Source organism: Protopterus annectens, chromosome 4.part0 (assembly GCF_019279795.1).
Source record: "Protopterus annectens isolate FY-2018-M chromosome 4.part0, PAN1.0, whole genome shotgun sequence".
In the NCBI taxonomy this organism is placed as follows: domain Eukaryota; kingdom Metazoa; phylum Chordata; order Ceratodontiformes; family Protopteridae; genus Protopterus; species Protopterus annectens.
The window spans coordinates 924,606,712-924,678,800 of record NC_056733.1 but is presented as its reverse complement, the minus strand read 5'-3'; the positions used below and the strand labels follow the sequence as shown (position 1 = coordinate 924,678,800).

The 72,089-nt window shown below is 38.6% G+C and overlaps 1 pseudogene; it reads left to right on the top strand.

Annotated features, from left to right (window-relative positions):
• Positions 1–32,436: 32,436 nt before the first annotated feature.
• On the top strand, positions 32,437–69,145 carry LOC122800373 (annotated as a pseudogene).
• The last annotated feature ends 2,944 nt before the right edge of the window (positions 69,146–72,089 follow it).

Genomic DNA, 72,089 nt, shown 5'->3' with positions numbered 1-72,089 from the left:
AGATGAGCCCTCAGATCTAGAGGAATGAAACAGTCAATGGAGCAAACAGAAGGGAAGGTGCAATGATAACAGGGGGTGTGGCCCAACAAAATGACTACATAAGAAGCTTAAGTGCAAATTCTGAGAGTACGTTAGGCATAAACGGATGTGGGACTGGTGGTGAAATGTCTGGAGTTCGGAAACAGGACCACAGCAGTAAAAACACTTATCAAGTTCACAAACACCAGTTCAATGTTATTAGGAACTCTAGATGATGGGATTGTTACTTTGCTGAGCATAATATTTAGGTTTATTATCTTCCATTCAAGTTTGATAAAGCCGTGGAGGTGAAAGCGCTTACTGACAGTGCTAGCATACAATAAATCCTTTTTTACTGTGTTCTTATCGTGGTTTGGAACAAGGAACCAATTCTTTGAAGACTGAGAGTGATATATTTTACAGCCATTCACTTCACTTGCATGTGGACTTTTATTTTTGACTTTTTATTTCAAGTTGCAGTGAAGTTAATCTGTTTGGTGGTTTGTGTTGGCTGTTTTATTGTTATTATCTTCCATTCTTCAAATTCAGTAAAAGATATTAAGGATTTACTACAAGGTGACTTCAATAAACTATATGTTATTTCTTTATATAAAGTTGCAGCAAAGTAAATACAACTTCCAGCCCTTCAAAAGCTTACAGATTTGTTTTTTTTTACTCAGTGTAAGGGGAAATTACTTGTTTATTCTGTTATCCTAATCATGCTTTGTTCAAAATGGTACCAAGTTTAATATTTCTTCTCTGCTTTCCAGTACTTAGTGGTCTGCTTTTTTGCTGTTTTCAGAACTACAATTAAAAATAGGCTCCATTGACTCAATTTTCCCCTTCTCTTCTCTCTGTAAGTAATGAGCTACACTGTACTCTTGCTATCAACCTGCATTTTCATAATTGCCCTTTCCAGCTACTGCTTTTGGAAATCTGCCCATTTGCCTGTATAGGCAGTTCTATGTTGCTTTGCTTTTGCCATTTTCCATGCCCTGAAGTTTCACTGATAACTATTTGCCATATTATTATTATTATTATTATTATTATGTCATTCTACTTTTTTTCTTTTTAGTCTACTACTTTTGATACTATGTTGTCTAAGATTTACTTTTGCATGTATACTAGTAAGCACCCTTAGTTACTTGTACAAAAAATATAGCAGTGCCGTCTCTGTTAATTATTGTTGGCCATGTACTGGCCCTAAGAGGATGGAACCCACTCCATTCACCCTTGCCTAGCTTGGGCTCACTTTGCTCGCCTACTCTACCCCAATTCTCACACCCCCCCACTACAATATTTATGCTTCCCTAAGCCCGCACTCTACATACCTACAACCAATCATACACATTACAACCACCCTGCATTTGCTCTTCCCTCTTATACATAGCTATATTACATCACACCATCTTTCTTTTTCTCCTCCCCCTACTATTCAAACCACCCACCTCAATTTAAACAGCAATAACTTAATTTATTCTACTGATCATCCCTTATTAAACTCTTCAAACATAATTCTCTCTACTATAGCTACACTATGCTGCCTTTTCACTATCTTTACTTCTACTGCCACATCTTATCATGCTCCATTGTTGCCCAGCCTCACTGTCACCTCCAGACCACTGCAATATAATTCTAAATTATCCCTCTCTCACCCTGCTATAGCATGCAGCCTATGAGCTATCACATTCCATACATTATTTATTTTCATTCATTACAAGTACACCAAAGAAGAACCTATACTATACACATATGAAGTAAAGGTGAAAACCAAATATACACAATTATTTCACTATGCACACATCTCATGCTCATGCTCTTGATGGTGACACACATCCTAATCCTGGACTTTATTTACACACTTGCGGCTCTACCACTTCAGCTACCCCCCAGTACTCCTCTTTCACTTAGCTGAGGTAAAACATTACTTCTGATAAACTTAAATCTTAGGTGCATTTACAAAACTTGCCCATATAGCCTCATACACCCCTGACATACTAATAGCCACAGAAAACTGGTAAAAAGCATGTAATAAAGACCAGAAAATCCTCTACCCGAGCTAAAACTTCATTAGAAATGACATGGCTTTATGCCTATCAAATTATGTATAAAATCAGTGTATACCTATATTATATAGTCCTCGTTCTGAAGGAGGTACGGGCCTCCTTGAAATTAATTACATGGATAGATCTGCAATCATAGCACTGCATACATATCTGCTGACCTCATCAGATCCAGACATAGTGAAAGTTTGGAAACATGAAAAGAAGCTAAGATGGCCACATTGCTTAGTTTAGCAGAAGCATATTGGTATTAAGTGAGAATGGAAACCATATCAGAAGTGGATAATAATCAGGCAGCAACTGAATGTGCCAAAAATACAAAAGGAATAAGAAAAGGAAAAAGTTCAGATGAGAAGGCAAGAAATGTGGAAAAGGCATAAATATAGTTGCAAGTATAGAAAACCCCTGGAACGAACTCATGTTGATCAGGATTTGACACAGGAATAGTTAAGAAGAGGTGAAGTTATACCAAAAGATGAAAGATTAATATTGGCAGCCCAGGATAGTGGATTGAGTACACATTGGTTTACAAAATCCATTGAACATGTGGGAGAAACAGACAAATGCAGGCTCTGTAAAACAGAACTGGAAACAGTTGTGTAGCTTGTTGCTGGTTGTGATACACTAACGGCAGAGGGCCTGTGTACTGAAAGGCATAATAAGGTGGCGAGACTGTTGCACTGGGGATTATGCAAACAGTACAATATTGATGTAGCTGGGAAGTACTGGAAACATGCGACACAAAGCATTATAGAGAATGATGACATTTATATCACATGGGATCACTCATAACCAACATTTCAAAAATTAGATACGAGAAAGTCAGATATAGTAGATCATGAAAACAAGACAAAACATCATTGAAACTGCCACACCAAGTGATTACAGTGTGTTACGTACAAAGAGACACAAAGTTATAAAATACAAAGATCTGCAAGCAGACATGAGGGCAAAGTGGAAGAAAGATACCCAGTCAGTTTCAATAGTAGTAGCAGCAATGGGTCTCATAAAAAAGAATTTACTGTAATTTTTAGATATGCTACCAATACATGTAACTCTGTATGAATTGCAGAAGGAGTCTATTCTGGGCACATTGCAGGTGCTGCGAAGAGCACTTTTGGCTAACATCAAAGACTGAAACAATACAAATTTCATGAACTTTAATCATATTTTGACTTAGGAATGGGGTTCAGTCCTGTCATGGTATTAGACAACCAAAAGACTTGGAGAAATTAAACCACAAGAAAGCTGGTGGCATGGCTATGACATACATAAAGCTCCTTGAAATCACTTCCTACCCCCTCACTCACCTCAACTTTCCCACTTTTGAAATATTTATCTGTCTCCTGCAAATCAGCAAACACAAGACCATATGCATTACTGCCATCTATGTCCCTCCTGGAAACAACATCCCATTAGTAGAATAAATCCTGTATTGGATCTCATAGTCTCAACAAGGAAACCATCCTCATAGGTTCATAGGTTCATAGGTTCATAGGTTCATAGGTTCATAGGTTCATACCTTCATATCCATAAGCCCTGCCCATGGCCTAGCCTGGCTTTTGCCACCTTTTTAGTTTACTTAATTTTGAATTTTGCTTTTTTGCTGTTTGTGTGTGCCTCTGTCAGTGAAGTAATCAAGTAATCCTACAGGGATCCTCCCCCATCCATTGATCAAGATTCCTCTTGAACAGGCCAGCGAGGTGCTCTGTGCTCATGTACACTGATTTTTTTTTTACAGCATCACAGCATCTGATGGTGATGAATCTGTCCAGCACATTCTATTAATAACTACAACCGTGTTTAAGTCTCCCGCCCTTGTGGTTGGTTGGGATCTGAGATTTTTTTTTTGAGTGAGGTATTATTCAAATCAGGGTTTGGCATGGCCTTATATGTATGGCACAAATGGTCACCTCTGAGCAAGTGGGATGAGACTGAATAGAGCTGGAGTTGGAGGAGATATTCTAATAATACTCAATCATACCCAAGGTCCTAATGAGTAGTGGGGGGGGACGACGATGACTCCTTGAATCTAGATGAATGAATCCCTGGATGAATGACCATGCAGTGTAGAAAGGTTTTCTAACTACTTTAGCAACACTGTAGGCAAGCGAAAGGCTACTGTCAACCTGAGTCCCAGATCCTGATGACTTCTTCTGTGCTCAATGATGCCACACCTATATGGTAGCTAGGGGTAACCTTGTTTTCCGAAGGGGCTGACTATCACATTTCTTGGCATTTAACTTTAGGCCATGGCTCTGGCACCAGTTATCCGTTTCTGTGAGGCCTTCACAGAGGATATCTGTGGATTATGTGTTTTCGACTATAGTAGTAGTTTAGTCATCTGCAAACTTTGTCAGCTCATAACCCTCCTGTGTTTGCTTGTACTTCAGAAAAGTCATAGGTGTTGTTAATATAAATGAACTACTTATCAACTCTGACTCTCTCACATTCTCCATCAATCTCTTTGGTTTTACCCAAATTATCACTACTGCTGCTCAAAGAGGCAAATGCAGACTACATTAGACTGGACCTTCCCCACCACCCTTAACAAAATGACCACTGCTGGCTGCCTACCCAACACCATCAGTGACCATCTACTGACCACTGCTGTGGCACAACCTTCTCACACATAAACACATACTCTCTATTAACGTCCATACATTCTCCCTGTTTAATAACAACACTTTCATTAGCTGCGTGATGCATACAGCTGTGCTCTAGATGACATCAGAACTCACTTAAAACACATTAATTAACATACTAAAAGAACTAGCTTCCATCAGATCAAAATGAATCATATCCAGACCTGTCCCATGGCTTAGCTTCCATCAGACCATAATTAATCAAATCCAGACCTGTCCCATGGCTCACAAGAGAAACCAGGCAACTCATGCTAAATATAGATAAACAACAAATACAAAAGCACTGACAGTACCACAGCCAAGAGATTTATTACAAATAGATTAAAATAAAATAAATAAATTCTCACAGTACAACAGTTAGTGCTTTCAGGGATCTACCCCTTCATCAGACAACAGTTGAAGTCCCACTATTCTTTATATACTTTAAAATAGTCGCATGATAATTCAAAACTGCTACAATTACTCTAAATTTAAAATAGAAACACAATAGCCAGTGCATCTGCGAATGTTTAGCACAAATACCCTATGCAAGTTAATAGTTCTAATGAAACTATGTATATAGCAGAAATATATCTAAAGGTAAATATGTAGAATATATGAAATATATATATACATACGTATACGTATATATACTTGTAAAAATACATATACACATGCAGATAGCTGATTGAGGGCTCAGTGGCTGTTATTCTAAAAGTGTAGTAGTTCTGGTTTAAGCACTTGGGCTTCAGGACAGTTATTTTACATTAAGAAGGTTCGTGGTCTGCACTCTTGTGGGAGGAGAGGCTGGACTCTGCCCTTCTGAGCTGGGAATTTCTGGTTAAAGGCTTATAGTGCCTGCATATTTGAACTGTTTCTTACTGAAATTGGTACACCTTGTTTGCTGTAGCATAGACTAGATCCAGGCCTGCTGAATCTAGCTTTGTTTGTATGCTTGTTGTTTGTTTGCTTGTTATTTCCTGAAACACTAATTCCACCTAAAATGCAGCTTTTCAGCTTCTGTGGATCCCTAGTGATATCTGCATTGCTTACTGTACTTATTTCCTTGTTTCACTTGAAAGAAAGTTACTGTTTGTCATTTTGCATTTAAGTTACCTGTAACACATTGCATTTAAGTTACCTGGCACTTGCTCACTAAAGCAATTATATAAGTCAGCACTAAAAATTAAAAGCACTACACCCTCACAAACTCCCCTTGAGTACCTTGTTCCCCATTGGCCCTTTTTTCAATTATAAAGGAATTCCCAATACTATTCTAGCATGTCCAAAGGTCAGTTGTCAATCTCCTCTCTGGTCCAGCTGGTGAATCTGGGAATCTTGAGGCAATGTTACAACTGCCTCATGTACACAGACAACCCTCTCCTCCTCCCAACAAATTCCAACACATGTGAGAGATGCAACCATATAGCCAAACTGGAGGCTAAGCTCTCTCAACTCAGTACTGGTGTAACCAGTCAGGAGGAGAAGGAAACCACACTCACTACAATTCCAGTCTCACATAGACCTGCCATGACAGCAAACCAAACACATAAACACACAAAAACATACTCGGAGGCTCTAAATAAAAATCTGCCTAAGCAGCAGAGACCTCCAAAGCAGACACCCAAGCAACCGCTACCCCAAAACAAAACACATAGCTCACAAAGCCAGTGTGCCGAACAGTCACAGCCCTTAAGGCTAAACAACACACCTGATACACTTGTAATAAGTGACTCTATCATCAGGCACACTGGCGTCCCGCTCACCAGGCTGAACAAGGAGAAGGTCACGGTGAGCTGCCTGTCGGGCGCCAGGATCCGCCACATAACGCAAGCACTCAGGTCACTCCAAGGCAAGTACAAATATGACTCAGTCATTGTCCATGCTGGTGTGAATGACCTGAGACGTACCTCCCTGGACTACATGAAAAGAGACATAGAGGAGCTCTCTGAGCATGTAGCCCAGGCCGGTATGACCCTGACCTTGAGTAGCATCTTACCCTCACCAAGAATGATGCCACAATATGAAGACAAGATGATCAATTTCAACAATTGGCTTAAGTATTGGTGTCATTCAAAGGGGATCCAATACCTGTCAGCCTGGGATGATATGCTCGACAAGCCACGATGCTTCGCTAGGGACGGCTTGCACCTGTCACCCCTGGGCTTTTGGATATTGGCAAAGGCTCTTGCTACCCCCATAGTGCCTTTTTTAGGCAAGGAGCAAAAGACAAACCCACCTCCATAGGTATCACAAGGGATAAGAAACTAAGAGTAATGCTACTCAACGCTAGAAGTCTAAACCTCAAGATGCATGCACTTGAAACTCTCCTTAGCATGGAGAACATTGATATCTGTGCAGTAACAGAAACCTGGTTCAAGGCTCCCGAGAGCACCCCAGCACTACCAGGTTATACCTCATACCATGCTTTCGGCCCAAAACTTGGACCAACCCACAAAAGGAGGGGAGTATCAATATTCATCAAAGATACCCACACCTCCAGGTTGGTGGCACAGCACGAAGCTTCAGAGACTATCCATGTGCAACTAACAGTGGGTAAAACTGCCTTCCAGTTTATAGCCTGCTACAGACCACCCTCCCAAACCCAGGAACCCCACTCGGCCTTCCTGAGAACACTGGAAAATATGAAGGTCTCTCCAAACACCATTATATTGGGTGACTTCAACTACCCAACCATAGACTGGGAGCATTACTCTAGCTCCAACACCCTATCCCAAAGGTTCCTAGAATTTATAAACTCAAATGCTATGGAACAACTTGTTACCACTCCCACAAGAGGGGAAAACATACTGGACCTGATCATCACCAACATGGGGACTCTATGCTCCAGACCAGAAGTGTATCCCTCACTGGTAAGATTAGACCATAAACTAATCTCACTGGATATTCACATCCTGACCCCACCCCCTGCCCAGAAAACCACAGTGAAAAACTTCTCTAAAGCAAATTTCACACTCCTCAAAACCGAGGTAGAATCCTTCAAAGCCCCTGGGCCTGTGGAAAATACAGCCCAGACTGCAGAATCCTTTTTAAACGCATTCTATGAACACCTTCAGGAATGCATGGATCATGCAATCCCAAATAAAACCAAGACCCAATCCTCCAAAGGCAGACGTCCTGTCTGGTGGACTCCAGCCATAAACAAACTATACAATAGAAGGAGGAAGCTACTACATCATAGAGCAAAATCCCAAAAGGGGAAGGCATCTCTGATCAGTATTAGCAAAAAACTACGAGCACTCATAAAATCGTCTAAGGCCAGCTTTGAGAGAAAAATTGCACAGGACACTAAGGATAATCACAAGGCTTTCTTTAGTTATGTTAGGAACCTGGGTGGGAATTCCCAGATATGCTCAGAATTAGTCCAAAATGACAAAATACACCGAACCCACAGACATTGCCAACATCCTAGCTGACAGGTTCAGCGCTTCACCCCCCCCACCAAAAGGGCAAATATCTATCCCAGCAGAGTGCTGCCCCCCTGACATCTCAGATGCTCAGGTAAGAGCTGCCCTCTCCAAAGCAAAAAACACAGCATCAATGGGGCCAGATGGTGTCCTGGGCTGTGTCCTACATGAACTCCAAGAAGAGCTAAACCCAAACATAAAACTACTGTTCAATCTCAGCCTTACTACAGGATATGTGCCCAAAGAGTGGCGTACAGCAACAGTGGTCCCTCTCCACAAAGGTGGTGCCTCAATGGATCCTGGAAACTATCGCCCCATAAGCCTGACTAGGTTGGTCTGCAAAGCTATGGAAAGGATCATCATGGACCTCATAAATAAAGATATTGGGGACCTACAGACACTGGATCCTACCCAGTTTGGCTTTGTTAAGGGCAGATCCTGCCTCTTAAACCTGGTCAATTTCTTTGAAACAGTCACCAAGGCCATTGACGAGGGGAAGGTGGTCCACACAGCCTACCTGGACCTCTCAAAAGCCTTCGATACAATACCCCACTCGGGCATTATAGATAAGCTCACCAGCTTAAATATAAACCCCTATGTCACTAGATGGGTTGCAAACTGGCTCAAGGACAAAACCCACATGGTTAGAATTGCTGGAGCCATGTCAGACTCCAAACCAGTTACAAGTGGCGCCCCACAAGGCTCAGTCCTGGGACCTCTCTTGTTCGGTATATATTTCTCGGAGGTACAGGCCAACACATCAGGACTGTGGCTGACCAAGTTCTCAGATGACTGCAAACTGGGCACCATAATCGACTCTCCAGCTGACACAAGCATCCTCCAAAAGGGCCTCATAGAAACAAACAACTGTTGCCAGAGCCATGGCCTCAAGCTAAATGCCAAAAAGTGTATAGTCATCCCCTTTGGCAAAAACAAAGTGCCCACAAATTACCACATAGGTGGTAATCCATTAAGTACAGAAGAAGTCATTAGGGACCTGGGGACCCAAGTTGATAGCAATCTCTTATTTGACAACCACGTGGCCAAAGTGGTTAGAAAAACATTTTATATAACCCACCTGATCATGAAGGGACTCACATCTAGATCGGGGAGGTCATCGTGCCTCTTTACTCATCCCTCATCAGGCCCATAATTGAGTACAATGCCCCTTTTGGGATGTACCTTACCAGACACCTGCAGCAACTGGAAAGACCCCAAAAGTACCTCACCAAGAGGATCAAAGGGCTCAAACAGATGCCATATGCTGCCCGGTTAAAGAAACTCCAGCTCTGCTCAGTGGCATACCGCCTGCTCAGAGGTGATCTGTGCCTGACTTATAAAGCCATGTCCAACCCGGAATTAATGGACATGCTGCACCTCAGAAAATCCAAATCCCATCAAGCTACGCGCTCGAGACTTAAACCTCAGCACTGAAATAAATAGGACATGCTGGAGGGACAGATTCATAACCCAGAGGCTCCCTTCACTCTGGAATAAAATCCCAGTCCAGGTTAGGCAGAGTCCCTCATTGACTCTCTTCAAGAGGAATCTTGATGAGTGGATGGGAGATCGTAGGTTTACTCCAGGTATCACTTCTGTGTCACTGTTAGACAGAGGCGCAGTATACTAACCTCGAAAAAGGGCATAGCAAAATTAATTTAAAATGGGTGGCAAAAGCCAAACACACTCTGGCTAGGCTTATAAATGCCCTAGGGCAGATAGCCTAGTATGAACCTATGAACCTATGAACCTATGAATGATAGAACATTGAGAAGTGAATTGTGCTATAGAAGTGCCACAATTAACACTATTAGTAGATCTGATAGACTGGGCACATACATGTGCAGAGATTGTGGAGCATGTAAGCACATACATAATGGCAGGACTTTCACACATCCCTTTAGGAAGTTCAGTTATAGTAGTAATTTTTATGCTGACTGCACGACATTGAATGTGGTGTACTTCGCATATTGTGTAGTATGTTACAGCTTTTATATAGGTAAGTCCAATAGAAGTCTGAAGGACAGGATCCTTGAACACTACAGAAACATTGGAAACTGTAGAGAAAGTAGTGCTATTGCTATGCATAGTACGAATGCAGGACCAGAACACAACTATACATTTTTGGTTCTGCAAATCCTGTCTGAGAAACAGAAGTGGGGCAATTTATCCAATGATACAGAAGCTGCTGAATAGAGATGGATTATACGATTTAATGCAGACAAACCCCCAGGTTTGAATCAAATGGTGTCGCTTAAACCTTTTTTAAAAGCTCAGCCATTGAAGCATTGACTTTCTTCAATGGTTATAGAATATTTAAATTTATATTACTTTTTTATATAGTATCTTATACCTTCTTATATATCTCTACACTGGATATTTTTAGTAGGTAGATGCACAAACACATGCACTTATTTGTACTCTGATGTATATGTTTCTGTATTAATTATATGCAGGATATATTTTTTTCTATGCATATATCAATTTCTTATACACACGTATATATTCTTTACATGTGTCTCCATATATGTGTACATAGTGTATATACACTTTTCTTGGTATAGGTTTATATGTGTTTTTACATGTGTTTTTTATATATATATGTATTTTTACAAGTATATATACGTATGTATATATATATATATATATATATATATATATATATATATATATATATATATATTTTTTTTTATATATTCTACATATTTACCTTTAGATATATTTTTGCTATATACATAGTTTCATTAGAACTATTAACTTGTATAGGGTATTTGTGCTAAACATTCGCAGATGCACTGGCTACTGTGTTTTTACTTTAAATTTAGAGTAATTGTAGCAGTTTTGAATTATCATGTGACTATTTTAAAGTATATAAAGAATTGTGGGACTTCAACTGTTGTCTGATGAAGGGGTAGATCCCTGAAAGCGCTAACCGTTGTACTGTGAGAATTTATTTATTTTATTTTAATCTATTTGTAATAAATCTCTTGGCTGTGGTACTGTCAGTGCTTTTGTATTTGCTGTTCCGGACTTTTCACTGACAGTTTTGTGGTTAGAGAGGACTGTGTACTTTTACTTATAAATATGGATACAGCTTTGACAGCATGGTCTACACAAACTACCACAAAAATGGCAACATTTTAGACAACTTAGGAACCTTTCTAAACAACAAATCAGATCAGGCAAAACTAAATACTTTTCCAAGCTCCAAGCCAAACACCAACTGAACCATAAGCTTTTCTGGAATGCAGTCAAAAAAATATTACACCCAGGCCAAACTACAACTCCAGTGACTACCACTGACAACTTAGTCCCTATATATACCCAATTCAATACACATTTCATACACTCTGTCTTCTTCCTACTTAACGATAAACCACCCACCAGCCTCACTATCCAAAACAGTATTAATCACCACCAGAATCCTTTATCCCTCCAACCAGTATCTGTCTCTCCTATCAAAAAACACTTCCTAAAACTCAAAAAAAATCCACACCAGTTGCTGACACCCTGCCACAAGAATATCTCAGAATCACTGCAGATGATTTAGCATACCCTGTATCTATAAACCAAACAATTACAGAAAGATACCAAACATATGAAAAACTTGAGTGGAGATCCTGGTGTCCAAAAAGACCAGTACCAACAGTCGATAAATATCACCAAATGATTTACTAAAATCAACAAGCAGCAAAAATAGCAAGTGACAGCAGTTTAGCTCTTTCGTCTAGGTAAAGACTTCTTCAGAACTGTTAGTACATCCACTATTTCACTTAAATACTCACAAAATCAACATGTGATTAAAACCGACCAATGGAACACCAGTGTCGACTTTCAAAAAATTGTGTGAGAAACTATGTTAAAAATCCAAGCTAGAAGCCTGATAATACATGCATACAATACCAATAGAATTCACTAATGAATAACAGCATTATGCAAATACAAATATATGTTAAACTCAGGAATTAAAACAATTATGTGTAAATTCCAGAACATTTAAACCACATTGTATCTGTGATAATCATCCCTCAAGACTCTTTAACTTGAGAATGGGGATGTTGTCCACTTGAGCGGAAGTGTGTCCATATTCATTAAGGATATCCACACCTCCAGGCTAGTTGCACAGCATAATGCATCCGAGGTTATCCAAGTGCAACTAACTTTGGGCAAAACTGCAATCCAAATTGTAGCTTGCTACAGATCCCCCATCATGCTCCAGGATTCCCACTCCTCTTTTCTTGATGTACTGGAAAATATTAGGGTTCAGCCAAACACCCTAATAATGGGCGACTTCAACTACCCCACCATTAACTGGGAAAACTACTCGTGTACCAACTCCTTAGCTCAACGCTTTCTGGAATTCATAAACTCCAATGCCCTGGATTAGCTTATCCACACCCCCACCAGGGGCAACAATATCCTAGACCTAATCATTACCAACATGAGTGACTGGTGTTCAACACCTGAAGTCAACTCCTCGTTGGTCCAATTCGACCATAAGCTAATCACCCTTGATATCTACATCCCGCCCCCACCCCCCATTAAGGAAACCACAGTAAAAAATTTCTCCAAAGCCAACTTCATGCTTCTTAAGACAGAAGTGGTGAACTTCATGACACCCATGCAGATGGACAATACAGTTACAACTGCTGAATCCTACACAAATGCACTCTATAAGCACTTACACAAGTGCATGGATCATGCTATCCCAAACAGAACCAAGACGCTATCCTCCAAAAAAAGGAAGCCAATCTGGTGGTCCCCTGCCATAAACAAACTGCACAACAGAAGGAAGAAACTATTGCAAAAGAGTAAAATCCCATGAGTGGAGGAGCTCCCTGGTCAGCCTCAGTAAGAAGCTGAGATCCCTTATAAGATCCTCCAAAGCTAGCCACGAAAACAAAATTGCCACTAATTCCAAGGACAACCACAAACCAGTCTATAGCTATGTCAAGAATCTCGATGGCAACACCCAGATCTGCTCTGAGTTACAGCACAAAGGCAAGAAAATTACAGAACCAACAGATATTGCCAACATCCTGCCAGATAGGTTCAGCGCTAACTTTACCCCCCTCTCAACCCCTAAAGGGCCCATATCTATACAGGAAGAATGCAGAGTCCCTGTAATCAGAACTACACAGGTAAAAGCTGCACTCTCTAAAGCCAAAAATACAGCATCCATGGGGCCGGGCAACATCCCAGGCTGCATTTTACACGATCTTCAGAACAAACTGGCGTCCCACTTAAGCACCATGTTCAATAATAGCCTCGAATCAGGCTTTGTGCCCACTGAATGGTGCACAGCAACAGTTATCCCACTTCACAAAGGGGGAGCTACCATTGATCCCGGGCCGGGAACTATCAACCTATTAGACTGACGAGCCTGGTCTGCAAGGCCATGGAACGTATCATCATGGAACTCGTAAACAAAGACATTGATAACCTCCAAACTCTGGATCCCACCCAGTTTGGGTTTGTGAAAGGCAGATCATGCCTCCTGAACCTGATCGACTTCTTTGAGGCAGTCACCAAAGCCGTAGATGAGGGTAAGGTGGTACACACAGCCTATCTTGACCTCGCCAAGGCTTTCAACACCATCCCCAATTCTGGAATTATAGCTAAACTCACTAAACTAGGTATAAATCCCTATGTCACAAGATGGGTTGCTAACTGGCTCACTGACAGAACCCACAGTGTAAAAGTTGCAGACCCCAAATCTGACCTCAAAGCAGTGACAAGTGGAGTACCACAGGGTTCCTTCCTGGGACCTCTACTGTTTGGTATCTACTTCTCTGAAGTACAGGTTAACACAGAAGGCCTCTGGCTAACGAAGTTCACAGATGACTGCAAACTAGGAGCCATAGTCAAGTCCCCAAATGATGTGGACATCCTACAGAAGGGCCTCGCTGAGACAAATGCCTGGTGTCAGAGCCATGGCCTCAAGCTCAATGCCAAAAAGTGCAGTGTTATCCCCTTTGGTAAAAACTCTGCACCCATGAACTACCACATAGGCAGAAATCTACTTAACACCGAATGCATGTTATGAGACCTTGGTAACCAGGTGGACAGTAGTCTCTCCTTTGATAGTCACATCGCCACAGTAGTCAGGAAGTCCTTCTGCGTGGCACACCTCATCATAAAAGGGTTCTCATCCAGGAAAAAAGAGGTCATTGTTCCCCTCTACTCGACACTCATTAGACCCATTATAGAGTACAATGCCCCTTTTGGAATGTACCTCACAAGACATCTGCAGCAGCTGGAAAGGCCACAGAAGTACCTCGCAAAGAGGATTACTGGCTTCAAACAAATGTCCTACACTGACCGCCTCAAAAAACTCCAGCTTTACTCCGTAGCATATCGCCTACTCCGAGGTGATCTCTGCCTAACATATAAAGCTATGTCAAACCCAGAGCTGTTGGACATGCTACACCTAAAGAAATCCCAATCCTTCCGAGCTACACACACTGTAGGGACCTAAACCTTGTCAACACAATAAACAGGACATGCTGGAGGGATAGATTCCTGTCCCAGAGACTTCCCATACTCTGGAACAGACTACCCATCTATGTCAAGCAAAGTTCTTTATTAGCACTCTTCAAGAAAAATCTTCATGAGTGGATGGGAAATAGGAAATAAACCCCAGGGATCACTTCTGTGTCTCTACTCGACAGTGGCACAGGAAAATAACTTTCTTGGGTGGCGTAAGCCAGGGAACCTTGTTGGCTAGGCTTACATAGGCCCTTGGGCAGATAGCCTAGTACCTACCTATGAACCTATGAACTTATGATGGCACTACTTTCATTAAGGCCTGGGGGAGATAAAGCATCACATGTAAGAATCCATTTGAGTTCCTTTTTATTTAAATTTTACTGATGGATACTGAGACGAGACAGCTAAATGCCTAGGTGGCCAACATAGCTAGATGGTGTGGAATGTTTTCTCTATATCCGTATTTCTCAGCAGGTCAGTATGCTTTAATATGCATTGTATGCAGTGCTGGTCCCCTTTGGTGTTTAGAAACTTCATGGCTGCAGTAGGCATGTTATATACATACAGGTTTCATCCAATTAAACCGTACACCCAATGGTAGCCTCTAGTCTCCACCAGGTGGCACTACTGAGACATAAATTCATCCCCTCTCCACCAAGACAGGAGAGTTGGTCATCAACCACTCCATTTCTACCTGTACAAAACAGGTTGCCTTCCTAAACCTGATTCATCTATATTGTACCTAGGACTACAACCTCTGCATTAGAGGCCTTTTCCCAGGGTTCCTATTATGTGATCGAAGATGAATTCTTTCGAATGCGTCTTAATTGAACTTGAAAGCAGGAAAAGGCAAAATATCGAAATGGCATATAAGCACTTTCTTTCCCTGGGAACGAAATCGCTTGGCTGCTTCCGTTAGTTTGCCATTTACATCACTGTAGTGCAATCTCAGAGTTGGTATGTTTAAGTGGGCGGGGTGTGGTAATGTAATGTTTTAAAGTTTTTTTTTTCTTTTGTTTTCTAAGTGTTTGAGACTGTAAGCTTTCGCTTACATGGGGTCGATAAATCAGTGTTCGCTTTTTTAAGCATTCACTGATTTAATATAGACCCTTTTCCCATAGTGTTGTAACCTGAATGCTTCTTCCAACTGGATAACGGTGTTAGTTGTTGGTTCAAACATCCATATAACTCATCATACTTTTGTAGGTACTGCTGTTACCTGCAGCTTTAGTTTATTTTATTTATTTATTTACTCTTTACCAGGTTAGTCTCACTAGGTCAGTGATCTCTTTTCAGGACAGACCCCAGGTGCTATTCATACTGACTAGGGAAAACTTTGTCAGGTTACCAGGGATCTTCCCCGCTCTTTCTTGGATCTTGTACATCTATCTGAGCTACTACCAGCTCAGTCTAATGTGACCTCAATTTAATGCCTCAGATAGGTTCAGCGCTAACTTTACCCCCCTCTCAACCCCTAAAGGGCCCATATCTATAAAGGAAGAATGCAGAGTCCCTGTAATCGGAACTACACAGGTAAAAGCTGCACTCTCTAAAGCCAAGAATACAGCATCCATGGGGCCGGGCAACATCCCAGGCTGCATTTTACACGATCTTCAGAACAAACTGGCGTCCCACTTAAGCACCATGTTCAATAATAGCCTCGCATCAGGCTTTGTGCCCACTGAATGCTGCACAGCAACAGTTATCCCACTTCACAAAGGGGGAGCTACCATTTATCCTGGGAACTATCAACCTATTAGACTGACGAGCCTGGTCTGCAAGGCCATGGAACGTATCATCATGGAACTCGTAAACAAAGACATTGATAACCTCCAAACTCTGGATCCCACCCAGTTTGGGTTTGTGAAAGGCAGATCATGCCTCCTGAACCTGATCAACTTCTTTGAGGCAGCCACCAAAGCCGTAGATGAGGGTAAGGTGGTACACACAGCCTATCTTGACCTCGCCAAGGCTTTCAACACCATCCCCAATTCTGGAATTATAGCTAAACTCACTAAACTAGGTATAAATCCCTATGTCACAAGATGGGTTGCCAACTGGCTCACTGACAGAACCCACAGTGTAAAGTTGCAGACCCCAAATCTGACCTCAAAGCAGTGACAAGTGGAGTACCACAGGGTTCCTTCCTGGGACCTCTACTGTTTGGTATCTACTTCTCTGAAGTACAGGTTAACACAGAAGGCCTCTGGCTAACGAAGTTCACAGATGACTGCAAACTAGGAGCCATAGTCAAGTCCCCAAATGATGTGGACATCCTACAGAAGGGCCTCGCTGAGACAGATGCCTGGTGTCAGAGCCATGGCCTCAAGCTCAATGCCAAAAAGTGCAGTGTTATCCCCTTTGGTAAAATCTCTGCACCCATGAACTACCACATAGGCAGCAATCTACTTAACACCGAATGCATGTTATGAGACCTTGGTAACCAGGTGGACAGTAGTCTCTCCGTTGATAGTCACATCGCCACAGTAGTCAGGAAGTCCTTCTGCGTGGCACACCTCATCATAAAAGGGTTCTCATCCAGGAAAAAGAGGTCATTGTTCCCTCTACTCGACACTCATTAGACCCATTATAGAGTACAATGCCCCTTTTGGAATGTACCTCACAAGACATCTGCAGCAGCTGGAAAGGCCACAGAAGTACCTCGCAAAGAGGATTACTGGCTTCAAACAAATGTCCTACACTGACCGCCTCAAAAAACTCCAGCTTTACTCCGTAGCATATCGCCTACTCCGAGGTGATCTCTGCCTAACATATAAAGCTATGTCAAACCCAGAGCTGTTGGACATGCTACACCTAAAGAAATCCCAATCCTTCCGAGCTGCACACTCTAGGGACGTAAACCTTGTCAACACAATAAACAGGACATGCTGGAGGGATAGATTCCTGTCCCAGAGACTTCCCATACTCTGTGACAGACTACCCATCTATGTCAAGCAAAGTTCTTTATTAGCACTCTTCAAGAAAAATCTTCATGAGTGGATGGGAAATAGGAAATACACCCCGGGGATCACTTCTGTGTCTCTGCTCGACAGTGGCACAGGAAAATAACTTTCTTGGGTGGTGTAAGCCAGGGAACCTTGTTGGCTAGGCTTACATAGGCCCTTGGGCAGATAGCCTAGTACCTACCTATGAACTTATGATGGAACTACTTTCATTAAGGCCTGGGGGAGATAAAGCATCACATGTAAGAATCTATTTGAGTTCCTTTTTATTTAAATTTTACTGATGGATACTGAGACGAGACAGCTAAATGCCTAGGTGGCCAACATAGCTAGATGGTGTGGAATGTTTTCTCTATATCCGTATTTCTCAGCAGGTCAGTATGCTTTAATATGCATTGTATGCAGTGCTGGTCCCCTTTGGTGTTTAGAAACTTCATGGCTGCAGTAGGCATGTTATATACATACAGGTTTCATCCAATTAAACCGTACACCCAATGGTAGCCTCTAGTCTCCACCAGGTGGCACTACTGAGACATAAAGTCATCCCCTCTCCACCAAGACAGTTGGTCATCAACCACTCCACTTCTACCTGTACAAAACAGGTTGCCTTCCTAAACCTGATTCATCTATATTGTACCTAGGACTACAACCTCTGCATTAGAGGCCTTTTCCCAGGGTTCCTATTATGTGATCGAAGATGAATTCTTTTGAATGCGTCTTAATCGAACTTGAAAGCAGGAAAAGGCAAAATATCGAAATGGCATATAAGCACTTTCTTTCCCTGGGAACGAAATCGCTTGGCTGCTTCCGTTAGTTTGCCATTTACATCACTGTAGTGCAATCTCAGAGCTGGTATGTTTAAGTGGGCGGGGTGTGGTAATGTAATGTTTTAAAGTTTTTTTTTTCTTTTGTGTTCTAAGTGTTCGAGACTGTAAGCTTTTGCTTACATGGGGTCGATAAATCAGTGTTCGCTTTTTTAAGCGTTCACTGATTTAATATAGACCCTTTTCCCATAGTGTTGTAACCTGAATGCTTTTTCCAACTGGATAACGGTGTTAGTTGTTGGCTCAAACATCCATATAACTCATCATACTTTTGTAGGTACTGCTGTTACCTGCAGCTTTAGTTTATTTTATTTATTTATTTACTCTTTACCAGGTTAGTCTCACTAGGTCAGTGATCTCTTTTCAGGACAGACCCCAGGTGCTATTCATACTGACTAGGGGAAACTTTGTCAGGTTACCAGGGAACTTCCCCGCTCTTTCCTGGATCTTGTACATCTATCTGAGCTACTACCAGCTCAGTCTAATGTGACCTCAATTTAATGCCTCATCCAAAGGATGACAGACTAGGGAGTCTAGCAACTCCCTTATACTGCATTGCAGCATCAGTATTTTATTTGTATTTATTTAACATTTGTTTGCCAGGATAGTCCGACTGGACAACAAGTGTCCATTTTCAGTGAAGTCCTGGGGAGAAAAACTCCATAAGTTTACAGAGAGAATAAACATTTGCAAAAGAGACATTACAGAGTAGTAGCATACAGATTGTAGACTTTACAGCTGTTAGTATACAATAAGAGGATATTCCCCATTTTGGTTGAAAATACAAGCGTACAAAATATACAATGAAAGTAGGTAAGAACCTGTAGAGCATTGCAAGATATTTCGCAATTGAATAAGAGTATATAAATGTTTAAGTTTTCCATATATACATTCAAGCAAATGTACATGTAAAAGTTTACATACACATATATGCATACACAATCATACACATATATACATACATATATATATATAGTATATATATATATATATATATATATATATATATATATATATATATATATATATATATATATATACACACACATATATACACATACACATACATAGATATAAACATGTACATACACTCATATATAGGTTATTGCTCACACATGGATAGGTATAGTTAGATGGTGTTTGTGTTGTCCAGGACAGATGGGGTGTAGAAATAGTAAGTGGATGAGGCTTCAGGAGGTCAGTTACAGTTGCATAGATGGTTGGTGAAGAGGTATGTTTTAAGTAGGCTTTTGAAGGAGGGTGTGGAGTTTGGTAGTCTGAGGTCATGGTGAAGGTTGTTCCATATTTTTGCTATTTCATGGGTAAATAGTGATTCCCTGGAGTTGTTTTTGCATGTGATGGTTTTGATTAAGGCTTTGTTGGAGGACCAAAGTTATCTATTTGATTGTAGAAGTTCAGTATGCTAGTCAGGTTGGGGGTTTTCTCGGGACAGTACAGTATTAGATGAGCTAGGCTGAGCTGATGGTACCTTAACAGGTTCAGAAATTCAAGCCAGTGCAAGGCTTGTAGGGAAAGGCAGTGGTGGGATCGTGATTTGGCATTGGTAGCAAATCTAGCAATTTTGTTTTAACAGATGGAAAGTTTATTAAGCTCAGTTTTCTAAAAATTAGTTAGAATTGGGGGTGCATAATGTAGAGTAGATAGGAGGAGGGTCCTGGCTGTTGCAATTCGAGATTTGGTGGTTAGAGAACTTTTGCAGTGATAGAGGGAGCATAGCTTTTTGTGGACTTCAGTGATTATGCGCTTTGTGAATTTGAGTTGCTGGTCAGTGGTAACCCCTAGGAGTTCACCCTCAGTGACGGGGGTGATGTGGGTTTTGCTGGTGGAGGGTATAGAGAAGGTGAGGCTGCTCGTTTTAGTAGAGTGGAATAGCATTAATTTTGTTTTCTTGGGATTTAGTATGAACTGTGAATCGTCAAGCCAGTTCTCTATTTCAGAGAAGGCTTCTTGGGCTTTTTGTTGGAGAAGTTGGATGTTGGGTGCAGAGCATATGAGAGTTGTGTCATCAGCATATTGGACTATGTCAGCTTTAGAGGTAGCTGAGTGGAGTAGGTTTGTGAAGATATTAAAAAGCAGGGGTCCTAGGACTGATCCTTGCGGCATGCCTAAGGAGGTTGGGAGTGGGGGGGGGTAGGCAGTTATGCCACTTGATGGATTGTTGGCGGTTATCTAAATAGCTTTTAAACCAGAGGAGGGTGAGGTTGTTAAAGCTAAGGTCAGAGACAAGACAGTTATTTATTATGCGTGACTATATTGGGGAATAAGTTGAAATACTTGATATGGGAATAGAACTCACAGCCTTTTGAACGTTTTATTTTTCATTGTATTATGAAGTCAGTGGACTTCTGCTGAGCCTTGTCAGTTACCCATGATTCTTGGATCCCAATCTAAACCTGTCAATCAGCTGAAAGTGCCACATAACTGCTACAAGTGGGAGAAATGGTATTTGTTATTATATTTTTAAGAAATATATATAAATGACCTTCAAGTCACTGCATTATTTCCTAGTGAAAATGAAAAAAGATAAATGCATTTTAGAATATCGTTACAGTCAGTATTATTTCAGTCTGAATACTTCATGGGGATTAAAACAGTTTATAGTTGCCTTTGAATGTACATCTCCCCAAATCAGTACAGAACTGATAAATATAATATGGATAAAGATCTTTGGAAGCTGAAAAGATGTTACCGTCTTTCCCATTTAAAAATGTTGTATTCCGAAAAATATGAATTGTCAGAATCACAGATAAAAAAAAGCAGAAATACCTTTTACTCTTTGGATACATGTATCCATGTTCATTTTTTGAGATAACAAGGCGTGTACGTTCACCCAAGAGTTTACCCATGATCAAGCTGCAGCCATAAGGCCACGATAAAAGTAAAACTCAGCCATGGCCTATTTACCCAAATCCACAAACGTGAAATTCCTAATATATGATGCATTGTACAAAAATAAAATTAATCATCAGAACTGCTATCTTCTTAACTCATTGCCTCTGACATACTCTGCAGATACCTGAGCAGGTGTGCAGTCTATAACAGCAGACTAATCACACCTGGAGAGTCTATTATCCTGTGATGAATTTATTTGTCAGTGCATTTAAAGTGCAATCGTTAAAGTACTGCAACAGATACATACCTCACACGAAGGTCCTATTTGTTCTTTAGTATGAGGTATGTGTCCATCATACTATTTTAAAATTAATATCTGCTATTTGAAAACATGAAAAATGCAGCTGTATTTTAGCCTTACAACTGCCTCCTCTAATTTGTGCCATTCTTCTGATGTGGCTATCTTGTGGGTAGTTATGTCTGTCCTGTTTAGATTGCTACTCCAACCCACAATATCATTATTTATTACAGTTTAGATATCCAAATTATGAGTTTTTGCTGTACACACCTTCCTGATATGAAGCCAGCTGATATTTTCCTATGTCCACACTTCCATGTAACAGCAGAAGCAGTCAACGATTTCAGTCCTATAATCATATCTCTGCATTCTTTTTTTTTTTTTAAACAAGAAACATCTTTATTACATTATCAGTTATGATACAGGCAATCATACATTTATATAACTGAAAACAAACCATATTGATATATTTTCATCTGCAACCATTATACATCACTTATAATCTATCCAGTCATTATCAGTCAAATATTACACAGATCATTCCGTTCCTGCCTTCCCTTAAACCTAATTCCTCTTACAAAACATTATTCTGTATGTATTGTTCCCACAATTTCCATTTTTTCTATGTAATTTGTTTCTACCCTTTTCTAAAGATCCCACTTCCAGTTGTTTTATCTCAGTTACTATATTCACTACTTCTAGTATAGTTGGTTTAGACTTTGATTTCAATTTTCTAGTAATTACTTTTTGTCAGTCACCATAATTACACTCAGCAAGGCCGTACCATGTCTAGGCAATTCCGATTCTGTTTCATAGCTCAGAAAAGTAATTTCCTTAGTTATACCAGTTTTGCTCACCCAGCATTTCTGTTAGAGTAGTATTCAGGGAATTTTTAAAGTCTGCCAATTCAATTCACCCCAAAAAAATATGTTACCAAGTGCCTCTTTCTTTCCCATCACATCTCTAACATTTGCAATCTACCTGAGGAAAAATTCTTTGCAGTCTGCTTGGGGTATAAAAATACCTACGGAAATGCTTTCAAACAAAGATGCTAAATCTTATACAATTTGTTGCATATTTTCAGAGCCATACACATATCCTCCATTATTTCTATGTGAATTGTTCATCCAGTCTCTCTTTCCAATCCTTTCTAACCTCCTCTGATTGATCCCTATAGTTATCATGCAATACTTTATATGCCCTACTAATTGTCCCTTTTTTAACAGCAGCTTCTGTCCTAGATTCTATTAAAAAGTCTATCAATGCTGGCCTTTTGTTTAGGACCCCTCCATTTCTTTCTCTTTGCTATACTTTGATATCAGTCCTTGACAGGGAAGGCAATCTCTAGTCTGCAGAAATGAATTATTGACCTCTTCCCATTCTATTACTTTTCCCTCACTAATTATTTGCTCCCAATACCTTGGTTCCTTTGCCAGTTTTCTTCTGTAAATTCCAGCCCCCACTTGCATTCTTGCATTATCTCTGTACCCCTAATTGCAGTCATCCCTTTCAGCCGAATCTCCTTTCTCCATTCCCGTGTTGACTTAGTTCTTAGAATACTTTCTGCAGCTTTATAAATATAATATTCTGTACGATTATTGTTATTCTCCTTAAGGATCTGCATCCAAAATGCCAGTCTCTCCTTGTTTCTTTCTTCTCAGGCTTTGCCCCTGTTTCATCATCATCACTTTCCACTTTGAATTACAGGTTTCTGCTTATGCTATGTATGGGAGCCTTAACTATGTAGCTCTGAAATGCATGTTCAAATCAAATAATCCCAAACCACCTTGTTCTATTGGAAGTATCAACTTATCCCACTTGACTCTTGCCCTCTTGCCTCCCAGATAAAATCATTCAACTCTTTATTAATTGCTATCCACAACTTCTTATCTGGTTGATAAAAATACACCTGACCTATGTATAAAACTAAAGGGACTAGAACATTTTCACTGCTTGCATCTTGCAATCTATATCCATAAAACAGAGCTTCCAAATTCTGTTTTTGTATTATCTTTTGTTTAATCTTTTCCCACATATCCTTAGCTGCCATAACAGAATCATTTTTAATTCATAGTCCTAAGTACTTCATTTTATCATATCCCCATAAATATGGGTATTGCTGAAACCAATTCACGAGTGGGTACATAGTTTCAGATATTGCCTTTGTTTTATCTTCATTAATTTTGTATCTTGAAACTGTCTCAAAATGTTCCACAACACTGAAGTGTCCTTTTCTGGTTTTATCACGTATAAAATAATATCAGCTGCAAATAAAGCCAGCTTTTCTTGACTACCATACCAGTTATGTCCTTAAATTTCTGAGTCTGTTATTTTCTTTGCTAATGGTTCTAAACAAAATGCAAATAACAAAGGAGAAAGAGGACACCCCTGCCTTTTTTCTCTGCTCAAACAGAACCTATCAGAAAGGAACCCGCTCATGTTAATTTTTGCCTCTTATCTCTCATATATCTCCTAATAAACTTTGTCATTTTATCATGGAATGTAAAGGCTTCCATTGCCCTGCTCATAAAATCCCAGCTTACTGTGTTGAATGCTTTCTCTGCATCAAGACCCACCAACAGCAGTGATATCTTCCTACATTCTGCTTCCTGCTGGATCATCGTTCTTCTATTAATGTTTTCAAATATTTGCCCCCCCCCCAAAAAAAACCCTGCATTGATCCATATCAGTCAATTTTGGCATCACCTTTGCCATTCTTTTAACCATTGTAGACATAAACACTTTACGGTCATGGTTTAAAATCAAAATGGGCATGTATGTCTTTTTGATATATTGTTAAACAAAACCTTCCAGATCTTTATCACTTTCTTCTCTCCTAGCTTCCAAACTTCCACAAGAATAACATCTGTTCCAGGGGACTTTCCTCTACATCGGTAATACATCACCATTTTTATCTCATCTCCGCCTCTCCTAACTGTTAGTATTTGAGCCTCATCTACCTCTAACCTTGGCATATTTGATTTTTCCATAAATATTTCCATTTGTACCTTTTCTTGATTTCAACATTTCTCTGCTTTATACAGATTTTCATAAAATTTCTGAAATATTTCTAATACTTATGCAGGATCTCTAGTTATTTTCCTTGTTATAGGCTCCCTAAGCAACAACCCTTTCTACTTTCTGTTGCCTGAGTCGTTGTGCTAAAAGGTTTTTGTGGTCTAGAGTTATTTTCAAAAAACAGTTAACAGCAGCCTTTCTAAACTCATGCATATTATTAAGGTAATCCCTTATTTTATTTATTTATTTGACATTTGTTTACCAGTATAGTTCAACTGGGTCAACAGAACCAGTTTTCAGCTGAGGCCTGGGGAGAAAAGCTCCATGTGTAGGCAATATAATCATTGCCTTCATATCTTACAGTATCAGCACATAAGTTCAAATGTTTTCTGTTTATCATTCTGGAATTGTGCCTCTTCTTCTTCTGTGAGATTCCCTCTGTTCTGTAATACTTTAACCTTTGTCAGTCCCTCTAAATAATTCTTGTTACTTCTTAGTCATAGCTCTTTTTCTTTTATTTCCACCCTGTTTTTAAACCCCACTTTAATTTTATCCCACTCCCTACCTATATTTTTCAGAAGAAATTGTTATCTTCTTTAATAGCTCCTGAATAATTTCTACCACCCATTCCTTAAATTCCTGTCTTTTCAACAGACAGGTGGGAAAGCACCAGTGTCTCATCTTTATTTCGTTACCCTTTGTTTTTATTTTAGTTATTACTGGCTCATGATCTGAAATAGTTCTTGAGTATGTATTGACACCTTCAATTAAATGCACATGTTCCTGTGAAATTTAAATTCTGTCTAGCCTAGCCCAGTTTTTGTACCTTCAGGAATAACCTGTAAATTGTCTCAGAACTCTTACTGCTGAATTCACATCTTTCTATATCAAATATATTCATAACTTTTTTTCAAAAATCTACCCTCTTTGTTATATTTTCCTTTCTAGCACCCCCGCAGACACATCTTCACAGTTGCAAATCAAATTCCAGCCCCCACCTATAAGTAATATTCTTTGCTGAAAACTGATTATTTCTCCCAGAATTTTCTTAAGCTCCATTACAGCAGTTTTAGGTTTGTCAAAAGCCAGGGTACTTTTTTGGCTGGGCTTGTATAGGCCCCAGGACTGATAGCCTAGTACCTACCTATGAACCTATATGATTGGATGGGAAATAGGAAATTCACCCTGGGGATCACCTCTGTAGCTCTGCTCGACAGTGGCACAGGAAAATAATTTTCTTGGGTGGCAAAGGCCAGGGTACCTTTTTGGCTGGGTTTGTATAGGTCCCAGGGCCGATAGCCTAGTACCTACCTATGAACCTATGAACTATAAATACATGCCAGTGTAATCCTCCTCCCTTGCCAGTAGCCCCTTAGTACTTCAAATCTACCACTATCTTTTTTTCCCTCTTCTATCACTATTGGAGCTCCTCTCACAATTAATATAAATACTTCCCTTATTCTTTGTCCCACATATTCTGCTGAATAACCATCTTGAAATCCTTTCTTTTTCAGATTTTCATACTCAGTTCTTTCCAAATGTGTCTCCTGTAGCATTGCCATTTTCATTCTGCATTTGTTTAATTATAATTCACTACTCTTTCTTATATATATATATAGTTATATATATATATATATATATATATATATATATATATATATATATATATATATATATCTGTCAGGCCATTCACATTTAAAGATAATATAGAAAGTGTTGTTATGTTAAGAAGTTGTTATCCCCACCTGTTATGTATAACAGTTTTTTAATATCTAGTTTCAGCATTTGGGTTACATGCATACACTAATGTTTGGCAGGTTGATCCTTTATACAGTTGTTTCTTGTCATACCCATTTGAACCTATGTCACATCTTATAAACCATTTTGTTTTAGTGAAAACCCTTAGACAAAAAACAAACACACCCACAACACCCCCAAAACCTATTAGTTTAATACTAACACATAAAACTACATACATCTTCAAAAATGAAGTTTAACCATTCTAATAGGAACAATTGTCCCAGATTGACAAGGTACACCTAGAAGCTTGAACTGATGTATAATGAAGGTTATTCATGCTAAGATGCATGCTATAGTCTGTGCTTCTACTTAAACAAAAGGCTGTTTTTGTCTTATTTTTATTCCTCTCCCAAATGAAAAAAAAAAAACAGATTGAATGCTTTCAGAAAACATTATCTCCTAGCCATTGAAAGTTGCCTTCCACTACAAGCTTTTCATGTTGCTCAGTTAACATTTATGTGCTAGAGGAAAACTTTTAATTATGTTCAGTGGGAAATAGGAAATTCACCCCGGGGATCACCTCTGTGGCTCTGCTCGACAGTGGCACAGGAAAATAATTTTCTTGGGTGGCAAAAGCCAGGGTACCTTTTTGGCTGGGTTTGTATAGGTCCCAGGGCCGATAGCCTAGTACCTACCTATGAACCTATGAACTATAAATACATGCCAGTGTAATCCTCCTCCCTTGCCAGTAGCCCCTTAGTACTTCAAATCTACCACTATCTTTTTTTCCCTCTTCTATCACTATTGGAGCTCCTCTCACAATTAATATAAATACTTCCCTTATTCTTTGTCCCACATATTCTGCTGAATAACCATCTTGAAATCCTTTCTTTTTCAGATTTTCATACTCAGTTCTTTCCAAATGTGTCTCCTGTAGCATTGCCATTTTCATTCTGCATTTTTTTAATTATAATTCACTACTCTTTCTTTTATATATATATATTTATGTGCTAGAGGAAAACTTTTAATTATGTTCAGTGTTCTTTTATTTATTTACTTCCCCTTAAAATGTGTTATTAAATTAAGTCAAGGGCCATAATCCAGTCATTCCTCTATGCAAATGTAAAAAAAAGCATATTAGTTTTATTTATATTGTGCTCTTTTGTCTGGGCTTTCTTCTTTTTTACATTGCAGTGCCTGTATTTCATAAAACTGAATAAGAAGAAAGAAGAAGGAAAAAACAGGAGCAACTGTTTACTTTAGTATCTCTATTACACACAAAAATAACAAAAAAGCTTAACTTTATAGCATGCAGTATATGCCATGTATTATAAAAATACTGTTATGAACAGTTACCCCTTTCCTTCCTCTTCCTCTCTCTTAAATGTTCTTCCAAACATTAATGACATGAAGCAGGGCATATGCTTTGTAGTCCCCTACAAGTTTAACAAAGTCAAAAAAGTCCAATATTTCCAGGTTTTCTTGTGCTGTCATACTTCACTAATGTAATTAATACTTTGTAATCCCACATTTATTCATCAATTTCCGAGTTGCTGATTTTCTTCCTGTTGTTCTCTACCTTCCAATTCCAGTCACAGGTACATTTCCAATGTACTCCTGATACTTCTAGTTAACTTGTGTCCTCTTTTCTGTGTCTGAAGCATTTTCCTTTGGAACATTAGAAAAGGATTCACTAGCACAGTCTGTCTGTGGACTTTATTATCAGAAGAATAAGAAGCAGAATCCCCTTCTGTTTCACAGCTCACATTTGGTTGGGCAAACTTTTTTTATTTCCTCCTTAGCATGTTCTGCATCAAAAATTATTTGACCCACCAGGAAAAATATTCTGAAAATAGCTGGGTACAGCATCTTGAATCTCACGCCTGGTTCTCTACATTCCTTGATTGATGGAATACATTTCCTCTTCTTCTGCCTGGTGTATAATGAGCAGTCAGTCTCCACAAATACTTTTAGTACTTTGTTCTTCTGCCAAAGTTTTGACAGAATCAAGTCCTTCTGCTGGTAAGATTGCATCTTTACTATTAAAGGTCTGGGCTGCTTTCTCATGGCCAGATTTGGAACATGCACATTATGTGCTTTTCAATTAACAAGTCCTGCTGTGGAATACCAGTTCTGTCCAGTTGCTTATTTGTGCTTGCATAAAATTAATACAGTCTGTTCCATCCAGTTTCTCTGGTATGCAGAAAATCTTTGGTTTTCTGTACATACTCTGCCCTTTATTTCTACCATTTTTTTGAAATATTTCTTCTTGAGCAGTCTCATATTCAGCCAGCCTTTTATTCATTTTGACTTCTGATTTTTGCAGTTTTATCAGCCCATCTGAATATCTGTTTAAAGCTTCTTCTGTTTTTTTCCAGCCTTCTGTTATTTGAGTTGATGTACTCCTTCAGTGTTCTAGTTTAATCAGCTCTGAGCACATTTATTTTTCCTCTAGATTATAGAAAGTCATGTCTTGCACCAAAGCTAGAGCTTGAACTGTTTTTTGTTGACCATCTATCTGCAGCATTCTTCTCAGCCAGTGTTTTCTCCTCACCTTTTGTGATTCATTTTCTTTCAGGTTCTCTGAATTTCTGTTTTGCTGGCATCCAGGCAGTGCACTTACAAGTGAGCTACTGAAATTTACCCAAAAAGTCACATTTGCTGACTATCTTTTCTGAGTTTTCACACTGGCAGAGTTGAAATTCAGCCATTACTCAGTGTGCAGCCATCTTGGCTATCCACATCTCTGCATTCTTATCCAGTGTGTAGATATGGCCAATCAGGAGACAAGTAATGTGCCTCTGTGGTTCCCCTACTCCGGTCCACCATGTACTGCCATAAGGACCCTCCTGGTGTGTTTGACTTCACTTTAAAGTTTTGGAACAAATATATACCAGGAGACTTCTTATATCACCTAAAATATCACGTGGTTTGTCCACTAGGATTCTGTAGCACTAGGAGTTAACGGTGTCATTGCTTGATGTAAAAGAATGACTGAAGATTTCTGCAGATCCCAGGACTTCAGCTGTTGCAATTGGCATTTTCAGAAAGTAAATGTGTTTTCTGTGACTAAGAGTGTGTGTGCGTGTGTGTGTGTGTGTGTGTGTGTGTGTGTGTGTGTGTGTGTGTGTGTGTGTGTGTGTGTGTGTGTGTGTGTGTGTGTGCGTGTAAGGGATGCACTGTGTATGTCTGACAGAAAATGTGCTGAAATTTATTACTGTAGCTATATTTATGTTTTCATTTATTTGATCATAACCAGACAAGAGAGGTGTACGCAAGTCAGTAAAGTAAGTAACTGGTGGCTATAACTGTATGTATGTGCTCACATATGTGTGTGTATGTGCTCACATATGTGTGTGTATGTGAATTAAGTAGGTAATGGGTTACACTTTATGTGTCTGAGACAAATGAGCTGATATACATCACTTTGGTTATAATTTATGCATGTATTAGTCCATTTGATAATAGCCAGACATGAAGTATACGCATTCAGTAAAGTGGTTGTTATTGGTGTGTATTTCTGTTTATGAATGTTTATGTCCCATCTCCTCTCCCGTAGGCTTCTTTACTGAAAGCAGGGTATACAGAACCAAAATTACCCTTAACTAATGTTTGCAATTTTAACAGCTGATTCCATTATCCCCTATGCAACCCCTTTCTTTGTAGAAACTATCCTCTGGGTATCTGCACTTTGTGACATGGGAGCAAAACATGTCCAAAATTATAAAGATTTGCAGTTCTGGGTGTTTTCATTTGTATTTTACATTTGCAATGTCTCATCTGCCAGTATCCATGTGCTTTTAATAGTATGTGCTTTGCTTATACATCTTTACATTAAATATCTTTAGTTCTTGTGGGAGTTCAGCCTTTGGTATTGTTTGCAACAAGCTAAAATTAATTACTATGGTCACTATGTTGTTCTACTACACAGTCAGTCACAGTTACTATTACTTCTCAAGGTGGATGGTCACTGTGCATTTGAGTTACTGTTAACAACCAGTGGAAGTATACAGCCATAAGGATTATTGCCTTTCATTTCTGTTGGGAGGCGGCTACCATCTGCTGCCAACATACTGGAGTACACTACTAAGTCCAGTAAGGGTTAGCTTTCTCATAAAAAAGGTGGGTGAGAAGTACACTTTGGTACAGCTTTTTTGTATATCAGCAACGTGTGCAATCTCAGGAATGAAGCTATGGTAGTAGAAATTGAAATATATCCAAGTTGGATGCCCAGTTTGTTATAGCAGTAGCAGCAGCAAGGTGGCATCGCTCCAATAGTAAAATGAAGCAATAGTAATAAAACGTGCTGATAAATGTCAGAAATATAAGTGCACTGAAATCCAGGAAATAATCTAAGTGAAAGGTAGCTGAAAAACCTTGCAAGACTGCACCTGAAAAGGCAAAAAGCTAAAAGTAAAGGGGAAAAGCATACAGGGTTCCAAGCAGAAGCACAATTAACCAGCGACAGCATGGAAAAGGTCCACTTGTCTTGAGACAGTGATAAATCTGTTTACTATATACAAAAAGATGCAGAGGATGAACACAACAATGGAAAATTATATAAAATATGATGCCCACTGAAGAGAGATGACCAAGGTGATAAATGAATGTTCAGAAGCCTTGCAGTCTCTAATCACAGAAGATGAAGTACAGAAGGCCAAGGTACAAGCATCAGAAGCAAGAATAGATGTTATGGCAACTTCATTGATACACTTAGAGGTCACCTCAAGGAGGAAAAGCCTTTGCTTCAGTGGGATGAAGGAGGGACTGGAAGGGCCAGAGTGTAAGAACTTTATGAAGGGGAAATTAGTTGAATGGACAAAGATCCTAGTGGAGGAAATTAGCACTGAAAGACTGTATTGGACTGCATGGACCCTGTCACTTGTCTCATGCAGTCAAAAGAGATGATGAAGCGGTGTATGGGTTCAAGATATTTATTGTACATAAACATGTCAGGAATTGTAATTAGAACTTGTATTTAAGCTAACTGATTCACTCATGACATCAAACACACTCACACGTGCATCTCCATTCATGAGTGCATTCACTCTGGCTGACTGTACAAAATGGCACTGTTCTTGCATGTGGTCAGTACCTATATGCATGCGCTATCTAGCTACAGTGGCTGATTAGGAACAATACACATAATGATCTACGTTCTCCCTCTTTGATTTGTTTGACATGCAATAGGAAAACAATACAATCTACATGCTAGATAACATTTCAATATTAATAACAAATCAGAACTCAAGTCCAAGTTGCTGTGTATATCAGAATGGGTCTGGAAATTCTACCTGGTCTGGTTACATAAAAATTGTGACTGGGCTTAGCAACAGGGACAGTCTCTGGGGAATTCTTCTCAATAGGCACTTCGGAGATTACATCAGGATTATTTGAGGAAAGTACACTGTCCTCTGAAATCTGAACAAGTGTAGGGTCACCGTCAGAAATAGAGTCTTTGGCACAGGCGATCTGCTGCTTCACTAGTTTGGAGACTTGAAGTATATGTCTTCGGTTCCTTCTGAAATCCATTCCTTCTGATTGCACAATATAAGATCTCGGTTCTTCCCAAATATTTTTGATAATTTTCACTTGGTCATATCCATTAGATGTTTGCATTCTTATGATCTTTCCTTGTCATAATGGTCTAAGGGGTTTGCAAGATTTATCGTAGTACAACTTTTGTGACTGGCATTTTTTCAAAAGTTGAGTCTTAACCAATCTGTTGTTCTTTGAATTTGGAATCAACAGTTGTTTACTGTTCGGCATGGTTGTTCTTGTCTATCTAGACATTAATCTCTGAGCAGGTGAACCAAGCAAGTTATCTCTGAGAATGTTTCTGAGATTGAGTAGGTTAAGAAAAACATTGGTACCATCTCTCTTGGATTTCTGTAACAAACATTTTGCACTTTGAAGGGCACACTCAGCTAATACATTGGATTGTGGATACTCAAGACTACTTGTAACATGGACAAAGTCCCGAAACTCAGCAAATTTCTTGAACTGCTGACTTCTAAAATGTGTACCATTGTCAGATACGACTTTGCGGTGACTACCATGCACAGAAAAATGTCTCTTCGATTTTGTAATGACAGTGAGAAATGTTAAGTTAAGAAGAATGTCGATTTCAAACCAATTCAGGTATGAGTCTATTAACAGTAAGTAATGCTGACCATTCTATTTGAAAATATCAGTAGCAAGTGTCGACCACAGTAACTCGGGAACCTGGTTTAGCTGTAGTGGTTCTTTTTATTGGTGCAGTTTAGTATTATTGCAAATAGAACATGCTAGAGTTTTCTTCTCTGTATCTTTTGACATAGAAGGCCAAAATACTATGCCTCCTGCCCTTCTTTTGGTTGAATCAGTACCCGGGTGACCATGATGCAAAATCTGGATATATTTCTGTTGTAATGCTGAAGGAATAGCCACTTTCAGACCTTTCATGATGATTCCATCTTCTATAATGAGCTTATCTCGGTAAGGAAAATACGTCAGTATGTCAAGTGTTAAACTGGTTTGTCGCATGCCCATCCTTGACTGATAAAATGTTTCAGCCTCTGGAGAACAGGGTCTAAAGCAATGTGATTTCTGAGTTCATCAATACATGATGAGGAAACATTTCTGACTTCCATGACTTCAAAGTCTGCTTTCTCGTTGTCATGCTGTTCTGTTGTTTGTCTGGGTGGTCTTGACAAAGCATCTGCAAGGTAGAGCTATTGCTTTTTGTATAAACAATATGAAAATTATACTTTTGCAATTTTAACATTATGCATTGCAAGCATGCTGGGACTGAATGTATTGACTTTTTCAGAACTGTCACCTGAGGTTGGTGATCAATCTCTATTTGAACAGGTTTGCCATAAATATAATCACTGAACTTCGAACACGCAAACACCACTGCCAAAAGCTCTTTTTCAATTTGTGCATACTGCATCACAGTTTAGATTAAAGTTATAGACACATGAGCTACTGGTATGCCTTCTTGAAGACATGCTGCACCAAGACCATACTTAGAAGCATCACATGAAAGAGTTACATGTTTGTGAACATCATAATATCTCAATGTGGGTGGACTGGCAACTTTCGGTTTCAGAACATCAATTGCTCTTTGCTGTTGTTTCAACCAAGACCAATGTGCATTTTGTGCATGTCAACTCATATAATGGTACTGAAAGCTCACTCAGGTCTGGGATGAACTTTCCTAAATAGTCGACCATACCCAGAAAACGTTCCAAAGATGTGATATTGTCTGGAACTGGCATCTCAAGAATCGCTGCTTGTTTGCTTAGACTGATCTGGTTGGAAGCCAGAACTAGTAAACAAATGACCCACATAAGTAACTTCTCCCAGCTTGAATTTACGTTTCTCAGGATTCAGTTTAAGATTGACTTCACGTGCACAGCGAACTTTCTTGAGATTTCTATCATATTCGTCTTCACCATTGCCCTCTACAATAATGTTGTCTATTATAATAGCGCATGGATAACCTGAAAAAATTTGTGCCATGATACTTTACTGGCAGAATTTATCCCATGGTGTACTGAAAGTAGTTAACAATGAAGATTTGTGATCCAGCGAAATTTCCAAAATGAACTTTTTCCACCTAAGACTGAAAAAATAGTGGTGTTTGGCATGAGAGCTGCTACTTCTACTGTGCCATCGGATGATGAGGACATTTAAGTGCTTTGTTTAAATCTCTGGGATCTATACATATTCGAATTTCATCTGCTTTTCTTATGAGCTATGACCATGGAGGATACCCATTCAGTCGGTTAGTTTACTGGAGTTATGACACCTAAATTCACCATTTTGTCTAGCGCTGTTTTCATGTTGCTCTGCATTGCTACTGGAACCTTCCTGGCTGGTCTGACAGCTGGACTTACTTCATGTTTAACTTTATGGAATATGTGACTGGTAGTTTTTCAAGCTCGTCTTTAAAAATATCAGCATATTCACAAAAAATATTGTGTAAAACTACCGTGCTTGTTCAGATTTATATGGTGCACCTCCTTATTAAATGAAATCAGTCCCATTCTCAAACTGTCTTTGAGGCCTAACAGTGACTGCACGTCTCTTTTGACTATGTAAAACTGCAAGTTACAGCTGTTCCCAGCAGAATGGCATATGAGAACTACTGTGCCATCAGTTTGAATCTCTTCACAACCATGAGCAACAAGTTTCACACACTTTGCTGAATCAAGTTTTTCACCAGATTTTACTTTACAGGTTTCCCTTTAATCCAAACAGTGCAAAATATTTCACTCGTTGCTACCAACTGATAATCTACTGGTTAACAGTTTCATCAGTCACAGAGACACCATCAACATAAGATGTTTGCTCATGGGTTTCTATCTGATCTACTTGCTTCTTTGGATGCTCTTTTAATAAATGTATGTGCCACTTTCAACTTGCAAAGTCATTTGAAATGATTCCTCTTTTGACATAGCACTTTTCTTATTTAGGTTCATGGTTGCCTCCACAATTACGACAGTTAACAATAAGGTCTGGGGTAGCGAACGACCTCTGCGGTTTATGGTTAAGGTCAGATGCTGCCACACCCTTTGGTTTAAACTTCTTTTCCATCTTAGTTTTATGTCGTACCCTATCAACATTCACACTGGTAGACACCGTATGCATACTTTTCTCATTCGTAAGCATATTTGTGTGCTTTTCTGTAAGCTCATATATTTGACAAATCTCCATGGCTTTGCTCAATGTTAAATCACTATTTAGAAGCAAAATCTTTCCCACTGCATTCATGTTAACACCACACACAAGTCTGGCCATTATCAGCTCGTTTCGCAAATCATCAGATCTGCACATTTTAGCTTTATTTCTCAAGTCCATAATATATCCTGCTATAGTTACACCAAGCTTTTGATTTCTTATGTAAAACATGTGCCTTTCCATTGTAATATTTGTTTCAGGGTTGCAAATTTCTCTAAATGTACTTTTTAAGCACTCAGGGTCTTCATGTGTTTCAGCCTGTATCACAATATGGCAGTTTTCCACTTCCCCTGCATACACAGCATTGCACACACAAATGAGCATTCCCTCTCAATGGCTTCTGAGTCTGTTAAATTAAGAAGTATAAATGCCTTTGTATGTGTGTCTTTATCAGAAAAAAATGAAAATATATGAAAATATCATAGTCTTGTTCAAGCACTCTACAATTCTCAGCAATATTGTTATCAAACACCAGCAGTTCAGGTCTGCGAAATCCCTCTGCCATAACAACAAAATACATTTAAACATAAGCGTAGACCAGGTATTTGTAATTTTGTTTGAATACACAACAATCTGTTTGGAAAGGCCTCACTTTGACACTGCAAACACTGCCAACATTCCAGAAACTTTGGGCACTTCGAATAGCTTTAATTAATGGGAAAAAGTAGTGCATTGCGATGAAATGCAGTCATTTTAGCCCTTTCGTACATTTTAATATTTTGGAAATTATTTCTAACACTTTTGCATTTATTTCAAATACTTTTATCAGTATGTCGCAATTTCGGACATTTCATTTATCTCAGTAATTATTTCGACCGTTTTGAATGCTTTGCCAAATAAGTGGCAACTGAAAAATCATTTAAACGAGTTTAAGAACCTTTGAATATTGGCTGAACTGTTTTCAAGTTAACTCTGGTGTATTCTTCCTCTTTTAACTGTGTGCCTCATGACTTGTGTGCTGCTTCAACCTTGGATCCCATTCTAGCATTATGTCACTTGTTTCATGCATTCAAAAGAGACAACGAAGTGGTGCATGGATTCAAGATATTTATTGTACATAAGCATGTCAGGACCTGTAATGAGAACTTGCATTTAAGCTAACTGATTTACATGTGCATCTCCATTCGTGCCTACATTCACTTTGGCTGAGTGTATGAAATGGCACTGTTCTTGCACGTGCTCAGTACTTATATGCATGTGCTATCTAGCTACAGTGGCTGAATAGGAACAATACACTCAATGATATACAGACCTGACAACAGACAGACAGGAGACTGGAATTCAAATAATAGTGCATTTTGCCAATTATTCTCCCAAAGAGAGAGAGAGAGAGAGAATTCTCTCAGCATTATTGATACCAGGGTAGGTGAGACATTGTTAAAAAATGGATATTTTTGGATTTAGATTTTTCAGCAATAACACAAAAGAAAAGCAGCATTCATCCCAGCATAAGCTGAATATAAAGCATGAGGAATGAGACTGCTCTACAAAATGACAATTAATATTAGATTTCCAGACGGTCAGTAAACATTTGAACATCCAGGAGAAGCCTTACAAGCTGTGGATACAACAATAAATCATATGACAGAAAAGAATGGATCCCACCTGGAGCCAAGACAGCATGATGGGCAACAAGTGTCTGCTTCCCCCTGGACTGATCAAGAGGCATTTTTCCTTTGTTTAAGAAGTACACAACTTTACAAAGTGGAACAGACACACTACAGCAACAGAGTCAGAGACTGGAGAAGCAGTGCTGAAATAATTCATTACTAAAATGGAAACTTGTGGTAAATTTAAGACTGGACTGGTAAAAGGGAGCCTTGGGGCTCAATATTAAATATCAAAGATCAAGAATCATAATGTCAAATTTAGTGGACATAAGATGAGAACATAAGTAGTATGTGAAGAGAGGTGGCACTACAAATTAGTAAACTGCTTAAAACGACAAAGGGTCAATAGTGGAAATATGTTGTCAATAGCAGTGGAATATTCCTCACCTTCATCATCATCATCATCAAACCCCTTTTTCCATTTTCTACATGTGGTCAGGGTGTTGTGTCAACTGTCATCATTTGTCTCTTTTCAATGCCACTTTTCTATCTTCTTTGACACTCATCCCTGACCATCATTTGTCTTCTCTCACAAAAACCATCTACCTCTTCGCTGGATGTTCTCACTTCCTCTAACCCTTCTTTCTGTCTGTCCCAACTCTTCTTCACCAGATTGTCTTCTGCTTTTCTACACATGCCCAAACCATCGCCATCTGTTCTCTTTGACTGTCTCTGAAATAGGAGCTACTTTGGCTTCTGCTCTGATGCCCTGATTTCTTCATCTGTCCCACAATGTGCATCCTACCACCCTTCTCAGACACTTCATTTCCATCACCTCTAGCTTCTTCATCTGTTCTGCCTCTACTGCCCAGGTTTTTGTGCCATAAAGTAATACTGGTTGCACCACTGTTTTATACACCTTACTTTTCAGTTTCTTTGGCATTCTTCAGTCATACACTACCCCTGACCCTCTATGCCAGTTGGCTGCAGCCCCTCTATTATTAGCTTTGACCTCTTCATTCAGACTTCCCTCTCCTCAATCGCCCCTCCCTGATATGTGAAGCTGTTAACCTGTTTCACTCTTCTGATATCCTCCATTTGTGCCATTACCACTGTCTTATCTGTACTCATTTTCATCCCATGTGCCTTAAGTTTTGCAGAACATTCCCTTACATTTGCTGAAGTTCATGCAAAGAGTCTGCCTGTAATGTCACATCATCTACATAATTTGTTGATCTGTTTCCTCTGACTTGTTTACTAATGTAGTCCATCACCAGTATGAACAGCAATGGGCTCAGAGCTAAACCCTGATGCACACCCACTCCCACCAGGAGCCCCTGAGTGAGATGGAACACTGTTCGTACTTGAGTCACTGGGTCCTTGTACCCAGCCTTTACTAATTCAACCAATGTTTCTGGGACTTTGAACCACTGCAGGACTGCCCTAATCAGCTTTCTTGGGACCTTGTCATATGCTTTATCCAAATTTAGAAATGGCCAGTTGGACTCTTTATTCATCCTAGCTTCTTCTCAACTATCTATTTCACTGTAAACATTGGGTCATTTGTGCTGCATCCTGATCTGAATCCAAACTGCTCATTTCACAACTTACTTTGTACTACTCTATGTATTTATTTATCAATCTTTGTACTACTCTGTGTATTTATTTATCAATCACCATCTCTAAAACACTCATGCAGTGCGGCAGGAATTTCATATCTCTGTACTGCCCACAGCTGTGAATGTCCCCTTTGTACTTGAACACTGGCACTAGTATGCTCATTCTCCAGTCATCTGGGATACACCTTTCTCTCCACACTGCTATGAGTACCCTCAGGAACCATTTCTCCCCTATCTCACCCATCATCTTTATCATATCTGCTGTCACCTCATCTGAGCCTGCTGCTTTCCCTGACTTCATCTTCCTTAGTGTTGTTCTTACTTCTTCTAGGGTGGGCTCCTCTTCTTCTCTCAGTGTAGGCTGTTTCTGGGGCAGTACAGCTTCTGTGGGGTTTTATTCATTCAAAAGCTGCTGGAAATACTCCTTCCATCTGCCTTTGATGTCCTGTGGACTGGTGAGTAGGTTGCTGTTGGCATCTTTTATGAAGGGTGTCTGTCTTTATCTTTCTGTCTTTGCCTTGCAACCTGATATAGTTCCTTTGTGCCATCTACTGAGTCACTTTCCAGAAGATGGTAGAGTGCCTCTGATACTTTGTTCTTTGTTATTGCAGCTCCTCTCTTAGCATCTTTGTCAGCCAACCAGTATTCCTTCATAGCCTGGTCCGCCTTTTCTATCTCCTACTTTTTCCTGCACTTCTTTCTTTTGATGACTTCCTGAACTTCTGCATTCCACCACCACATTATTTCCATACCTGGCTCACCACATGTCTGTTCTGTAGTCCCCACACCTGCTGTTTTGAGGTGCTGCCATTCTTCTTCAACTCCACCTATTTCCTCTTCCTCTTGAGGTGCTAGAGCCCTGAGTAATTCATTGAACGGTTGTGCTTTCACTCCAGTCAAGTTCCAGTTCTTCAGCATAGTCTATATTGACCTTAGAACTTCTCTGACCACTGATTGCAGGTGATTGCAGAAACCACCGGTTTATTCTGTGGGCCGACTGTTCACTGGGGATGACTTTGAAATCACTGATTCTACCCCAGTGCTGTTTCCTTACCAGGAGGAAGTCTACCTGAGTTTCATGTTGGCCACACTTGTATACGATCTAGTGACTGTCTCTCTTTCTGAACCATGTGTTGGTCACCATCAAGTAATTTGCCAGACAGAAATCTAGATTGACCTCTCCTTCTTTATTCCTGTTGGCCCATCCCTGTGAACCCAGTCAGTCCTGGTAGCCTGTTTTGTCCTTCAAAATATGTGAATTCAAGTCACTTATTAATAACACCAATTCATGTTGTCCTGCTTCATCTAGACATTCCTGCAACTGTTGTCTGAATGCACTCTTTTCCTCACTATCACAACTCTGCTGCAGGGCATAGGCTGAGATTATGACTACTGCCCTGTCCTTGCACTGCAGTCTGATTGTCCTGGGTCTGTCACTAATTCTGATGACATCCCTCACTGTCTTCGGAAGCCTTTCCCAAACCACAATTCCCGCACCATTTCTAGTCTGTAGTCCTCCTGAGTGGATGACTCTGGATCTCAAGCCAAGTGGCTTTGCTGCACTACCCTTCCACCTTGTCCCTGGATACATGGGATGTCCAGCCTCTTCATTATGATTATGCCATCCACTTCCAAGCTCCGTCCTGCCAATGAACCTACATGGAGTTTAGCAATTCTTCGTTCGTGTTTGGCAGGATGACTGGTTTTACATTCACCTTTCACTTAACAGAGCTATCCCAAGTAACCCAAGGTGGGCAAATGTACACCAGCTGGCCAGTAGCTTATTGACCCAGGGCTGATGGGCTTTATGGTGGGAACACATTGGCCGAAAGTGGCACATACACCCCTCCCACTGTTAGCATGGCTCCCTGGCGTAGGTCGGAGTAGGCTGGGTTCTCAACTCACTTATCACCAGCAAATACCAATGCCCATTGGGTGACATTAGTCAACACGACCAAATCACATAGAGACATGTTTTATACTGTCAAGTGAATAGCCCTGCCATGGCGTGCAGTCTGTGATCCATGCTCTCCTATCTTGAGGATACTGCGCACCACAGTAGATGCCAAAAACAGCTGGTCAGCACAACTCTTACTCCTATAGGGTACCATGTAGAGTCTATGCTGCTGCCCATAACTCCATTGTTGGGTAAGTTTGAGATGGAACATTATCATATGGCACTTTTGTCTCTAATGGACAGAGGTAACCTGTAAATGGTTCATCTCCCAGGCCCATGCTTACACTTATCAAGGGTATCAGAATGTGTCAGAGATTTGGGATGCATGGCTAGGTTTAAAAAGGCCCTTGTGGCCGTTAGCCTAGTAAACACCTACGAACCTATAATACATATTACATTACATTGTGGCTGTTAGCCTAGTAAACACCTATGAACCTATATTACATATTACATTACATTGTGGCCGTCAGCCTAGTAAACACCTATAAACCTATAATACATATTACATTACATTGTCGCCATTAGCCTAGTAAACACCTATGAAGCTGTAATACATATTACATTACATTGTCGCCATTAGCCTAGTAAACACCTATGAAGCTGTAATACATATTACATTACATTGTGGCCATTAGTCCACTAAACACCTATGAACCTGTAATATATATTACATTACATTGTGGCCATTAGCCTAGTAAACACCTATGAACCCATAATACATATTACATTTCATTGTGGCCGTTAGCCTAGTAAACACCTATGAACATATGAACATATAATACATATTACATTACACTGTGGCCGTTAGCCTAGTAAACACCTATGAACCTATAATACATATTACATTACATTGTGGCCGTTAGACTAGTAATCACCTATGAACCTGTTGTTGTGTCTTTCGGCTTTTCCTGGTTAGGGGTCGCCACAGCGGAACTCTGGTCCGCTAATGATTGGCAGTAGACCTTTTATGTGCCAAGTTGCCAGCCCTGATGAACAACCTTCAACGAAGGTACGCCCATTCACGCATGTCTCCATGCAGAAGACGCTCTAGCTGAGAATCAAACCAGACAGTGTCTTACTGTGAGATGACAACGCTACAGCAGCACCACTACCGTGGATTAAACACCTATGAACCTATGAATCTATAATACATATTAAATTAAATTGTGGCTGTTAGCCTAGTAAACACCTATGAACCTATAATACATATTATATTACATTGTGACTGTTAGCCTAGTAAACACCTATGAACCTATGAACCTGTAATACATATTACATTACATTGTGTCCGTTAGTCCATTAAACATCTATGAACCTATAATACATATTACATTACATTGTGGCCGTTAGCCTAGTAAACACCTATGAACCTATAATACATATTACATTACATTGTGGCCATTAGCCTAGTAAACACCTATGAACCTATAATACATATTACATTACATTACATTGTGGCCGTTAACCTAGTAAACATCTATGAACCTGTAATACATATTATATTACATTGTGGCTGTTAGCCTAGTAGACATCTATGAACGTATGAACCTATAATACATATTACATTACATTGTGGCCGTTAGTCCACTAAACACCTATGAACCTGTAATATATATTACATTACATTGTGGCCATTAGCCTAGTAAACACCTATGAACCCATAATACATATTACATTACATTGTGGCCGTTAGCCTAGTAAACACCTATGAACATATGAACATATAATACATATTACATTACACTGTGGCCGTTAGCCTAGTAAACACCTATGAACCTATAATACATATTACATTACATTGTGGCCGTTAGACTAGTAATCACCTATGAACCTGTTGTTGTGTCTTTCGGCTTTTCCCGGTTAGGGGTCGCCACAGCGGAACTCTGGTCCGCTAATGATTGGCAGTAGACCTTTTATGTGCCAAGTTGCCAGCCCTGATGAACAACCTTCAAAGGTCGCCCATTCACGCATGTCTCCACGCAGAAGACGCTCTAGCTGAGAATCAAACCAGACAGTGTCTTACTGTGAGACAACAACGCTACAGCAGCACCACTACCGTGGATTAAACACCTATGAACCTATGAATCTATAATACATATTAAATTAAATTGTGGCTGTTAGCCTAGTAAACACCTATGAACCTATAATACATATTATATTACATTGTGACTGTTAGCCTAGTAAACACCTATGAACCTATGAACCTGTAATACATATTACATTACATTGTGTCCGTTAGTCCATTAAACATCTATGAACCTATAATACATATTACATTACATTGTGGCCGTTAGCCTAGTAAACACCTATGAACCTATAATACATATTACATTACATTGTGGCCATTAGCCTAGTAAACACCTATGAACCTATAATACATATTACATTACATTGTGGCCGTTAACCTAGTAAACACCTATGAACCTGTAATATATATTACATTACATTGTGGCCGTTAGTCCACTAAACACCTATGAACCTGTAATATATATTACATTACATTGTGGCCATTAGCCTAGTAAACACCTATGAACCCATAATACATATTACATTACATTGTGGCTGTTAGCCTAGTAAACACCTATGAACATATGAACATATAATACATATTACATTACACTGTGGCCGTTAGCCTAGTAAACACCTATGAACCTATAATACATATTACATTACATTGTGGCCGTTAGACTAGTAATCACCTATGAACCTGTTGTTGTGTCTTTCGGCTTTTCCCGGTTAGGGGTCGCCACAGCGGAACTCTGGTCCGCTAATGATTGGCAGTAGACCTTTTATGTGCCAAGTTGCCAGCCCTGATGAACAACCTTCAATAAAGGTACGCCCATTCACGCATGTCTCCACGCAGAAGACGCTCTAGCTGAGAATCAAACCAGACAGTGTCTTACTGTGAGACGACAACGCTACAGCAGCACCACTACCGTGGATTAAACACCTATGAACCTATGAATCTATAATACATATTAAATTAAATTGTGGCTGTTAGCCTAGTAAACACCTATGAACCTATAATACATATTATATTACATTGTGACTGTTAGCCTAGTAAACACCTATGAACCTATGAACCTGTAATACATATTACATTACATTGTGTCCGTTAGTCCATTAAACATCTATGAAACTATAATACATATTACATTACATTGCGGCCGTTAGCCTAGTAAACACCTATGAACCTATAATACATATTACATTACATTGTGGCCATTAGCCTAGTAAACACCTATGAACCTATAATACATATTACATTACATTGTGGCCATTAGCCTAGTAAACACCTATGAACCTATAATACATATTACATTACATTGTGGCCGTTAACCTAGTAAACATCTATGAACCTGTAATACATATTATATTACATTGTGGCTGTTAGCCTAGTAGACATCTATAAACGTATGAACCTATAATACATATTACATTACATTGTGGCCATTAGCCTAGTAAACATCTATGAACCTGTAATACATATTACAATACATTGTGGCCGTTAGCCTAGTAAACACCTATGAACTTGTAAAACATATTACATTACATTGTGGCCATTAGCCTAGTAAACACCTATGAACCTGTAATACATATTACATTACATTGTGGTCGTTAGCCTAGTAAACACCTATGAACCTATAATACATATTACATTACATTGTGACCGTTAGCCTAGTAAACACCTATGAACTTGTCATACATATTACATTACATTGTGGCCATTAGCCTAGTAAACACCTATGAACCTGCAATACATGTTACATTACATTGTGGCCGTTAGCCTAGTGAACACCTATGAACCTGTAATACATATTACATTACATTGTGGCCATTAGCCTAGTAAACACCTATGAACCTGTAATACATATTACATTACACTGTGGCCATTAGACTAGTAAACACCTCATCATCATCTTTCAGCTTTTCCCATTAGGGGTCGCCACAGCGGATCATCTCTTTCCATTTCTTCCTATCCTCTGCATCTTGCTCTGTCACACCAACCGCCTGCATGTCCTCTCTCACCACATCCATAAACCTTACCTTAGGCCTTCCTCTTTTCCTCTTATCTGGCAGCTCCATCCTTAGCATCTTTTTCCCAATATACCCATCATCCCTCCTCAGCACATGTCCAAACCAACGCAATCTCGTCTCTCTTGCTTTGTCTCCAAACTGTCCAACATGAGCTGACCCTCTAATATACTGACTCCTAATCCTATCCATCCTAGTCACACCGAGTGCAAATCTTAACATCTTTAACTCTGCCACATCCAGCTCTGACTCCTGCCGTTTTGTCAGTGCCACTGTCTCCAACCCAAATAACATAGCTGGTCTCACTACCCTCTTGTAGACCTTCCCTTTCACTCTTACTGGTACCCGTCTGTCACAAATCACTCCTGACACTCTTCTCCACCCATTCCACCCTGCCTGTACTCTCTTCTTCACCTCTCTTCCACATTCACCATTACTCTGAACTGTTGATCCCAAGTACTTAAACTCGTCCACCTTTACCAACTCTACTCCCTGCATCCTCACCATTCCTCTACCCTCCCTCTCATTTACACACATATATTCTATCTTAGCCCTGCTGACCTTCATTCCTCTGCTCTCTAGAGCATATCTCCACCTCTCCAGAGTCTCCTCAACCTGATTCCTACTCTCACTACAGATCAGAATGTCATCTGCAAACATCATAGTCCATGGGGCCTCCTGTCTGATCTCATCTGTCAACCTGTCCATCACCACTGCAAATAAGAAAGGACTCAGAGCTGATCCTTGATGTAATCCCACCTCCACCTTAAATGGATCTGTCACTCCCACTGCAGTCCTCACCACTGTCACACTACCCTCGTACATATCCTGTACAACTCTTACATACTTCTCTGCCACTCCCGACTTCCTCATACAATACCACAACTCTTCTTTAGGCACCCTGTCATATGCTTTCTCCAAGTCTACAAAGACACAATGCAACTCCTTCTGACCTTCTCTGTATTTCTCCAATAACACTCTCAGAGCAAACATTGTATCTGTAGTGCTCTTTCCTGGCATGAAACCATACTGCTGATCACTAATCATCACCTCCTTTATTAACCTAGCTTCTACTACTCTTTCCCATAACTTCAAGCTGTGACTGATCAGTTTTATCCCTCTGTAGTTACTGCAGCTCTGCACATCACCCTTATTCTTAAAGATAGGTACCAAAACACTTTTCTCCACTCCTCAGGCATCCTCTGACTTTCCAAAATTTCATTAAACAATCTAGTTAAAAATTCCACTGCCATTTCTCCTAAGCACCTCCATGCTTCCATTGGTATGTCATCTGGGCCAACAGCCTTTCCATTCTTCATCCTCTTCATAGTTGTCCTTACTTCCTCCTTGCTAATCTGTTTCACTTCCTGATTCACTATCCCCACATCATCCAACCTTCTCTCTCTCTCATTCTCTTCATTCATCAGCCTCTAAAAATACTCTTTCCATCTACTCAACACACTTTCCTCTCTTGTGAGTACCTTTCCCTCACTATCCTTTATCACCCTTACTTGCTGCACATCTTTCCCAGCTCTGTCCCTCTGTCTAGCCAATTGGTACAGGTCCTTTTCTCCCTCTTTAGTGTCCAATCTCTCATACAACTCTTCATACGCCTTATCCTTAGCTTTCGCCACCTCTCTCTTTGCCATGCTCCTCATCTCCTAATACTCCTGTCTACTTTCTTCATCTCTCTTACAATCCCACATCTTTGCCAGCCTCTTCCTCTGTATACTCTCCTGTACGTCCTCATTCCACCACCATAACTCCTTGTCCTCCTTCCTCTGTCCAGATGTCACACCAAGCACCTTTCTAGCAGTCTCCCTTACTAGTTCTGCTGTAGTTACCCAGCTATTCGGTAACTCTCCACTGCCTCCCAGTGCCTGTCTTAACTCTTCCCTAAACTCCACTTCACAATCACCCTTTTTTAACTTCCACCATTTAATCCTTGGCACTGCTTTCACACTCCTCCTCCTCTTCTTGATCACCAACGTCATCCTACAGACCACCATTCTATGCTGCTTAACTACACTTTCCACTGCCACCACTTTACAGTCTCCAATCTCCTTCAGACAGGCCCTCCTACATAGGATATAATCCACCTGTGTGCATCTTCCTCCACTCTTGTACGTCACCCTATGCTCCTCCCTCTTCTTAAAATACATATTCACCACAGCCATGTCCATCCTTTACACAAAATCTACAATTATCTGACTTTCTGCATTCCTCTCTTAACACCATACCTACCCATCACTTCCTCATCCCCTATGTTCACTTCCCCAAAATGCCCATTAAAGTCCACTCCAATCACTAGTCTCTCACCCTTGGGTACACTCACCACAACTTCATCCAACTCACTCCAAAATTTCTCTTTCTCATCCATCGCACACCCAACTTGTAGAGCATAAACACCTATGAACCTGTAATACATATTTCATTACACTGTGGCCATTAGCCTAGTAAACATCTATGAACCTATGATCCTACAATGCATATTACATTACATCGTGGCCGTTAGCTTAGTAAACACCTATGAACCTATAATACATACTACATTACATTGTGGTCGTTAGCCTAGTACACACCTATGAACCTGTAATACATATTACATTACATTGTGTCTGTTAGCCTAGTAAACACCTATGAACCAATGAGCCTATAATACATATTACATTACACTGTGGCCATTAGCTTAGTAAACACCTATGATCCTATAATACATATTACATTACACTGTGACCATTAGCCTAGTAAACACCCGTGAACCTGCAATACATTTTACATTACATTGTGGTTGTTAGCCTAGTAAACACCTATGAACCTATAATACATATTAGATTACATTGTGGCCATTAGCCTAGTAAACACCTATGAACCTATAATATATATTACATTACCTTGTGGCCATTAGCCTTGTAAACACCTATGAACCTATAACACATATTACATTACATTGTGGCCGTTAGCCTAGTAAACACCTATGAACCTATAATACATATTACATTACATTGTGGCCATTAGCCTAGTAAACACCTATGAACCTATAATACATATTACATTACATTGTGGCCGTTAGCCTAGTAAACACCTATGAACCTATAACACATATTACATTACATTGTGGCCATTAGCCTAGTAAACACCTATGAACCTATAATACATATTACATTGCATTGTGGCCATTAGCCTAGTAAACACCTATGAACCTATAATACATATTACATTACATTGTGGCCATTAGCCTAGTAAACACCTATGAACCTATAATACATATTATATTACATTGTGGCCGTTAGCCTAGTAAGCAAGTATGAACCTGCAATCCATGTTGAATTACATTGTGGCCGTTAGCCTAGTAAACACCTATGAACCTATAATACATATTACATTACATTGTGGCCCTTAGCCTAGTAAACACCTATGAACTTGTAATACATATTACATTGCATTGGTGCCATTAGCCTAATAAAAACCTATGAACCTATAAATCTATAATACATATTATATTACATTGTGGCCGTTAGCCTAGTAAACACCTATGAACGTATTAACCTATAATACATATTACATTACATTGTGGCCGTTAGCCTAGTAAACACCTATGAACCTGTAATACATATTACAATACATTGTGGCCGTTAGCCTAGTAAACACCTATGAATCTATGAACCTATAATACATACTACATTACATTGTGGCCATTAGCCTAGTAAACACGTATGAGCCTGTAATACATAGTACATTACATTGTGGCCATTGGCCTAATAAACACCTATGAACCTGTAATACATATTACATTACATTGTGGCCGTTAGTCTAGTAAACACCTATGAACCTATAATACATATTACAATACATTGTGGCCGTTAGCCTAGTAAACAACTATGAACCTATAATACATATTACATTACATTGTGGCCTTTAGCCTGGTAAACACCTATGAACCTATAATACATATTACATTACATTGTGGCTGTTAGCCTAGTAAACACCTATGAACCTGTAATACATATTACATTACATTGTGGCTGTTAGCCTAGTAAACACCTATGAACCTGTAATACATATTTCATTACATTGTGGCCATGAGCCTAGTAAACATCTATGAACCTATGATCCTACAATGCATATTACATTACATTGTGGCCATTAGCCTAGTAAATACCTATGAATCCATAATACATACTACATTACATTGTGGTCGTTAGCCTAGTACACACCTATGAACCTGTAATACATATTACATTACATTGTGGCCTTTAACCTAGTAAACACCTATGAACCAATGAGCCTATAATACATATTACATTACACTGTGGCCATTAGCTTAGTAAACACCTATGATCCTATAATACATATTACATTACACTGTGACCATTAGCCTAGTAAACACCCGTGAACCTGCAATACATTTTACATTACATTGTGGCTGTTAGCCTAGTAAACAAGTATGAACCTGTAATACATGTTGAATTACATTGTGGCCGTTAGCCTAGTAAACACCTATGAACCTATAATACATATTATATTACATTGTGGCCGTTAGCCTAGTAAGCAAGTATGAACCTGTAATACATATTACATTACATTGTGGCCTTTAGCCTGGTAAACACCTATGAACCTATAATACATATTACATTACATTGTGGCCGTTAGCCTAGTAAACACCTATGAACCTGTAATACATATTACATTACATTGTGGCTGTTAGCCTAGTAAACACCTATGAACCTGTAATACATATTTCATTACATTGTGGCCATTAGCCTAGTAAACACCTATGAACCTATAATACATATTACATTGTGGCCGTTAGCCTAGTAAGCAAGTATGAACCTGTAATCCATGTTGAATTACATTGTGGCCATTAGCGTAGTAAACACTTATGAACCTATAATACATATTACATTACATTGTGGCCCTTAGCCTAGTAAACACCTATGAACTTGTAATACATATTACATTGCATTGGTGCCATTAGCCTAATAAAAACCTATGAACCTATAAATCTATAATACATATTATATTACATTGTGACCGTTAGTCTAGTAAACACCTATGAACGTATTAACCTATAATACATATTACATTACATTGTGGGCGTTAGCCTAGTAAACACCTATGAACCTGTAATACATATTACAATACATTGTGGCCGTTAGCCTAGTAAACACCTATGAATCTATGAACCTATAATACATACTACATTACATTGTGGCCATTAGCCTAGTAAACACGTATGAGCCTCTAATACATAGTACATTACATTGTGGCCATTGGCCTAATAAACACCTATGAACCTGTAATACATATTACATTACATTGTGGCAGTTAGTCTAGTAAACACCTATGAACCTATAATACATATTACAATACATTGTGGCCGTTAGCCTAGTAAACAACTATGAACCTATAATACATATTACATTACATTGTGGCCTTTAGCCTGGTAAACACCTATGAACCTATAATACATATTACATTACATTGTGGCCGTTAGCCTAGTAAACACCTATGAACCTGTAATACATATTACATTACATTGTGGCTGTTAGCCTAGTAAACACCTATGAACCTGTAATACATATTTCATTACATTGTGGCCATTAGCCTAGTAAACATCTATGAACCTATGATCCTACAATGCATATTACATTACATTGTGGCCATTAGCCTAGTAAACACCTATGAACCTATAATACATACTACATTACATTGTGGTCATTAGCCTAGTACACACCTATGAACCTGTAATACATATTACATTACATTGTGGCCTTTAACCTAGTAAACACCTATGAACCTATAATACATATTACATTACATTGTGGCCGTTAGCCTAGTAAACACCTATGAACCTGTAATACATATTACATTACATTGTGGCCCTTAGTCTAGTAAACACCTATGAACCTATAATACATATTATGTTACATTGTGGCTGTTAGCCTAGTAAACACCTATGAACCTGTAATACATATTACATTAGATTGTGGCCGTTAGCCTAGTAAACACCTATGAACCTATAATACATATTACGTTACACTGTGGCCATTAGCTTAGTAAACACCTATAATGCTATAATACATATTACATTACCTTGTGACCATTAGCCTAGTAAACACCCGTGAACCTGTAATACATTTTACATTACATTGTGGTTGTTAGCCTAGTAAACACCTATGAACCTATAATACATATTAGATTACATTGTGACCGTTAGCCTAGTAAACACCTATGAACCTATAATATATATTACATTACCTTGTGGCTGTTAGCCTTGTAAACACCTATGAACCTATAACACATATTACATTACATTGTGGCCGTTAGCCTAGTAAACACCTATGAACCTATAATACATATTATATTACATTGTGGCCGTTAGCCTAGTAAACAAGTATGAACCTGTAATACATGTTGAATTACATTGTGGCCGTTAGCCTAGTAAACACCTATGAACCTATAATACATATTACATTACCTTGTGGCCATTATACTGTCAGTTTAAGGGGCCTAAGGAATCAGTAGGTATCATTATAAATTATACTAATCACTCTTGGGTAAAAGCATGTAGTCATATAACTATTTTCTGTACTCTGCATTAATATTAATGTTATTTTAACATTCTTACTAATATCTTTTAAACAGCATGTTGTGCATTAGGAAGCAAGGTGGCTTCTAGATGCTGATGGGATATGGTAGGTATTCATAGTGAAAACATCACTATTCTACATGCTGATGGGATATGGTAGGTATTCATAGTGAAAACATCACTATGAGATGTATAGTCTACATGCTGATGTGATATGGTAGGTATTCATAGTGAACACATCACTATTCTACATACTGATGGGATATAGTAGGTGCTGATAGTGAAAACATCACTATTCTACATGCTGATTGGATATGGTAGGTATTGATAGTGAAGACATCACTATGAGATGTATAGTCTACATACTGATGGGATATGATAGGTATTCATAGTGAAAACATCACTATGAGATGTATAGTCTACATGCTGATGGGATATGGTAGGTGCTGATAGTGAAAACATCACTATTCTACATGCTGATTGGATATGGTAGGTATTGATAGTGAAGACATCACTATGAGATGTATAGTCTACATGCTGATGGGATATGGTAGGTATTCATAGTGAAAACATCACTATGAGATGTATAGTCTACATACTGATGGGATATGATAGGTATTCATAGTGAAAACATCACTATGAGATGTATAGTCTACATGCTGATGGGATATGGTAGGTATTGATAGTGAAAACATCACTATTCTACATGCTGATGGGATATGGTAGGTATTGATAGTGAAAACATCACTATGAGATGTATAGTCTACGTGCTGATGGGATATGGTAGGTATTGATAGTGAAAACATCACTATGAGATGTATAGTCTACATGCTGATGGGATATGGTAGGTATTGATAGTGAAAACATCACTATTCTACATGCTGATTAGATATGGTAGGTATTGATAGTGAAAACATCACTATGAGATGTATAGTCTACATGCTGATGGGATATGGTAAGTATTCATAGTGAAAACATCACTATGAGATGTATAGTCTACATACTGATGGGATATGATAGGTATTCATAGTGAAAACATCACTATGAGATGTATAGTGCTTGAGTTATGAAGGTTATGAAAATGAAGGACTATTTCCCAGGTCTGTATTAATAAATTAGAAATGGAGTGCAATACCACTATATTGTATATGTGTGTTTGTTGGGGGGGGGGGGGTTGTACAAGAAGTGTGTGCTATAAAACAAAAGATCTAACAATGGCACCACAATCTCTCCTGACACCCATACAAAACTATTAGAAGTTAATATCAATAATAACCTTAAATTCGACATACACATTAACAAACCTATTAAAATCATTAATAAAAACTAGGGTCACTTTACAAGATTAAGCATTTCCTTACATCAGCTGCTCAAACTGCCACTGCCTAGTCTCATTTACTCTCAACCTTACTATATTCTTCCCCTCGACTGACTAACCTAGGTAAAACAGAACTCAATAAATTATCAGTTTACTGCAATCACATTGCCAGATTTGCCATTGGCATGCCTTGCAAGACACATCACTTTACCAATCTAAGATCTCTTGGGTGGCTGGAATTACCTTCCCTTATCCAGCTTAACCAGCTGATAGTTGCCTATAAAGTTTTAAATCAACCGGAATAAAACCCAGCACTGAAACCCATAATCTACCCCTACAGCAATCTGAATACGCTTTGATCTTCAAATAAACTACTTGTCCAAACTATCAAAGCTAGTAACGCAGCCGGTGCCTCTCTGTTTACTAAATATGTAGGTAAAATTTGGAACTTCCCTTCCAGCAAATATTACCCTAGAACCCTCCATAAGACAATTCAAGCATAGTCTAAAACTATACCTTAAATTACATTGGACTTGCTCATGTTCTAAACCTGACTAATACATTATTTTATTGTAAAGGAATTACTCCAGTGTTTCTCAAGCACCTTTGAGATGTATAGACCTCAATTTATGTAAAACTGTTGATTACTAATGTATCTTTTACTATTCTGAAATACTTTGTAAATGTTGTTTTTATGCCTTATTTTGAATGCCTATTGTATGTTTTATGTAGTAAACTATGTATTTGTTTGCCTCTGCTAAAAATGGACATATATCCAGTCGGATTATCCCGGTCAACAAGTGTAAAATAAATAATAAATAAATGATAGTTATCATAATTAGGTAAAAGAAATTAGTCTTCTAATAAGGGCACTAATATGTCTTTAAAAATAGGTGGCGGGTTAGGAAAGAAAGTGGCTTCTGTGTGCTGACATGATTAGATAGATACCCCTCAGTGAAAACATCACTGTGAGATGTAGAGAGTTTAAGATGATAATGACTGTTTGCAGGAGGTTCTTAAAAATAACAAGTATTTTACATTTTATATATTTTCTGTTTATATTTTACATATTATATACATTAATAAAACAATACTGGAGTGTAAAATTGCTTTGCCAAGCGAGCGTACCTAAGCAGTGAGTTCTAGATGAAAAATAATGCTAGACACACTTGGCAAGACAAACACAGACATAACTACTTGTTTGAGTCACACTGTATTAATAGTGACAATAATGAATATTCTAATACTGAGCCTACTATCTCATGAACAGAGGGTCATGCAAGAAGGACCAAGGTGGTGTGTAAAAGCAGACATGATTTGTTGGGCATGCACAATGAAACAGTCAGTGTGGGATTTACAGGAAAGCAATTATTAAGGAGTGTTTGCAAAAGTTATGAAAAATATGGAACATTTTCATTATTTACATTAATTATGGAGAAACTGCGTATAATGCAGTCCAATTAAGGGTGGCATTTGCAATTAGTGGGTGTTAGATACAAAACGACATTAAAACACTATAGGGAATATAAAGGCTTCCAGAGGTATATATGCTTTCTTGTTACAGCAGCTATGTATATGTTTTTAAACAAGAAACATCTTTACTGAATTATCACTAATCACAGAGGCAATCATTCATTTATATAAATGAAAACAAACCATGTGACATATTGTCATTTATAAATATATACATGACACGTAACCTTCTGTACACAGCATTATATCGCTCATTCACTTCCTGCTTTCCTTCAAACCCCATTCCTCCTCCAAAACACTATTCTGCATGTATTGTTCCCACAATTCCTATTTTTTCTGTATAATTTGCTCCTGCCATTTTCTAAAGATATCTCTTTCAGTTATCATATCTCTGTTACTGTATTTACTGCTTCTAGTCTGATTGGTTTCGACTTTGATTTCCATTTTCTAGTAATTGCTTTTTGGCAGCCAGCAGAGCTAAATTCAACAAGTACAAAACACAAATCCAAAAGCAGCTAGGGATGAAGCTCTCCCAAAAAAGCAAAATGCAATAACAAAAGTCCAAAATGGGAGGCACGGAAGCGCTCACTAGTTTGTACCTGAATAAAAGTTTTGTCTTTTATTTATTATCAAGAGAGCCGTGTTTATTTACTCCCATTTTGGACTTTTGTTATTAAATTCAGCAAGGCTTTACTGTGTCTCCTCTAGGCAATTCCAATTTTGTACCACAGCTCAAAAAAATCATTTCTGTAGTTACACCAGTTTGCTCACCTAGTATTTCTGACAGAGTAGTCTGCAGGGAATTTTTAAAGTCTGCCAGTTATTATACTCTCGAAAAATATGTTCCCAAGTACCTCTTTCTTCCTCATCCCACCTCCAACATTTGCAATCTACCTAAGAAAAATTCTTTGGAGTCTACTTGGGGTATAAAAACACTTCCAAGCAAAAATGATAAGTCTTCTAGACTTTGTTGCATGTTTGGGAGCCATACATATATCCTCTCATTGTTTCTTTATGAATTGCTTATCAAATCTCTATTCCCAATCCTCTCTAACCTCCTCTGATTGATTACTATAGTTATCATGCAGTATTTTATATGCCCTACTAATTATCCCTTTTTAACAGCAGGTTCTGTTCCAGATTCTATTAAAAATGCTACCAGTGCTGGTCTTTCATTTAGGATCTTTCATTTAGAATCCCCCTATTTCTTTCTCTTTGCCTACACTCTGATATCAATCCTTGGTAGGGAAGGTAATCTCTAACCTGCAGTCCAAATAAATTCTTGTTCTTGTCCCACTCTATTGCTTTTCTCTTTCTAATTATTTGCTCTCAACACCTTGGTTCCTTTGCCAGGTTCCTCCAGTAAATTCCAGCCCCTTCTTGCCTATTATCTGTATCCCTAATTGCAGTCATCCCTACTGGGTGAATCGTCTATCTCCATTTCTGTGTTGGCTTAGTTCTTAGAATAATTTCTGCTACTTTATGAATATAATACTCTGCATGGTTATTGTTATTCTCCTTAAGGATCCACATCCAAAATCCCAGTCTCTCTTTATATCTTGAGCTCCCACCCTGTTTCATCATCATCCCTTTCCACTTTAAATAATAGCATTCTGCTTGTGATATGTATATGAGCCTTAATTGTGTAGCTCTGAAATAACCCTTCCTAAGTTAATAGGTTCATAGCTTAGTCCTAGGCTAATAGCCCTTGAGGGTAATTTTAAGCCTAGCCAATTACCCCATGGGAGAATTAAACCCTGTGCCTTGTATCCATAAGATTAACACCTTAACTATTATGCCAACCTCACTGCCAAAGGGTCTCACCTAATGTGGGGCACAAACCAATTACCCTGAAATTAAGAGTCTTGTGATGTAATGACTGAGCTAGTAAACCACCTCATTCTATTGGAAGGATCAACTTATCCCACCTGACTCTTGCCCTCTTCCCCTCCTAGATAAAATCCTTCAACTCTTTTATTAATTGCTATGCATAACTTCTCCTCTGGTTGATAAAAATATGCCTGACCTGTATATAAAACTAAAGGGGCTAAAAACATTTTCACTGCTTGTACCCTGCCATCCATACCATAAAACGGAGCTTCCATTTACTCAGTCTGTATCTTTTAAATAATCTCTTCCTAGATATCCTTAGCTGCCATAGCTGAATCCCTTTAACCCATACTCCTAAGTACATCATTTTTATCATGTTATAATAAATATGGATATTTGTTAACCAATTTGTGTATGGGAACACCTTTTACAGCTATTGCCTTTATCTCCATTAATTTTGTATCCAGAAAAGACTTTTTAAACTATCTCAAAATGTTCCATAAAACTAAAATGTGCTTTTCTGGTTTTTATCAGTTACAAAATAATATCATCTGCAAATAAATCCAAATTTTCCTGATTACCATACCAATTATATCCTTCAATTTCTGAGTCCCTTATTTTCTTTGCCAATGGTTCTAAATGTAATGCAAATAACAAAGGGGAAAGTGGACACTCCTGCCTGGCTACTCTATTCATACAGAGCTTATTGCAGACGACCCCCCAAACTTTAATTTTTGTCCCTACCCCTCATATTTGCTCCTAATTAACATTATTATTGTATTAGGGAATGCAAATGTTTCTATTACCATATTCATGAAATACCATCTTACTCTACCGAGTGCTTTCTCTGCATCAAGACCAATGATCTAGCACAATATTTTCTTACTTTCTGCTTCCCTCTGGATGATTATTGCACTATTAATGCTGTTGAATGCTTGCCTCCCCTCCACAAAACCACATTGATCCATATCTATCAATTGTGGCATTGCATTTGCATTATTTTAGCCATTATAGACATAAGCACTTTATAATCATGGTTTAAAATAGAAACGGACCTGTATGAAGCTGGATCTGATGGGTCTTTACCCTCTTTAGGTATTACTGTTCCAGGATGTTGGTGCTTCTCCTCCTCTTAAAATACTGTTTTACAAAACCTTCCAGATCTTCTTCGCTTTCTTCCTCCTAGTTCCTAAACTTCCGTAGGAATACCATCTCTTCCTGGAGACTTTCCTGTAGGGTCATAGGTTCATAGGTGGGTACTAAGCTATCAACCCTAGGGCCTATACAAGCCTAGCCATAACAATTCCCTGGATATTTCTTCCCACAGTATTTACTTACCTGGAGCCCTGTCTAGCAGGGTGACTGACATGATCCCCGGGGTGAATTTCCTATCTCCCATCCAATCGTTAAGGTTCCTTTTGAAGAGGGCCAAAGAGGCGTTCTGCTTGACATGTATGGGCAGTCTATTCCAGAGTCTGGCGAGTCTCTGGGTCAGGAACCTATCCCTCCAGCATGTTTTGTTTATTGTGATGACAAGATTTAGATCCCTGGAGCGTGTGTCTCTGAGGGATTGGGATTTCTTTAAGTGTAGCATGTCCAACAGCTTTGGGTTTGACATGGCCTTGTATGTTAAGCAGAGATTGCCTCTGAGTAGACGATATGCAACAGAGTATAGCTGGAGTTTTTTTAGATCATCAGCATAGGGCATCTGCTTTAGGCCTGTGATTCCTTTAGTGAGGTATTTCTGCAGCCTTTCCAGTTGTTGCAGATGTCTTGTGAGGTACATACCAAACAGGGCATTGTATTCTATAATGGGTCTAATGAGGGATGAGTACAGTGGGACAATGACCTCCTTTTTTCTGGATGAAAAGCCTTTAGTGATGAGGTGTGCCACATAGAAGGATTGGTTATAACATTTTTATCTCATCTTATTCTATTCAGACTGTTAATAAGTGAAACTCATCTATCTCTAACTTTGGCATATTTAATTCTTCAATAATAAAAAATATTTCCATTTGTACCTTTTCATGATTTCCACATTTCTCTCCTTTATACAGATTTTTATAACATTTCTGAATTATTTCTAACCCTCTTCAGGCTCTCTGGTTACTTTCCTTCTTATAGCTCCATAAGCTTGGTAACAACCCTTTCTACTTCCTGAGCCATTTTACTAAAAGCTTTTCTGCATGGAGTTTTTATCAAAAACAGTTGCTTAACAGCAATCTTTCTAAACTCATGCTTATTATCCAGATAATCTCTTATTTTCTCTTTAACACTTCTTGTTTTGTGAGATTCCCCTTATTCTGTAGTACTTTAACAATTATTTTGAGGTCAGTCCCTATAAATAATTGTTGTTACTTCTTAACCACATCTCTTTTTCTTTTATTTCTACTGTATTTTTAAACTCTGCTTTCATTTTGTCCCACTCCCTAGCTGCATTTTCTGAAGGAATGTCTATCTTTTCTAATAATTCCTGAATAATTTTCACTACACATTCCTTTTATTCCTCCCTGTTTAACCGATAGGTGGGGAAGCACCAGTGTTTCAGTTTTATTTCATTACCCCACATTTTTGTTTTAGTTATTATTGGTGCATGATCTGAGTTATTGGACACATATCAAAACTTTCAATTAAATGCACATTCCTGTGAAATATAATTTCTTGCCTAGGGTAGCCCAGCTTTTGTACCTTGGGGGACAATATATAAATTCTCTCTGAGCTCCTACTAATGAATTCACATCTTCCAGGCCAAATATTTTCATAATTTTTTTTCAGAAATCTATCCTCTTTTGTTATATTTTCCCTTACAGGCTCCCAGATACATCCTTGCTGTTTCAAATCAAATTCTATTCTCCACCTATAAGTAATATTCCCCTATGAAAGCTGATTATTTCTCCCAGAATTTTCTTAAGCTCCATTATAACAGCTTTAGTTAGAATAATACATGTATGCTAGTGTAATCCTCCTCCCTTGCCAGTAGCCCCTTACTTCTACAAATTTGCTGTTATTTATATTTTTCCTCTTCTATCACTATAGGAGCTCCTCTAGCAAAACACTGCGGTGGTGGTGCTGCGGTAGCATTGTCACCTCACAGTAAGACGTTGTCCTGTTCGATTCTCAGCTAGAGCGTCTTCTGTGTGGAGACATGCGTGAATGGGCGTACCTTCATTGAAAGTTCTGAGTCTGGGATGGCAACTCGGCACGTAAATATCTACTGCCAATCATTAGCAGACCAGAGTTCCTCTGTGGCAACCCCTAACTGAGAAAAGCTGAAAGACACAACAACAACAACTCCCCTTTTCCTTTGGCCCATTTATTCTGTTAAATAAACATCCTAAAATATTTTCTTTATCAAATTTACATGTTCAGGTCTTTCCAAATATGTCTCCTGTAGCATGGCTGTTTGCACTCTGCATTTCTTGATGTAGTTCACTACTCTTTCTTTTTTGTATATACCTCTGAGACTATTCACATTCAAAGATAATATGGAAAGTGTTACCACACATAGATAATATGGAAAGTCTTGCTTATACAGTTTCTTGTTATATACATTTAAACTTATATCACCTCTTACAAGACTTTTTGTTTTAATGAAATCCCTCAAAACAAACAAACACACACCCAGAACACTCCCATAACCTATTAACTTCATAAAAACACACTAAACTATGTACATCTTTACATAAGGAAGTTTAATCTTCCTAATAGGAAGAATTGTCTCAGAATGACAGGTACACTCACTGGCTTGAATTAACCTATAATGAAGTTTATCCATGCTAAGATGCATACTCATGTAATTATTCTCGTTTTTAACTTTTTTCCTTGGGGACTATACAATTATTTTTTTTTGTAAATTGCTATTTTTTGCGGATTATTTGTATAAATGTTTCTTTTTTTCTGTCCTTGTTATTGTCTCAGAGCTTTTCTCCTCGGGCCTCTACTGAAAATGGACATATATCCAGTTAGACTAGCCCGGTCAACAAATGTAAAATAAATAAATAAATAAATAAATAAATAGTACAGCCTGTGTTTCTACTTACACTAAGATCTGTCTGTTTTTGTCTTACCTTATCTTATTCCTCTCCCAGATGTAAAAAAAACAAATTGAATGCTTTCAGAAAACATTATCTTTTAGCAACTGAAAAAATGCATTCTGTGTTTATTGTCCCTTATCAGCTTGTCTACATAGAAACATGAGAACCAGATACAGAATTGCTTTTAGCTACAAGCTTCTGATGTTGCACTGTGAATATTTATTTGCTAAAGAATAATGTTTCATTTCAGGGAATGTTCTTTTATTTATTTGCTTCCACTTAAAAATCATTATTAGATCAAGCCAATGGCCTTAATCCAGTCATTCCCTTATGCAAAAGTGAGAAGAAGCATAACATTTATATTATGTTCTGTATACTTTTACAGCCAGTCCTTCACCTTGGTAACCTAAAATTATAGCCATTGTTAGTAGTGTATTCAATAAACTTTGTTTTTTAATGGTTGGACGTCCGGTGACTTGTTTTACCTCCTGCAGTGCATTTTTTGTGCTAAAATTATATCCTATTATCTTAAATATGCTTTTATCCAAGCTTTCTTCTGTTTTTACATTGCAGTGCCTGCAATTTTTAAAACTAAACAAGAAGAAAGGAAGGAGGAAATGTACCTGTTTACTTTAGTATCCCTATAAGACTCAAAAAATGAAAATGCTTTACTATATAACATGCAGTATGTGTTATGTTTTATAATGATCCTGTTAAGAACAATAATTGTTTTAATTGTAGCTACCTTTTTCCTTCCTTCCTCTTCCCTTTCCCTAATGTTCTCGCAAACATTAATAAAAATGAAGTAGGGCATATGCTTTTGAGTCCCCTACAAGATTAACAAGGTCAAAAAAGTCCAATATTTCCAGGTTTTCTTGTTCCCCATATTTCACAAATGTGATTGATGCTTTGTAATCCCACATTTATTTATTAATTTCCAAGTTGCTGGTTTTCTTCCTGTTGAGCTCCGTCTCCCAAATCCAGTCTCTGGTTCATATTTAACATACTCCTCCTGGTTCTCCTAGTCAACTCCTGTGCTTTTTTCTATTTCTCAAGCATATTCCTTTGGAACATTGGAAAAGGTTTCACTAGCATAGTCTCTCTATGAGCTTTATTACAGAAAATAAGAAGCAGAGTTACCTTTTGTTTGATAGCTCACTTTTTTGGACAAACTTTTGTGTTTGCTCCTTAGCATGTTGTTCATCAAAAAATGAATTTGACCCTCCAGGAAAAAATATTCTGAAGACAGCTAAGTACAGCAGCTTGAATCTCACCTGCCTTTCAACATTCCCTGAATGCAGGAATAATGTACATTTAGTACAGTTAGTAATCATTTTCCAAAAACACACTACTGTCTCCCACTTTTAGTATTTTGCCTTCTGACACAGATCAACTCTTTCTGCTGGTAGGATTATATCTTCACTATTAAAGGTCTAGGCTGCTTCCTCATGGCCAGATTTGGAGCATACATGCAATGTGACCTTTTAATTAAGTACTCCTGCTGTGGAATTCCAGCACACATACTTATCTGTGCTTTCATAAAATTAATACAGTCCATTCCTTCCAGTTTCTTTTATACAGCAGAAAATCTCAGGTTTTCCCTATGTGCTCTGTCCTCTAATTCTACCATTTTTTGAAACATCTTTTCTTGAGTAGTCTCATATTCGTCAGCCTTTTCTTCATTTTATCTTTTGATTTTTTGCAGTTTTATCAGCTGATCTGAATAATATCTGTTTAAAGCTTCTTTGATTTTTTTTTGCAGCCTTTTGTTATTTGAGTTGACATACTCCTTCGGTGTTTCATTTATTTTAATCAGCTCTGAATGCATTTGACTTACTTTTTCCCTTAGATTGGAAGCCATGTCTTGCACCAAAGCCTTTTGCTGAACAGCTGCAGGATTCTTCCCAGCCAATGTTTTCTCCTTATCTTTTCTGATTGATTTTCTTTCAGATTCATAGGTTCATAGGTGTTTAATAGGCTAATGACCACAAGGGCCTTTTTAAGCCTATTGCAAAAAATATATAAAGAGTGCCACTGGTGTCAGACAAACCAAAAAAAGTATATGCTGCAGCAAAAAAAGTTGTCAATTGCTGAGAGTAGTATAAAACACTTTAAATTCTTTAATAGTCCACAAACAAACAGTATAGGTAAGCGCTTTCGCAGTTGCCTGCTTCCTCAGACCTTAATACAAAGACAATTAATCAAGATGCATTTATACATTACTACAGCCAATGATACCAATTTAATTAATGAGGCAGATTCCTTTTCCTAAGAACAGGTTTTAAAGAGACGGCACTGTTCAGACCTGGAGGGGCATATGCTTTAAAATCAATTATCCACCTGAGTTGCACACATTCTGTTTCATTACTCACATCACCTTCTCTTAAATTTTCTAAGATTTTTTGTAGCACTAAGAATTAAAACTATGGTTGTCTCCTGCTTCTAAGACATGCTTTGCCAGTGCATTTGTCAGTTTCTTATTACGTATATCATTAAGGTGTTCTAGTAGCCTCTCCTTCAACATACGATTAGTTTTTCCAACATAGAAACATTCACATAGTTTACATTTAGCCATATATACTATGTTTCTAGTGGAACAATCTGCATAGAATGAGAGTTCTATCAGCTCCTTAGAAATGGTATGCATCACCATACAAACTGGCCAAATGCTAGGGCAGCCTTTGCAAGCTTTACATGCATGAGTTCCCCTGCGTTGTGATACAAGATGTTCCTTGCGTCTGTTCTGCTTGTAACAAAGTCGCTGCTTCAGGTTTTTACAGGTTTTTTATAAAGCTGAGGAAATAAAAAAGGGTATGGAAGAGGTTGATAAACTGGATAGAACAAAACTAGACCATATTATTCAGAACAAACCTCCACTGAAGAGGGGAGAGGGACAAATCCAGTATGAAGGTGAAGAATAGGATGTGTCTGACTTATTCAGCAGGGGTTAGTAGAGTATGTGAGGTAGTGAAAAGAAACTGGCCTATCTTGTTAGTAGACCCTAAAATAAGCATGGTAATAGACTCTACCCCTAGGTTTAGTTTTAAAAACTATAAAAACCTGAAGCAGCGACTTTGTTACAAGCAGAACAGAATGTTTTTGTGTTGATTTTAAAGCATATGCCCCTCCAGATCTGAACAGTGCCGTCTCTTTAAAACCTGTTCTTAGGAAAAGGAATCTGCCTCATTAATTAAATTGATATAATTGGCTGTAGTAATGTATAAATGCATCTTGATTAATTGTCATTGTATTGAGGTCTGAGGAAGCAGGCAACTGCGAAAGCGCTTACCTACACTGTTTGTTTGTGGACTATTAAAGAATTTAAAGTGTTTTATCCTACTCTCAGCAATTGACAACTTTTTAAGCCTAGCCATGCATCCCAAATCTTTGACAAGTTCTGATACCCTTGATAAGTGTAAGCATGGACCTGGAAGATGAACCATTTACAGGTTTCCTGTGTCCATTAGAGACACAGGTGCCAAACCAGTGATGAATTTCCAGTTTCCCATCCAATTGTCCAAGTTGCACTTGAATTGGATTAGGGAGGAACAATGATGGGGAGCCTGTTCCATAGATGGGGTAGTCTCTGGGATGCATACCTATCTCTCTAGCAGGTCCTATTTATATAACAAGCAAGGTTTAAGTCTTTAGAACAGGTAATTCTGGTACTGTTTGTTTTGTGGATATGCAGGAGGTCCATCAAAGTGGGGTCTGACAATGCCCTGTATGCCAGGCACAGATCTCCCCTCAAAAGCCTGTAGGAGACAGAATACAGGGATAGGGCCTTAAGGCAGTCTGCATAGGACATATTACTTACACACTGTATTCTTTTAGCGAGGAACCTCTGTGGATGTTCTAGTTGTTGGATATGCTTGGTTAGGTACATTTCAAAGGGGGCATTGTACTCAATGATAGGTCTGATGAATGCTGAATACAGTGGAACAATGACTTCCTTGGACTTAGATGCTATACTTTTGTTTATAAGTTGTGCAGCATAGAATGATTTCCTCACCACTGCAGAAACATTATGATCAAAGGCTGATTACTATATATGTGTGTCCCTAAGTCCCTGGCTATTCGGTCAACTCTAAGGGGTGTGTTGTCAATATGATAGTTACCAGGGATGGATGAGTTCCCAAAGGATATTATTATGCATTTCTTGGCATTTAGTTTTAGTCCATGACTCTGGCACAAGTTGTTTGTCTGTGTCAGCCCCTCCTGGAGAACATTTGTGTCAGTGTGAGATTCAATGTTCTCTGAATGTCTTCATTGCTGGCATCCAGACAGTGCACTTACTAGCCTTGTCATACTGGAAAGCTACTGAACAACACAGTAATTCACATACTTTTATATTGGGTCTATCTTCTAAGCTTACAGAAATATAACCATTTGTTTCACCATTCTATTTATAATTTTTTTTTATAAATTTGAAAGCTAATTTCAATGTCTACTAGACAGAATTTTGATCCTAAAACTAATGTAGCTAGTATGGGGTGAAGGGGGAACCACCTTGCATGCAAGGTGTTAAGTGCCACGATCAGCAAATGTGCTTTTTTCTTCTTCTCTCATGTTGACATGCTGGCAGAACACTGAAGACCTGGTGCTCCTCCTTAGGAGAGAAGGGAGAAGTGTCAGATTGGAGAACAGAATTATTTTTTCTCCTTAACTTAGTGATGAGGTTTGTCGGAATGAAGATGGCTCCAGGCACCAGATGACCTGGCTATGGAAATGAGATATTGTAAATCATGTAAGGCGCATTCTTAGTAGAAGATATGGGAGAAACCCTTTCCACAAGCATGTGATTTCATGCCTTAAAGATTTTAGGAAACAAAGGGGATGAATTAGCCTCCTGGTATTCATTCTGTTCTCCCCTCCCTTTGCCTAATAAATTCCCTGGATGGTGGTGGCTCTTACAGGGGTCTTACAAGGACTGGCTGTGACAGGATGTTCTATACTGAATGAGTTAACTGGACTTAGAAAGTAATGTGATACTTGAGTACATTTGTACTGTAATTACACCAAAGACTCTATCTCTGATTTTGTTTCCTTTCATTGCTGAACTACATCATAAACAAGTCACCAGTGTACTAAAGATGAATTGAACAAGTTTTCCAAAAATCATAGAATGTTACAAATGAAAATCTAGGACAGCTCTGCCCAACAGAGAAAACTATATGATTATGACATCAGCTATGATATCAGCTATGACATCACAAATGACCATTAAGAATACAGTGCATCATCAGAATTCTAGAGCACTGGACAAGAAAGTCTCAGTGGAAAGGAATGAAGTCTTTAACTGCTGAAGGAAACAAATAATTTAGTAATACAAAGTTAAAGTGTTTCAGAAGAGAAGCTGCTGCATTCTCTACAGGCATGGATGATGTTGCAGTCTTAAAAAACATAGTTATGTTTTGGGTAAATGTTTAGGAGAATGAACTTATGGCAAAGTGAAGTCTGCATACTCTGAGCAACTCAGAACAGATGTAACAGTGAAGACAATAGATAAAAAGAAAGTATCTGCTAAAGTTTTGAAGAAATTCCATCCAAGAGAACTTGAGATATTGAGGGAAGTGAATCATAAAAAAATATAAAGACATACAGGACGTTTGTGAATTTAAATGGAAAGATTTACATTGTAATGAAGCTTGCAGTTCATGGCAAATTAAGAGACTATATTAAATTCACAGGGTCACTTTCAGAAAATGTAGCCCAAAAAATGTTTCATCAGTTAACAATGGCCATAAAGTAAAGCCATGACATCAACATTGTACACAGAGACCTGAAGTGTGAAAACCTTCTTTTAGACAATAATTACATCATAAAGCTCTCAGACTTTGAGCTTTCAGGGCAATTTGTCTGTGATGGGAAAGGGACTGCCTTCCTGTATGAAACATTTTGTGGTACCGCTTCTTACACAGCACCAGAAGTGTTACAACATATACCTTACCAACCGAAGACCTCTGACATCTGTAGCATGGGAATTATTCTTTTTGTTATGGTCTGCGGCTATAAACCATACAATGCTTCAAACATCAGACAGATGACACATGCTCAGAAGGCACACAGACGTAAACTTTACAAAGTCTAAATTTGTGAGCCCAAAATGTAAAGCTTTAATCTTTCACATAGTTCACCCAGATGTGATGAAACAACTGTTGAGGTGATCCTGTCTCACCCTTGGATGCAGCCTACAAAGCCCGAAGGTGCAGGTGACAAAAATAAAGATGGCGAATGCTGTCAAACAGAGCCTCAGCAAAAGAGCAGCTGAAAGCTGCTTCTGGATCAGACAGTAACAATGGATCTAGATCACATAATAAAGACAAAAATGATAAGACAAGCAACTGACCTCAGACTTGCTGCAGAAGAAATTAAATGAGGTAGAAAAATCACATTTTAAAACACAGTTACGTCAAACACCCAAATCCCTACTGGTACTGTAACAGCCGGTTCAAAGAAAAGAAACTCAATCATACAATACAGACCATGGGCAAACAACGAATAAACTGTTGACAATCCCCACAAGCTTTTATACAGTAGTAACTATGTATTAAAAACAAATATATTTACCTTGTACATAAAAACTAATAACCAACCAATACCGAAAAAAAAAAAAAACTGAAGGAAGCAGCGACCAGCAAGGGAAAACAATAAACAATATACTTTTATATACTTTGAGCATACATATTAATTACATTAAAATACAAAACCAAACACACAGACATATAACTATCATAAATAATCACACATAAGACAGCAGCTTTAAAATACTTGAAACAGATAGACGCTCATTGAATCCAGGAGATATAAGGGCATTATGCCTAATTTACCACTTCAGCTCTCTTGATTATATTATGTCCTCCCAAGGTCCTCCCCTTGTGCTTTCGTGTACTATTTCTAAAACATAAAAACAAAAATAACACATATGAAATGACATGATATGGGTAAATGAAGCATTAATCTTATTTTGTTCTTTATGTCCAGATAATGCTCATTAATATGGCATCTAAGCAGTCTTTTAGTTTTACCTACATAAAAACCTTTACATAGCTGGCATAAAGCAACATAAATCACCCCATAGGATTGCAGTTAGTGCGGTAACACAATTTTATCCTAACTCCATTGATGATGACAAAACCTTTCTCCAGGATATATTTACACTGTGGGCAAAACGCACATTTATAAGTCACAACATTCTTATCAGTTTTTTAATATGGGGTCATTTTCAGTCCTATCAAAGTATTGTTTAAACGATTTTGCTTTTCTATACACTACTATGGGGGCTTCTCCTACGATGTACATCATGTTGTCAAAGAATGAGAAAATACCCCAGTTTTTCTTAAGTATCTGCACAATATTACTACGATCCAAATTATAGGTGGTGATAAACGCTTTAGAAAAATCATCCCTAGATTGTTCGAAACTAGTAGTGTATATACCATCGGGCTGAAATTTCTTAACAGGGGTTTATAGTTACAGTTTCTTCTTTTAAAAGTAACTTCATCAAAAATTTGAAAATAACATCATTAGGATAACCTCTAGAGCTAAACATAGAGTTGAGCTTCTGCCCTTCTAGTATATAAGACTCATCCGCAGACACCGTATGGGCAAGCCAAACGTATTGCCCTTTAACAATGGCCTTCTTTTAATTCTCAGGATAGTAACTAAAATAATGGAGAAGACTGTTTGAACACATTGGCTTCCTAAATATGTTACTAATCAATCTTTTATTTTCCATATCCTTACTAATGAGGACATCCAAATAATTAATTTGTGAACTATTATATGAAAATGTAAATTTCAAAAAAGGAATAGTCATGTTTAAATAAAACATAAATTCCTCAGTTTCCTTAACTGACGCCTTCCATATAATAAAAATGTCATCCAAAAATCAAACATAGAATGACTAGGAGGTTAAAGGAATTGAATAAAAATGTATTTTCCCATTGTAAAAGAATAATATTTGTAAAAAATGGGGGCACAGGATGTCCCCATAGCAACACCTTTCCTTTGGAGAAAATATTTTCCATCCAAAAAACCCCAAAGTTGTTGTGTAATACTATTTCCATAACGGTATCCAAGATAGTGATGTCATTATTACTAAAAGCTGTATCTTCTGACATAAACTCATGAAACCACTCAAGGCCTAGATTGTGAGGTATGACATTAAACAAATTCATTGCATCTATAGTCAAGAATATCATATTATCTGAGTAGCACACATCTCTGAGCTTATCTAAAAAAATCCCATGAATCCTAGTATAATGGCTAAAAGATTTTAAACTATTCTTGTGTTTGATGTCAATATATTTAGCCATCGGGTACGTTTTAGATTTTTCTAACATAAACAAAGAAGTTTTTTTTTAATTTGTATTCATGAGAAACAGGTGCTGGGGGATTTTTCTTATGACTGGTGCTGATTTAAAATGTGATCACTTTGAGAGGGCTATTTAATTATGAAATGTTCTGGTTTTATTAGATTCTGTTGAAGTCTTTTATAGGTTCATAGGTTCATAGGTTGGTACTAGGCTATCGGCCCTAGGGCCTATACAAGCCAAGCCACAACAATTCCCTGGCTATTTCTTCCCACAGTATTTACTTCCCTGGACCCCTGTCTAGCAGGGCAACTGATGTGATCCCTGGGGTGAATTTCCTTTGTCTTTTGTTATATGCAAGGCAAAAGCGCTAAATCATTTAATTAAAAGTGTATGTTTTATTGTTTTCCCTTGCTGGTCACAGCTTCCTTAATAATATTTACCTGTTGTGGTTTGCGTTTTACAGTCACATTTGAGCTATACAAGTAATAAAAATATTATTTTTCCAAAGATCAAACATGGTAATAGTTTTCATTTTTTAACTTATTTAACAATAAACATAATTCTTGCTGTGTGATATTCAGTAGCTCTACTCTGTGTAAAATGGTAAAATAGGAAGTTTTGAAGTATGCTACTTAATGATTTTGAGATAAGAGATAATTACTTGAAAATGCACATGTAGTGTTATGCAGAAAAAACATGCACCATGTAGTTTGACAAATTATATTTTTCATTTCAAGTCTAAAGGAATTTACCAGATAAATGTTTCAGAAGTCCTATAAGTTCAAATTTAAAAGCTGCAACACTTCCTTAGGAAGCATAAATTATTTTATTTTTTTTATTTTACATTTGTTTACTGGGATAGTTTGACCGGATACATGTCCATTTTCAGAGGAGGCCCGGGGAGAAAAGCTCCACATAGTCAAACTTATATAGATTACACAGAAGTTAGGAAACAATTATAAAAAAGTGATTATACAAAATGGGTTACACAGAAGTTAGGAAACATTTATGAAAAACAAAGTGATTATATACAATGGCTTAGTAGTGTCCCAAGTAGGGCCTCACAATTCTCATGGACAGACACAGTTAAAAGTAAGAGACATCAGATAGGAAGCAGAGCTTGGTGACGTAGTTACATGTTATGATAATTTCAGATTATGCTTTCAGTTTATAACTTAATCAGAGTTCATACATGGGCATAGCAAATTCACGTTGAGATACTGTTTGAGGTTTTTTTTTAAGAGACTTTTGGATGATTGTAGGGTTATATAGTTTGGCAACAAATTCCAGGTTTTGCCGATGAAGTTGGCAAACAGGGATTCACCAGCAGAGTTATTAGTCTTGTGGGTTTGGACCAGTATTTTATCAGCTGACCGTAGGGATCTCAGGTTGATAAATGGCTTAATAATATTTTTAAGTGAGGGGGTATCCTTAGGGTAGTACAGAATTTTGTGAGCTCTTAAGAGTTGATTGAATTGAATTAAGCTGGGCAGTTCTAGCCACTCTAGTAGTTTAAGGATCTGGCAGTGGTGGGTTCTATAGGTGGAGCCAGTGGCGAATCTGGCAATATGATTGTAGCTATGGGACAGCTTACCTAGTTCAGATTTGTTGAGGTTTGAGAGTGCAGGCGAGGCATATAAAAGAGTAGAGAGTAGGTGTGATCGGGCGATTGCAGTCCTGGCCAGTGGGATTAAAAATGTCTTGTTTCTATACAGTGATCCAAGCATCTTATTGACGGTCTGTATGGTTTTGTTGACCTGTAGGTCACATTTGAGATTATTGTCTATGATAACCCCTAGCAGTTTGGTGTGATGATCTGGAGAAATAGTGGTACCATTGTTAGATGTGACACAGAATGAAAGTGTGGTAGATCTACTAGTGGGGGAGAAGAGTACAAGTTTAGTTTTATTGGGGTTCAGTAGTAGGCATTGGTTGGTGACACTAACTCCAAGAGTTTCCTTGGGCTTTTGGTTTGTATGATTGTATGTAAGCAATGGTCTTTGGTTTCCTTGGGCTTTTGGTTTCTATGATTGTATGTAAGCAATGGTCTTTGGCTGTATTCTAATTTGTTTATTTTTTATAGTTTTACACCAATTTTCAGGCTTATTTTAATAGGATTCTAGGGGTAAGGTAGCAAATTTAGCCAATATGGAGGGAGCCAAATTACTGTGGGGACAGCCTAAAGGTGCCTTTAGACCCAGGTCAGCAGTAAACAGTACATGGGATTTCTTATAAGTTTTTAGTACATTATAAGGTGTTAACCTTATCAAATTCCAGGTTGGACTTCAGAGGGGATAGTTTCCCAGGGTAGCTTCCTTTCAGGCAGGAGATTCTTTTTACTGGGGTAGTTTGTGGAGGTCTGCCTTATCAAATTCCAGGTCGGACTTCAGAGGGGATAGTTTCCCAGGGTAGCTTCCTTTCCGGCAGGAGATTCTTTTTACTGGGGTAGTTTCTGGGGTCTGTCTTATCAAATTCCAGGTTGGACTTAAAGGGTATAGTTTCACAGGGTAGCTTCCTTTCAGGCAGGAGATTCTTTTTACTGGGGTAGTTTGTGGGGGTCTGCCTTATCAAATTCCAGGTCAGACTTCAGAGGGGATAGTTTCCCAGCATAGCTTCCTTTCAGGCAGGAGATTCTTTTTACTGGGGTAGTTTGTGGGGGTCTGCCTTATCAAATTCCAGGTCGAACTTCAGAGGGGATAGTTTCCCAGGGTAGCTTCCTTTCAGGCAGGAGATTCATTTTACTGGGGTAGTTTGTGGGAGTCTGCCTTATCAAATTCCAGGTCAGACTTCAGAGGGGATAGTTTCCCAGGGTAGCTTCCTTTCAGGCAGGAGATTATTTTTACTGGGGTAGTTTGTGGGGGTCTTCCAGGGTTTAGAAGCAGACTGCCGACTGGGTCAGATTGTCAAAGTCCCCAAACGAATATCTAGTTTAAATCCATCCATCCACAATCCCCTTTTTTTATTTTTGTACATGGGGTCAAGGGGTCACATCAACACTGACGATCACCTTGCGCCAATGTTCACACCACTGATTGGGTGCCCTGCTGAGATTGTTCTTCCATACCATGCTATACCACACACACACACACACACACACACACACACACACACACACACACACACACACACACACACACACACACACACACACACACACACACACACACTCACACACTCAAACTAGTGTGTCCAATCCGGTTATTGCATGCTTATTGCATGTCTTTGGAATGTGGGAGGAAGCCAGAGTACCTGGAGAAAACCCATGTGAACACAGGAAGGACATGCAGATCCCACAAAGAAGGCACTGTAGCCAAGACTTAAACTGGAGGGCTTTTTGTTGTGAGGTGACAAGCTAGCAACTGTGCCACTGTGCAGCCCTAGTATTAAATTTAATATTGTACTTAAAATGTTTTGAAAACTTTTGGTCACATGGAATGGTGTTATCCTACTCCTGCATTTATTTTTTTATCAATCGAATGTTTTATCTCTCCCCCTTTACTGTGATGACTTTTAATTCTTATCTATATGATCCTGTTGAGTAAGATTTTAATACTAGGAAGTATGTCAGTTTAAGGATAAACTGTCCACTTTTTTTCATTAACTGAATGAATCAAACTCAGGACGCTGGGATAGGGCTTATTTGCAGCTTGCAGTCATAATTATCTATGCTATCCTGTGATAGTCTGGGATCCTCAAATACAAACTTTCAGAGTTTTCCAGATAATGTCTGAAGAACAGATACAGCGCACTTGATTATGTTTTTGTGTTACTGCCTAACAGACCAGTGGGCTTACACTGGTGTTATTTAACTAAATGCAGATTCTTGCAAAAAGCAAGCAGTCACTCTGGATGAAGGAGGAATAGGCTACCTGTCATGAATTTATGCCCTGTCCCCACCTAAAGTTAACTAGTGTATATTGTCTGGCAGTTGTGAGCTGCTAACAAGCTTCATTCTGTTGTTCTGTGTCTGATTTCCTCAGTCTACCATGGTAGCAGCCACTGAACTGACTGATTGACTGTCTAGCACCGCAAATAATTGGCTCATATATATATATATATATATATATATATATATATATATATATATATATATATATATATATATATATATCAAATGGCACAAAGTCGACATTTGTTTGGTTGACAGCATTTGATCAACAGAAACAGTTGGTTGACATGTGCAAGACAGCAATAATTCCTAGTAGGGCAGTATTCCCTTTTACCTATGGGTGGTGTGATCCTGGAGATAGAATATATAATTAGGGGGTGTGAGGGTGCAGCCCCAACATATCGTGGGAGCAGGAGTAGCTTGCCTCAT